The sequence below is a fragment of the Arvicanthis niloticus genome, chromosome 5 (assembly GCF_011762505.2).
Source record: "Arvicanthis niloticus isolate mArvNil1 chromosome 5, mArvNil1.pat.X, whole genome shotgun sequence".
NCBI lineage: Eukaryota > Metazoa > Chordata > Mammalia > Rodentia > Muridae > Arvicanthis > Arvicanthis niloticus.
In genome coordinates, this window is record NC_047662.1 from 63,286,978 (window position 1) to 63,344,022 (window position 57,045).

Genomic DNA, 57,045 nt, shown 5'->3' on the forward strand with positions numbered 1-57,045 from the left:
CTGCTAACTTACAGAGATCAAAGACAAGGTCTGGCCACCAGGCACAAGGCGGGCATTCCACTGTAGTGGACTAAGCCACATTTCCAGTGGCTGAGAGTATTTTTTTTTTTTTTTTGGTTTTTTCAAGACAGGGTTTCTCTGTATAGTCTTGGCTGTCCTGGAACTCACTCTGTAGACCAGGCTGGCCTCGAACTCAGAAATCTGCCTGCCTCTGCCTCCCAAGTGCTAGGATTAAAGGCGTGTGCCACCACCGCACCGCCCGGCAGCTGAGAGTACTTGTCAAGTCACTTTGGAGGGGTTGTTGGGGGGTTCTGAGGCTCAGTGCAGGAAGATACACCATAGCCATTTAATGGTTTCTTTGGCCTTGCAGAATGGCAGGTGATCTCGAGCTTGAGGGGTTGCTCATGTGTCTGGCTGCTATTTAGTTGGCATCAGGTGCAGGTGCTGGTTTTGTAGGAACCAAATGTGAGATATTCAGGTCGAGGTTTGAACTTAGAATTCACTGCCTGGGACACACTCCAGGAGGAGTACATTCCTTAGTCAGAGGACACTTGCTGGATTAACATTCAGAAGAGGAAGGGAGAGGCTGATTAACTTTCCTCAGACCACAGGGAAGGGAACCCACCTGCAGGTGGGGAAGGCCCAGAGCACGGAGACACATTCCAGGAGAGGGGCCCAGAATGGGAGGGGGTCAGGAAACTGAGCCCTTAGTGTAATAAACCTGGGCAAATGGAAGACACTCATTGTGATAAAAGTAACGTGTGAATCTGAGTCATCTATAGACCTGAAAAGGTCAGCCTTTGTGGTTGCCCTCGTGAGCTCTGTATAAAAGCTACCCCCAGCTTTGGCTCAGGGTTTCTCTTGTCTGTGTATAGGGGAACCCCAGTATACTGGCTAACATCTTATCATCAATAAACCTCATGCTATTGCAGTGAATGCCATCCTTGAGTTTTTTCTGGGGGAGTGTGTCCCCTGGTTTTGGATCTTAGAGTCCAACAGTTTGAGCTATATGAAGTCAGCAGTTTACTCCATCTACTTCAATGGAGGTCGGGATGGTCAACAGCACCAGGAATGGCCCTTTTCACTTTGCTTACTGTGGAACCTCTGGGGTACCTGCATTATACAGGGCACTAAGTGTAGGCCACAATACTTGGTGGCTGATCTGGAAATCTTACAATCGAGCCATAAGATCCTTATCAGCCTGAAAATCATTTCTGGGGGGTTAAGTCAAGAGCTGGGGTCAAGGGAGTGGGGGTTCCACACAGGAGGGTGCTCTGGTCTCAGAACAGGACCAGGATAAGAGACACCATCTAGCCAGCACCAGTTTCTGAAGGCAATTTTAGTTAAGGTCTTTTTGTTAAGGGAGATATTTAAAGTCAGTGGCATTCAATCAGGCTTTTCTTAATCAGCTGCCATGTTCCCGACTAGCCCGACTAGCCTAGGCCTGTGGCCAGGAGCGGTGGCATATCACCGATGCTCAGTTTATGCCGTTTGCTCAGGTGATCAGAGACACTGGCCCTGCCACCCACGAGACACAGCGTCAGAGATGGCTCTGCCAATCTTCCATGCTGTCTCCACAAAGCTGGGCTGTGCCCAGACCATCCCGCCATCCATGTGGGCCCAGTAGGAAAGGAGACTCTAAAGCTTAAATATTAATCAAAGGCTTTATATATTTGGTAATGCTCAATAACAATATGCCCACATAATTATAGATGTTTCCCAACTAGCCTAGATTAACTAGCCTAGATAAGTTGTTACCCAAGACTGCTCTCAGTACATGTGTGGTCATCCATGGTGCTACATCTCTCTCCCTCTCCTTTGCCTTGATCCTCCTCTTCCTTTTCCTCTTTCTCTCCTTACTCCTCCCACCTTAGTTCCTCCTACATCGTTTTAGGGTTTTGTTCATTCTCTCTACCTGCCCTGAGCTCTGGGGACAATAGGAACAATGGAGCTTCCAATTAAGTCTCCAATATCTCTGACAATCCCTGACTTACCTTAGAAACAAAAACAAGACTGTTATCTGATCCATTTACCTCATGAAGCCGCCCGTGGCCACAAGTCAACTGGGTTCACCTGAAAGGGGGGCTGGGAATGAAAGGGGCTGGAGGGTGAGAAGAGATGAACCAAGACAAAGTTCTCTGATCAAGGCCCCAAGCTTTAATGTTCAGCTCTCAATTTAAAGGGGAAGACCCAACCCACAACCCCTCCTGGTTCCAGATGGGTGGGATAGTCCATAGTCCATTCCAGGTCACAACCGGAGATGTCTCAAGGCAAGCCCAGGGGCAGTTCCGCTTCTGTGTTCCGGGCAGCCAAGGTGGGTAACTCCACCTAGATCCCGTCACTTGACCTTGTTGTGGTAACCAAGGTCTCTTCAGGCTTGCTCATGGTGGGGGGGAAGGTACAGTTTCCCCCGTTTTAGTTAACTTAAAAAGAAAAGAGAGAGGTGAAACAGGAATGGGGTCGTCGTCGTGATATCTGGCTACTTCCTGCTGACATTGGGGGCGACGTATCTCTAGGGGGAACCTAGAAGAATGAGTATGGGGGATGCAGGAGAGTCAGCTGTGTCCTGCTGTCCAGGGTTTATGGAGCCCATTTGAGGATAGGTCAGGAGGAACAGGTCCAGTAGAAGCAGCTGTGTGGGGTACACGATTTCGTCCCATCTGAGGTACCGAGTAGCTGGGCTTGTTGGGAGAGATCTTGTGTGAAGGCAACTTATCTGCTTGAGACACAAGGTTCAAATGTTAACAGCAATATGATTATCCAAGCCGAGTAGGAAATAAGGTTGAAAATGGAACTGTTTTAGTATCTAGTCCAACTGCTGGTTGACAGGGATCAGATACAAAGTCTATGACTACTCAGGCTGGTAGATATCAACAAAAGCTGTCTGTTTACAATAATTTATAGCCCTCTGTTTCAGTGTTTTTCCATGGAGACCTAAGACTCTGAGCAGGCAAATAAGCCAGGCCTATTGCTGAATTTTAGGCTTATAGCTGATTTTAGGCCTTCAGAGTTAAGCAGGGCTGTCCCTGAAGTCTCCTCTCTTTTCCAAGTATAGAAGGACCGTGGCAATTCTAATCTTACCAAGGCGGGGATAGAGGCCTGACCTCCAATAATTAAAGGGAACCTTGTAATGGCTCCAGTCCTCCTGTCGTTGTCCAGTAAGGCCTGAAGGGTCTCTTCAGGCTTGCTCATGGTGGGGGGGAAGGTACAACCTCAGGCACTGGAAACCTGAGGAAGATTTCTTCTAATATCGTCTTGGTTACCACAGTAGCTGTTTTTTGCTTGGTGGGGAAAGCCCCAACCCATCTAGAGATAGTATCTACACATATTAGAGGGTATACATATTTTCCCAACTTAACTTCTGCAAAATCAGCTTCCCAAAATACTCAAGGCTGTTCTTCCCTAGGTATTTTTCCCTGTTTACTCTTGGACACATAAGCATTTGCTTGCTGGCATACCTTACACTGTTCTATTATCTCTCTGGCCAAAAACCTGAGGTCCATTATACATCTTAGATCCCTTGACTGCTTGGATGCGCTTTTCTCTCAAGTGAGTCCATCTGTGCATTTGGCCTAGTAAGTCTTTTGCTTGCTTTCTGGGGAGTATAGTACTCCCTTCTTGTGTGCACCATTGCCCCTTTTTTTTCTCTAGGTAATAGTTGGTAGGGTGGCTAGCAATCTGGTTACCCTGGGATCTGGGAAGGGGTCCAAACCCCAAGGCCTGGGATTTCCTGTTCCCGCCGCCCTCCCCCCTCCCCCTCCCCCCCCCACCCCGTTCTGTTAAGGCACTCTGGGCTCAGGGGCTCCTATTTAATGATTGGTCTCTAGGGAATGAGGCGGCAAGGACCTCCTTTGTTTGTAGGTGACAAGGTTGGTCTGTCCTGCGGAATGTGTCCCCTGACCAGGAATGTTAATTAGCCTCTCCCATGGGGTTTGGGGGGGGGGGGAAGTGTTCCAAAGTTCCTCTTCAAAAGGAGTACATTGCTGCCTCCACCAGACAAGACCCTGTCTTATAACAAAGGAAAAGATGATTTATTCAGGACCATACACCTGCATTACTCACTATAAGGGGCTACAGTGTAGCTTTTATTGAACAGCGATCACATCCTGAGTAACAGAAACCTAAAACTCAAATTATCCGGAACCTAGGCCCGGAGGGCACCAGAAAACACCCGGTTAACGGACCTTGCGGAAGGTTACTGGTTACGCAATGCTTTGTGGGTCTTATAGTTTCTCTGAGGGACTTCACGTATCGGGAGACAGGTCCGCATTGCATGGTGGGAGATAGAGTCCACTTAGAATGACCAATCCCGGAAGTCCGGCGGCGTCAGCGTACTGGCGCCGGCGCAGTGTTCTTCCGCAAGCGCGGGAGTCTTGGTTTGTGTGTAGCGCTGCAGTCACTGGCTTGTTTTTCTGGGCGCGTTCGTCCTTTGTGCTGGGATGGCTTTCGGAGAGGAGGCAGCTGGCGGCTGCAGCAGAGGGGTTGCTGTCGCCCCGGGATGCTTGTAGGAGGGGTCTCAGGGTCCACACGGTTTCGGTGCCTTCGTTTTCTTCCGTCACAGTCGCTGGTGCCTTTGGAAAAACATGAGCTCGTCCCGGGACTCCGCTTTCGAGAAGCAGCATCTCTGGATGTACCTGCAGGCGCTGGGTTTGGATCGGAGTTCCAGCATCACGGTCGGCGGGAAGATGATGCCGCACGTGCACCTTGGAGAGTAAGGAGACCCGGGCGGTGGCGCGGTCCTCGGTGCTCAGTCGCCAGCAGCAAAACCCAGAAACAGGGCTGGAGACAGTTTATGTTCCTCACCAAGGACAAGAATAACCTGGGGAATACATCAGTCATCTGTTGCCCTCATCTATTTAATTGTTTTCTTTTTTTTTTTTTTTCAATTTTTGTTTTTTTCCAAGACAGGGTCTCACTATTTAGCTCTCCGGCTGTCCTGGAACTCACCATGGAGACCAGGCTGGCCTCAGATTCACAAGAGATCCATTTGCCCCTTGTTTCCTAGGTACTGGGACTAAAGGCATGAGACACTGCCTGCTCAGCTTCTTTTGTTTCTTGAGATAGTGTCTTACTCCACTCAACTGGCCTTGGCTTCCGGAGTTCTGGGCTTACTCCACCCAGCTGGCCTTGTGCTTGTGCTTATCCCCTTGCCTTGGCTTCCAGAGTGCTGGGATTGCAGGAGTGTGCCATTATGCCTGGCTGTTTTTTTGTCAATGTAATTTACAGTTCTAGTGACTGTGTTAATGCACTAGACATTCGTTTTCCCCTCCTTTCGTCCCTCCCACCCCCTTTTTTTTGAGAAAAGGTCTTAATATCTCAGGCTGGTCTCAAATGCCTATGCGGCCAGGGATGATCTTAAACTCCTAATCCTCCTGCCTCCACCTCCAAGTGTTAGGTATGTAGATGTACCACCACTCCCAGTTATTCATCTATTTCTTAGTTTTTGTTTCATTTATTGTCTGTGTGTTTCGCAAGTGCAAGCCACAGCAAGTGTGTGGAGGTCAAAGGGCAATGTTTAGTTAGATGATTTAACTGCGTTTTGGATAGAACTCAGATCTTCAGGCATGCATTTCTGGGAGGGAAGTTCTCATCTATTTCTTGATTTCTCAGAATATATTTGTGTGCAGTCAATTCTTCTCTGCTACCATGTGGGTATCCCAGGGATGGAACTCAGGAAGTAAGGCTTAGTGGCAAGCACCTTTACCTGCTGAGCCACCTAGAACAGACTTCTACACATATGATAATAGTAGTAACCACAAACCAGTTATCAAATCAAACTTAAGTATAACTTATCGTGTTTACTTAAAAACAACAAATTCTGTTCACTTCTGTGGCAAACTTTTTGTTTGTGATTCTATGAGTTTATAGTTTATATGGGCATTTGTTAACTTCTGTTCTTATAAATTGTTTCAGTCCATGGTGTTTGTCTCAAACACTGCATTTTGAAAGCCTTATCAGTTTTGTTAGGGAGTGGACTGGAAGAAAAGGAGACCTACATAGTTATCCATACCTATAAATTGGCAGTGAGAAGGAAAAGAGAGTTGGAGGTGGTATATGTGTTCATTAAACACTTGTTGAATGCACACCTGACTTGGGATATTTTGGGTAGGAGGCAATTTTTCTAGCTTCTAGAGTGAAGTTTATGTATATTAAAGACAATCAGATTATTAAAATACATCTTAAGAAAATAGTACAGCACTTAAAGAAGAATTTGGGATAAATTGCTATCTGTAAAAGGTCTAAAAGTTACCCAACAAATAATCAAGTTCTCAAAAAATTTTAGCTTTTGTTACTACGACTACTTAGTAATTCCCATCAGAGGGTGCATACTCTGCTAGTTAGGTTTTCGTCTCTTTCTGTTTAATGTTTATAGCAATAAAGCAAAGGCTAGTTTTTTATTTGGATCTCTGTTTTCACAATCAGAAAATAAAAGCTTGTTTGCTTGTCTTTTTTTCCTTCATTATTTACTCACCTTCCATCTCTGTTGCCGTACCCTCCCCCACTGACAAGTCCCTCCCCCTTGTATACTTTTTAGTTGCTCATAAAATGTACCTGAATGAGAAAAATTTGTCTTGACCTCTTGAGAATGAAAAATACCAATATGAGTGAATACGTACGCAGTTCTGATGCTGTAGAGCTTTAGTGCAATATCGAGACAGTTTTTGATGCTGAATAGCTTCATTAATCATTTATCTTTGCTTTTTCATTCTAAACCACTAGGAACATGTTTGACAAACTGAACCGTGATGCCTTTCGTATAGTTTCTTATTTTTTGTTTAAAACACTGGATAAGTCTCTTGCCAAAGAAGTTTTCAGGTAAGAAAAAATTATTTCATTTTCTTCTTTTAATCATTCTCAGATTTGAAATAGCCTCTTTTTTTGTTTGTATGTTTGTTTTTGTTTTTTTGTTTTTTGTTTTTCAAGACAGAGTTTCTCTGTGTAGCACTGGCTGGCTATCCTGGAACTCACTCTGTAGACTAGGCTGGCTTTGAACTCAGCGATCCACATGCCTCCGCCTGGAGTGCTGGGATCAAAGGTGCATACTACAACTGGCCTGCCATTAACTTGTTAGAGTAGATGTCCCCTTAAAAATTGGAGTGCTTAAGCTTTATATAGCTGGGTGTGGGTTTGGCTGTGAGTTTGTGTGCTTATTTTAAAAAATTGTATATTTCATAAATATTGTAGATTTTGTTCTTTAAAATTTGACCTGCTATTCTTTATGATCTTCTTCTGATCTGAGGATTGGGGCAGGGTCTTACTATGTCTGAGTAGCTCAGTATATGTAGACCAGGCTGGTCTCTAACATCTACCTCTGCCTGTAGTGCTGGGATTAAAGGTATGTGCCACCACATTAACTTCATGGTCTTAATTAGGTCTAAAAATTAATGTATTGATACATATTTATTTTTTCTCTATAAAGTTTTTATTTGGGGGGGGAAGGGCGCTAGAGGAATGGCTATGATTAAGATCACTGGCTGTTCTTCCAGAGGACGTGGGTTTGATTTTCTACACCAACATGTTGGTTTAAAACCACCTGTATGTAACTCTAGATCCAGGGAGTACAACACCCTTTTCTGCCTCTGCTTCCCTGGTGCTGGGATTAAAGACATGTAAAATACTTGGCTAAATCCTTCTAATCCTATCAAAAAGTTTCACTCCCTGTTGACTAAACATTCAAATATGGGCCTATGGGGACATTGTTATTCAAAACACCACAGGGGTTTCAGGTTTTTCTGGTCTTTTTTTCCTGATTAAAAACATCATGGCTCATTCTGTGTTTTAGATAATGTGAAGGCAGAAGCAAGCATCTTTCCTAAACCCACTAAGTGGAGAACATAACTGTTTATATTCTAGCCTTTAGTCCTGTTTTCTGTAAATGTATTTTTTTAGAACTTTTTAAAAGATTTATGTATGTATGTATGTATGTATGTATGATGTATGAGCACACAGTAGCTGTCTTTAGACACACCAGAAGAGGTCATGGGATCCCATTACAGATGGTTGTGAGCCACCATGTGGTTGCCGAGAACTGAACTCAGCATCTCTGGAAGAGCAGCCAGTGCTCTTAACCACTGAGCCGTCTCTTTAGCCCGTATTATTGTTTTTTTCCAACCATAGGGATTGAATTTACCCAATGTATTCTAACATACAGACAACATTTTTTTTTTTTTTTTTTTGAGTGATAGGTTCTCTCTATGTAGCCCTGGTTGGCCTGGAACTCCCAGAGATACTCCTGCCTCTAACTCCTTTCTTGAGGGATTAAAGGCATGCACTATCATATTGGGCTCAAAGCTTGATTCTTTAAGTGTACCTCAGTAAATAAGTGGATTAAAAAAATTACTGTGGGAGTAATAGGTAAATTGTAAAGTATCCCCCCCTCCTTTTTTCCCACGGTTATGGTCTTACTGGCTCTTGCTGGCCTGGTTCTCTATGTAGATTTTGAGCTCATAGAGTTTCACATGCCCTTAGCTCCCCCTCCCCCTGCTAGTGCTCAAGACTGCCTTATTTTTTTTGGCAAATTTCTATAATATATAATTATTTGTAATAAACTGAACTCCTGCTTACAAATGCTGACCTAAGAAAAAGAACTGTTTTCTCATAGGTTGAGGTCTTTAGCGGAGTCTGGGAATACTAGTTTAATTTGTTTTGCTTTAATGTTTCTACTGTGCAGAACAAATTTGATGTTTTTTAAATTTTGCTAAGTTTGTATTTTGGGAGGTGTGGTTTGAATAGGAATGCCCTTCATAGATTCATGTGTCAATGCTTGGCCATAGGGAGTGTCAATGTTAGGAGATATGGCCTTACTGGAGGAGGTGTGGCCTTGTTAGAGGAAGTGTGTCACTGGAGGGGGAGTTTGAGGTATTAGATGCTCAAGCTATAAGTGATGCCACAGGCACAGTCCTCTTCTGCCTGCAGATGAAGATGTAGAACTTTTGGATCCTCTAGACCCCATGTCTGCCTTCACGCTGCCATGCTTCCCCCATGATAATGGAATAAACCCTGAAACTGTAAGCCAGCACCAACTAAATGTATTCCTTTATATGAGTTGCCTTGGTCATGGTGTCTCTTTACAGCAATAAAATCCACACTAAGACTGAAGTGTTCATTAGTCTGCTGTTCTTATCTTTTCAAGAGATTGTTGGCCTCCATTTGACCAAAAACGTGACACAGAATTCCGGAAAATTTGCTGTGAATGGTTAAAAGAGATTTCTGTAAGTATTTCCTTTGTAAAATAGAAGATGCAGACTTGAAGAGACCCAAGCCTGCCTGTAATCCTAGGGCTTGAGAGGCAGAGAGAGGCAGGAGGATGTATTGAGATTTAAGGCTAACCTGGTCTTTGTAGTGAGTTCTAGGCCAGCCAGGGTGACAGTGAGATTGTCTTACAAAAATAAACACAACAACAAACAAAAATATCCCTTAAGGCTGAGGATGTATATAGTTCAGTGGTAGAATATTTGCCTAGAGTGTGTAAGCCTCGTGTTCCATCACCCTAGTAAAACCATCTAACCAAACCAAGAACAGCTAACTACTAAACTACATTAATCTGTAATTAATTAATGTGTCTAGGCCCATGGTTGATTTTGGATGTCTAACTTGATTTTACTTTTCTTTTTTTTAAATCTATTTATATGAATACACTATAGCTGTCTTCAGACACATCAGAAAAGGGCATCAGATCCCATGTTGTAAGTCAAGTGGTTGCTGGCAATTGAACTCAGGACCTCTGGAAGAGCAGTTAGTGCCATAAACCACTGAGCCATTTCTCTAGCCCTTCTTTTGGTTTTTTGAAACAGGATTTTTCTGTGTAGCCCTGGCTGTCCTACAGTAGGCTCTGGGACTCAAGATTTGTGTGCCATTGGCTCACAGATGCTTGGATTAAAGGTGTGGGCCACCATGCCTGTCCAAAGCTGGTTCTCTGTCTGAACCTAGAGCCTGCCTGTTACTGCCTGTCTAGCTAACCAGGTTGCCATCAGAAAACAATGTTTCTGTTTTCCATTGTGCTGGGTTTATAGGCAGATGCTATGCCCGTCCGACTTCTCTTTGGATTCTGGGAATTTTAACTCGTCCTCATGCTTATGTGATAAGTACTTCATCTACTGAGGTATCTCCCTAGCCTCCAAAGTGTAGCTCTAGCTGGCCTGGAGTTGATATGTAATCAGGCTGGTCTTGAGCTCCTACAGATCTTTCTACTGGTCTCTGCCTGAGTGCTCAGCTTAAAAGCCACCATTCACAGCCCTTAATGATTTTCTTTCTCTCCCTAGTGCTGGGATTATAACTCTTAACACTCTACCCAACTTTCTTAGGGAGGAGTGGGCTAGAGGTAGTAACTAGCTGAAACTTTGTTTTCTATCATTTTCCATTCCTCTATGGAAATCTGATTTTTCCAAGCCACTGCTATGAAGGGATGATGGTGTAGTGTCCTAGAGTGGGGAACTGACTTGTGGCTGGCAAGGTGGATGGCTTAGTGGTTTACAGTGGTTTACTCTTCCAGAGGACCCAGGCTTGATTCCCAGCACTCACATAACCATAGCAGCAGCTCACAAACTCCAGTTCCAGTAAACTTGAGTTCTTGGGGATCTGATGCCTTCTTCTGGCCATAGCTATGAGTGTGTGCATCTGTATACAGGCATACATACAAAACACCTGCACAAATAAATATTGAAATTAAAAATAAGTGATTAAAACTATGAAAGGTGCCGTGCGTGCGGTGGTGGCGCACACCTTTAATCCCAGCACTTGGGAGGCAGAGGCAGGCGGATTTCTGAGTTCGAGGCCAGCCTGGTCTACAGAGTGAGCTCCAGGACAGCCAGGGCTAAACAGAGAAACCCTGTCTCGAACCCCCCCACCCAAAAAACTGTGAAAGGTACTGTTGATTGACTCATCTCCTATCTTCTTTCCTAGGCTGAATGTGGGAGTAGTTTTCCTCAAGTTGTTGGCACATTGTTTATGTCTCCTGGTGGTCCTAAGATAATTCATCTGATGTATCATTTTGCAAGATATGTTGCAATCAAATATATTAAAACAAAGTCTACCGGTAAATTTACTTATACTTTGTTTTTATTCTTAAATTATATTGTTCATAATTTTAAAATCAAGATCAAAATGAGTTAAGCCATTCATTTGCCTGAAAAAGCATATGGTTAATATTGTACTCATCTGTGGCTGGAAACTTCACAATGAGTTTTTTAATATTTGTGTTACTTTATTATGTTCTGATGCAGAGTTTGGAGTACATTTTTCATAGGAAGGTCAAATGGGTATTTTAGGCTTTACTGCTTCCTTGTTTTATTTTTACACTTCAGAAATAGAGAAGGTTCAAGCATGGTGGCACCTGGAGGCTGAGGTGGGATGAATAGAAGTTTAAGCTAACCTGTGCTGTATAACAAGTTTCAGGCAAACCTTAGACTACCTAGTGGGAACATGCCTTAAAAAAATTGTAGAAACTTATTTTTACTTTGCTTGTTTAAAAACAGCCACAGAGACAAATTATACCTCTAATTCAACATGGTGAATATTGTTAGAAATTAGTTTGGTTACTGGTGCAGTGGTGGTTCTGATGCTAAGGTCCTGTTCCCCAATTGGTTCTTGATCTTTCAGTTAAGAGGCTATGGGCTAATTGCTTGGTGGAAGGAATAGGGACTTCCAGATCCCTACAAGAAAAAGAAGAGACAGGTGCAAGGAAGGGGGACAGAGCTTATCAGGCTTCTACTGGAGAAAAGTTGCCCAGCCATGTGAGCCACACAGGCTGATCCTACAGGCGGGTGTTCAGGGGAGTTAACAACTAAAGTTTAGGGCAGGTAGGTGGTATAGAGATATCTCCCCAGCCTCTGGTAGCTCTAGCTGGCCTGGAATTGATATGTAGATTCAGAAGTGGTTATACAGACCTATAATTTAAGCCCTAGAAGGCTGAGGCAGGCTGACCTCAAGTTGAGAGCCAACTTTGTTGCATAGTGAGTTTAGGCCCTTTTCATGGATCTCTTCATAGGAGATTATGTCTGGTGTTGTGATGTATACTTTAATTCTAACATTTGGGAGGCTGAGTCAGGAAGATTGCTAGTTTGAGGTCAGCCTGGGCTATATAGTGTAAATTTCGGGTTAGCTTGGACTCATAGTTAGACTGTCTCAAACACTACCCACACCAAACAAACAAAAAAAATGAACAAAACTCATAAATGAGATTATAGCCCTGGTTTTGGATCGTTGGGTATCAGCTCATAGAACTTTCATAGAACTGCTTTTTATTATACCCAACAGATACCCTAATTTATTTACCTAGCACAGAGCTGAGATTTCAGTGTTTAGGAGACTCGTGAATTCGGTGGATTTTCTTTAAGTAGTTAGACATTGTGGAGGTTTCTGTGCAGCATGCTGGGATGTGGATAAGTTGTTTTAAGTGTGGTGTGGGGACAGGCTGAGAGAATAGCCTATCCTTATTGTTGATGTGTGTTTACAATAAGATGTAGATAAAAACCTGACCTCAGATATGATTGTATGAATTCGTCATCATTGGTCATCACTAACAAAGTGAAGAGTTGCTTGAAAAAAAATGACATTTTATTTGGTTTTCATTTCTCCTGTCTGTCTTACTGGAAAGACAAGCTCATGGTGATGTTTTCTGTGGTCTTGCCTTTTGTATAGATTCTCTACATTTTGCAGAAACGTTTAATGCAAAGCCACAAGATATGCACAAGTGCCTTGCCAGATGCCATGTAGCACGTAACAGATTTTTACAGATTTTGCAAAGAGAACATTATGTTATCCAAAAATACCAGGAAAATGCACAGTAAGTAATATTTTAAAGTTAGAAAATTATTTCCTTTTTGAGTAAATATCACCAATATAAATATGTCCAGAAATAATCTATGTGTACTTCAAAATCTTGGCTATTAATACTGCATTTTAACTGTATAATTTTTCAGATTATTTTTATTTTATGTTTATGGATGCTTTGTTTGAACATAATGTCTGTATATCACATGTACCGGATGGCCACAGAGGCCAGAAGAGGGTGTTGATTCTCTTGGAAGTGGAGTTACAGACAGTTGTGAGCCACATGGGTGTTGGGAATTGAACCAGAGACCTTGAGGGGCAGCAAGTGCTCTTCAGTGTTTAGCCATCACTTTAGCCCTGGAGTTGTAGTTTTGGATTCTAATTGTCCTCATTCTATTTTGAAATCTTTTGGTCTGGATATTCATTTTGTAACTAATGTTTACTAATTTTGTATTTAATGTTTATTTCATATTTTTAGTAGATATTTTATACCTTCTAACAAGTATTCCATATTTTAAGTCATTTTATAGTAGACTACTGCATGTAGTAAGAATTCTGGAATTTTGGTTTCTTTAAAAATCAGAAATATTGTAAGAATTTGTTTTCATTTTAATCTCAGGTGTGAGAATATGGGGATACTTTGGACTGTCTGAAGTAGTTGACTATGATTTGCCTTGTGCCCTAGCAGAGGTGTGGTTCTGCCAGCTGCAGATAGTTTCTGCGGTTGTGTGATGTTTGGAATTATGGGTATATAGACAATAGGGCCCCTGAAATGGTGGAGTTGTTGATTGTTGGTCATTCTCTCCCTCTCTCTCCCTCTCCCTCTCCCTCTCCCTCTCCCTCTCCCTCTCCCTCTCCCTCTCCCTCTCCCTCTCCCTCTCCCTCTCCCTCTCCCTCTCCCTCTCCCTCTCCCTCTCCCTCCCCTACTTCCTCCCTCCCTCCCCTACTTCCTCCCTCCCTCCCCACTCTCTCATTCTTTATCTTCTCTCTAGTGATAGAGGATAAAACTGGAGGGATAAATGGTGGGAAAATGAGGAACCCACAAAGTAGCAAAGCCAGCTTCAACTGTGTGTGTGTGTGTACATATGTATCTATCTATGTATCTTATCTATGTATCTATCTATATTATTTATTTTTGGTTAATTGAGAGGGTCTCACTGTGAAGTCCTGGCTGACCTGGGCCTTGCCATGTACATTAGCTTTGAACATGTGTTCCTCTTGCTTCTACTTCTTAACTATTACAAGCATGTGGCACGATCCAGTTCATAGTATTTTATATGTCTGTTTACCTACTCAACATATCTTATGAATTTTTTTTCCCTGTGTGTACTGTTGTCACAACATGAAATGAGACAGGCAAGACTATCAAGAAATTGTTTGTGTTTTTACTTTTACGTGTAAAAATAGACAGGTATTGTATGTGTATGTTTCATATTGTGTCAGTGGAAGTCAGGACAACTTTTCAAAGTTTTTCATCTGTTGTACAGTCTGGGTATTGAACTCAGGTGGTCAGGCTTAGAGGCAAGTGCTTTACCTCTCTGAAGCATCTTGCTTCAAGTCCCTTGAATTTTTACTGTTAAAAGATAAAGATAAGATAAAGATAAGAAAAGAGAAGAAACAAGTGGGGCATACCAGCTAATTGTAATGGGAATGCTCTTTTCTGTTGTTTGTTACAGTCTGTCTGTTAAGCAAGTACGAAATGCAAGATCAGAATGCATGGCTCTACAGAACCAAATGAAAAGGCAAGTGACTTTCAGAGCTGGAGTGTACCTTACTTTAGTTTAGGTTCTGAGTTGTACAAGTGATGAGACTACTAAAGTGAAGTAGAATGATATGTCCTTACTAAGTGGATGCTAGGACTGGAACATTTTCTCCCTCACTTTTAATATAGTTCTAAAAATTATTGCGTTGTTTGAGTTCTTTGTTTTTGAAACAGATCTCACTATGTTTGTAGCCCTAGGTGGTTTGGCACTTTCCATAGCTGATGTTAACATTGACCTGATAAGCTCTGCCTGCCTCTGCCTACTGAGCACCCAGATTAAAGGCTTGTACTGTCACACTAGTTGACAGCTGAGCAATTACTATTTTTTAACTGAAATGTCTTTTTGTAGTTTGCAGACCAATTGGTTTCTTAGATGTAAAATTACCATGTGAAATTTTTATGAATAATTCAATCATTTAAATTTTTTTGATTAGAATGGAGCCCTATGATGACAAGAGTAATATACAAGAGAAGATTCAAAAGGTGAGGCACTTTTTTTTTCTTTTCATAGCAGGGGATCTGTTTCTTGTGAATGGCTCTGTAGGGTATCAATGTTATCATTTTTCTAGATCAGTATATTTCAGAATCCTGACAGTGTAATTCCAAGCGAGGCACAGCAGCAACGAACGGATGTAGTAATTTTAGTTTTGTTTAGAAATATGGATTATGTATATACATAGCCACACATGGGAGATGACAAAATGCTAACCATAGAGCATTGATGGAAAGGTTTGGTTGTCTGTGTTTTTCTAAGTTTTTCTCTGTAATGAATCTGTAGCATGAGGGCAAAATGTTATATAAAAAAATAGGAACGAGCAGGAGAGGTGGCTCAGTGGGTCAGACCATGGGCTGCTTTTCTGGAGGACCTAGGTTTGGTTCCTCATACCCACTTAGCTCCTCATAACCATGTGCAACTTCTGTCCCAGAGACCTGATGTCTTAGCTGGCAGTTGGCGAATCTGGTGTATAGGCATACACGAAGACAAAACATTCAAAACAGTAATAATAAAATGATTAAAAGAAATAAAATAGAAAAAATACTATTTTAAAAAACTACTCCATTGCTTTCAAGGGAAACTAAGTCCATAGTGTTTATGCTCACTTTACCTTTGTTTTGAAAAGGATGTGACTGTTTCTCACTTGCTCTTAGTTTTTTTTCTGACTGAATCTTGCTTGTTTATTTCATCTTGTTTTCTCCCCTCCCCCTCCCCTCCCCTCCCCTCCCCTCCCCTCCCCTCCCCTCCCCCTCTTCCCTCCCTCCTCCCTTTTCCTCTGGCATTTGTTTTCTTCATTTTTCCATAGGTAACACAATTTTTGGACAATAGTTTAAAGATTTCAAAGTTTGTTTGGAAATTATATAAGCTGCATTTTCCCTAAGAAATTCTTTAGCTAAGCTGTGATGACACAAGCCTTTAATCTTAGCACTCTTGAGAGGCAGAGGCAGGCTGATGTTAGGAGTTGGAGATTAGTGCTATGTAAGCCAGTTCTTTGCCAGCCAAGGTTACTTAGTGATGCAGTTACTTAATTTTCTCATCAGCTACATTTCATTCGTTATTAGGTGTGAAAAATATTTATGCCAAAATTTTCTTATTATAGACAAATGTTACATGTGGATTTTGTACTTTGTTTTCAAAGGTTCGGTCTTTGTGGACTTCAGTGAATGAGACACTCACGGTTTTGGAAAAGGAGAGAGAAGTTGTCAGTTCACTCTTTAGTTTTGCCGACCAGTATGCTTTGGATGGAGCTAGTGTTGCTGTTAATATTCCAAGGCTCTTACGTGACAGACTTGAGGAGCAGATATGTCAGGTAAGTTTTGCTGTAAAGGAAACATGTTAAAACAGTGTCACTGCTTTTTACATTGTCTGTCATCTTAGAGATTTCCCATTGCTTCAAGCATTTGTGTTCCTCATTAATCTATAGTGAAGTCTTCATAGAGGAACTGTCAGAGGTGTGTGTGTTTGTATCCATTTGTACTGTGTGATTCTTTACATTTTATTGGTGTGTGTACATGTGTTAGTATACTCATGCCATGGTGTGTATTTGAAGGTCAGAGGACAAATTATCGGAGTCTGTTCTCTTCTTCATGTGTGTCCTGGGGCAGAACTCAGTTTGCCAGGCTTGGTGACAATTGTGTTTATCCACTGAGCCATTTCAACTCTTTGTGTTAGTTGTTTATGAATTTCCCCCTGCCTCAGCTTCCTCAGTGCTGAGATTGTAGACTCCATCAAGTCTAGCTCTCATTGTGTGTCTTGTTTTTTTTTTTTTTTTTTTTCCTTATGACTAGATCAGCTGTGTAGCCTTGGCAGGTCTAGAACTGTATTTATAGACTAGGCCTGCGTCTGCCTTCTGAGTTTCGGGATAAAGGGATGTCCCACCACACTTGGCTTCTAGAGGGCCTTTTATAAAGCTTGTATGCTCTGGCTTTTCCTTCCTTACCTTTAAGCAGAATGTGACTGGGGCACTCTTCATTCACAGATCTTGCTGAGTTACTTTACAAGTCTTCGGAAGGTTTCTGCTCCTCAGTAGTTTACTTTGGAAAACAAGCCATGGGGGAGATTACTCTCAAATCGCTTCCCTCACCCTTTCTGTCTTTTCTTTCATCTGATACTCTTAAGCGTTCCTCGTGAGTGCTTTACCTCCTTTAGCTCTATGATGGCAGTACCTCAGTTTTCCTTGTGGGTTTGCACAGTGCTGGTCTTAAGGTTTTTCTTCTCATCCCTCTCTGCATCATCTAAATTCTTAGTGAGAGAGGAAGTTTTCCATGGTTTTGGTTTTTTTGTTGTTGTTGTTTTGAGACAGGGTCTGGTCTCTATGTAGCCCTGGCTGTGCTGGAACTTGGAACTGGCTTTGTAGACTAGGCTGGCTTCAAACTCACAGAGATCTGCTTGCCTTTGTTCCCCAAGTGCCATGGCTTTAACAGCTTCCTATCAATAATTTTATTTATTTTATTTTTCAAACAGAGTCTCATTGTATGTTTCTGACCAGCCTGGAACTACCATCATAGACCAGGTTGGTCTTTGAACTCAGAGATCCACCTGCCTCTGCCTCCTGAGTGCTAAGACTAAAGACATGCACCATAACATCTGATCCCTATACAGTGTTACTAAACTGTTCTTTCTAGCCTTTCTTTTTCAACCAAAGCACCATCTACCATACACATGTTTCTATCTTCATTTGGAACATTAAATTGTATGGCTTACTTGCTTTTTCCTTAGTATATACAGTTTATTTAGTACCTACCACATATCAGGTATTGACTGTAGTGTACAGAAGGTACATAGATAAAATATTTTGTGAAGAGATTTCACTTTAAGATACAATATATGTACATCAAATTCATAGTATATAGCAGTCAACATATGAATTCAGATTCCTATAGGGTATAGGCAGGTATCAGAAAAGATATTAATTATGTATGAGAATACAGATAAGGCAAGAAGTGATGATGTCTTTAGAGAAAATCACTATTAATATTTTTTGTTTTGTTTGAGATACCGTCTCCCTGTGTAGCTCTGTAGCTCTGACAGGCATAGAAGTCACTATGTAAACCAGGCTGGCCTTGAACTCACAGTGATGTGCCTGTCTGTTTTCTGAGTGCTGGGCTCAAAGGTGTGTTTTTTTGAGAGGGTCTCTCACTGAACCTGGGGCTTGCTAATTAGGGTAGGAAAAAAAAAATCTAAGAATCTTCCTGTGTCTGCTTTGCCAGTGCTATGATTACAAGTACTTGTCACCATACTCAGTTTTTCTGTAAGTAATGGGGCCTCATGCTTGGATGGCAAACACTTTGTAAGGATTGAGTACTCTAATCAGCCTCCTGGAGCTTTTTATTTATTTAGTTTGGTTTGTTTGCTTGTATTAGGATGGATGACATTTGCAACTTTTGTTAAAAAATAAATTTGTCACTTGGTAGAGACAGACAGATCTCTGTGAATGCAGAGCCAGCTTGATTGACATAGTGAGTTCTAGTTCAGCTGGGCTACATAGTAAGAACCTGTCTCAAAGAAAAAAGTTGATTGTTTTTCTTTATTTTCAAATCTGCTCTTTATATTTAGGCTATTAAGAAAAGATTGATTTACTTTTATATGAATGCTTGCCTGTGTGTGTGTGTGTGTGTGTGTGTGCGTGCGCGCGAGCAGCTGGTATTCGTAGATGCCAGCCAGAAGAGGGCTGTATCTGGTAGGAGACAGTTGTAAGATTTCGGAACTGAACACAAGTCCTGCAGAAGCACTAAGTGCTCTTAACTAACTGCCAAACATCTCTCCAGCCCCTCTTTATTTTTCATTCCATCTATTTGTATTTTCTTTTTTGCTAGATTTTTACCCTTATGCATGATATAAGAGTGATGTGGGAGTCTTTGACAGTTTTTTTATTTCATTTTTATTTATTTTTAAATTTGATGTGTGTAAATACACTGTTGCCCTCTTCAGTCACACCAGAAGAAGGCATCAGATCCCATTACAGATGGTTGTGAGCCACCATGTTTTTGCTGGGAATTGAACTCAGGACCTTTGGAAGAACAGTCAGTGCTCTTAATTGCTAAGCCATCTCTCCAGCTCTTCTTTGACAGTTTTTTATAGGATTGAAATTATTTATATAGTTTTATGTTTGGGTGATTATTGATCCTCCCCACTCTTTCTTAAGGTAATGTTATATAATAGTAAAAAACATCAATATGTAAGTTTTTACCATAGGAATATACCAATCTTTGCTTTTTTACCCCCCCCCCCCTTCTGAATCTTTAGTTGCAGATAAGAAATGTTTATGAGGCTGGAAAATTGAACCTCTTAACAGTTATTCAGTTGTTAAATGAAGTCTTGAAAGAAATGAAATATGAACATTGTAAAGCTGGCCAAGCAAAATTGACAGTAGACCTCCACTGCCTTGAAAAAGAAACCAGATTTCAGAGGGAAAGATTATCAGATATGAAGCATATGAGGTACATAGAACGCTCCTTTGTTATTTTACTATGGATGGGTAGGGTGGTTTTCTCAGCAGAAATTGTATATAATTCTTCAACTTTGGTGAGTAAGTTAAGACATACTGGTTTTTAAGTGTAGTAATAGATATATGATTGCTTTTCTTGTTTTAAGAGGAGAAAAGTATATTTTTTTAAGTTCTGAAGAGTCACTTGTTAAATTGTGTATAGTTTAATGGTTAATCTTTGTTTTATATCCTTCTCTGGCCTAGTACTATTGTCTTAAATTGTGCATTATTTTTATTTGTCCTTCAAATAAGTATTTCTTATTATATCATAGGCATAAAGTAAAAGAGCATATCACTTCAATAAGACAGTCTACTGTTGAAAAGGAAGAAAAATGGCATCTGAAGTGGAAAGGCTTTCTTGGTGTGTCTCCTTTCAGTCTAATTAAAAGTGGGCCTTCAGTAAGTAATATAGACTTGTGTTTTGGAGAAGAGTTTAATTTTCGGCAATTCTCATCTTTAAGTTTTAACAGTCTTTTAATTTATAATGCTACAGTAACTTAGAAATGTGTGTGTATATATGTGTGTGTATATATACATATGTGTGTGTATATACATATGTGTATATATATATAAATCATTGTATATAGTGTGTGTATATGTTGGGGCAGCATGCATGTATCATGATGCATGACATGCATGCATGTGTCATATGCATATGACATATGACAAGAGGGCACAGGATGATTTTTATGGAATCTATTCTTTCCATTCAATCAGTGTTCTTGGAGTTGAACTTAGGCCCTCAGGCTTGCCAGGCAAGTGTTCTTACTTGCTGAGCCAGCCCATTGCCCAAGTTTTGTTTTGAGACAGTTTCTTGTATCCAGATTGGTCTTAAACTTGGTATGTGTCCAATGATGGATATGAACTGCTAATTCTCCTGCATCTGCTCCCAAATGTTAGGATTGTAAACCTTTGCCACCATGCTTGGCCCAGTGGCTTTTTAGAGATAGGTACCTGTTGTGTAGATAGGTATGTATGCTAGGCTGATCTGGAATATCTGTAGCCGGAACACTAGGATTATAGATGGTGTGTGTTACTGTGCAGTTGAAATGTTTAAAAATACAATTTTTGTTTTTGTTTTTGTTTTTTGAGACAGGGTTTCTTTGTGTAGCCCTGGCTGTCCTGGAACTTACTCTGTAGACCAGGCTGGCCTCGAACTCAGAGATCCACCTGCCTCTGCCTCCCAAGTGCTGGGATTAAAGGCGTACACCACCACCGCCCGGCTAGAATAATTTCTTAATGGTTTTTCATCAAGCTGTTGTCATCTATAGTTCACTCATTTTAAATTCAGAGGCTAAAATGAATACTATTAAGTAAAATTTGAAATATACAAATATTGTATTCTTTTATTTAGAAAAATATTTGCAGGGTCTGAAGAGGTAGTTTATCAGGTAAGCCCATTGGCTGCTCTTTCAAGAAGACTGGGGTTTAATTCCTAGCCCACACTCAATCCTAGGGTATCTGATGCCATCTTCTGGCTTCTGTGGGCACCAGGCACACATATAGTGGGTGCACAGACACATATGCAGGCAAACATATGCATACGAACAGTCACAGGATAAGTGTTTGGTAATTTATTGTTAGGGAAACAATTCACATGTAGTTGAGCTTGGCTTCGTCATTGTGGTTGTGAATGTGTTTACTTAGTGTTGTGAATTCTGTGTTTTAAGGCTGTGGATCTTTTGCCTCCCATGTCTCCCCTTTCGTTTGATCCTGTGTCAGAGGAAGTATATGCAAAGAGTATACTTTTGAAGTATCCTGCTTCACTTCCAGGTTGGTAAGCTCTTCCCACTTCCTTTTAAAGACAGTGTCTCATTGTGAAGCATTGACTGAGCTAGAACTTACTATGTAGACCAGGCTGGCCTCCAAGCTGTTCTCCTGCCTCTGCCTCTTGAGTGCTGGGTGTGCAAGACCAGCACTACTGCCCATGGCTTATTTCTCATTGTTTATAAGTTATTTATAATTTTCAATTATCTTTTACATTTATGTGTATTTATGAATATGTGCATGTACACACCATCGTACATGTGTAGAGATCACAGAACAGACTGGTTCTTTCCTTTTATGAAGTGGTACCTTTTACCAAGTAGGGTACCTAGGATCCAACTCAGATAATTAGGCAAGGTGGCAAATGCCTTTACCTGATTTCCAGTTATTTTTATTGTGAAATATATAGCATAAAACTACTGTTTTAGTTGCAAAATGTTATGAAAAAAGGATAGAATCTATCACTTGCAAAAAATTAATGCTTCAGAATATCTGAGGGCTGGGAATAAAGCTGTAAGCCGCCCAGCCTGCCATTCACTTAGTATTGAGCAGTAGTCATCCTGGATTTAGACCCCGGGTTGACAGATCTTTAGGACTGTGAAGGTGAAGTCTGGGATCCAGTCTTCTGTTATCACAGACACATTAACCATATATCTCATTGTCATTCATTTGTACATAATTAGGTTATAATTTATGGTTGCTTATAAGATGTCTTTTTTATATTATGTTGGTTTATTGGGACACTCCTAAATGTAGATTTGTTTTTAACTATTTGGCTATGTATGTTTATTATTGTCAAAGTTCAAGAATTTGTTTTCCTGTGTCTCCTCTAATATTTATTGCCTGTCTTTAATTTTGAAAAAGATTTTATATGTACACACGCACACACCCATATGCATGAAGTTGTTCATGAGGATACCATGGAGTCTGTAGAGGTGTCAAATACCCCAGAGCTAGAGTTACATTTGTGAGCTGCCTTATATAGGTGCTGGGGACCAAACTCCTGTAAAAGCAGTACTTTTAACTACTGAGCTATCTCCAGTTTCATCTTTCATTTTAAAGTTCTTTGCTTCTGAATCTTCTACTAGGATTCTGTTTTGTTAGTTGTTACATATTTTGGTTTAGGTGTTTAGGTGTTCTAATTTGTACCCCAGGCCAGCCTCAAACTTGAGATTCTCTTGCCTTAGCCTCAGAAGTGCTGAGATTACAGTTGTAATTACAGTGCCACCATGAATGCCTGGAACTTCTAGTTCTGTCTTTCATCTCTGTTAAGTTCTCATTTGTATATACAGATTCTTATGTTCTTGGACTTGTTAATTGTAGTTGAACCAATTTAAATTTATCTCTGTCTAGCTTCAAATGAGTGATACTCAGACTATGGTTATATTATTTAGCTTTGACAGTTATGGGGGTTGATCCCTAATCTACTTTCTTAATTGCTGGACTGGCTACTGTACCAGCAGTGTACCCCCAAATATTTGCTGTTACTCCCCAGCCATGTGCTCATGGTCCATCTCCTCTCATGGTGGCTTCCTCTTCTCTTCTCTTCTCTTCTCTGCTCTGCTCTGCTCTGCTCTGCTCTGCTCTGCTCTGCTCTGCTCTGCTCTGCTCTTCCCTCTCCACCTGTGACCTCCAACTAGGTAACCAAAAACCTGCCCATCCCTAATCCCTCTAGTAGTTGGCTGTAGCCATTTTTATTTAACCAATAGTTTTACATTAAGGGACAGATTTGCACTTGGCATACAGAATTTAGCATTACAATACATAGCAACAGACCACACCTCAACATCAGATCTCTTTTATAGTTTATTACCTTAGTTAGTTTGCTGTCTTTTTAATCTATTCTAACTAACACTTAGTATTCATTATTGCTTACTTTGAGAAGCCTAATTTGTTGTCCTTTTCTTCCTTTCTTCTTCTTAGTTTTTGATTGACTTAGTGTGCATGTACACTCCAGTTCTTTCATGGAGGGAGGAGAGCTCACAGGAGTTGGTTCTGTCTTCTCTATCAGTCTGGTCTGGAGTTGGAGATGAACTTAGGTTGTTAATCAGCAAATAACATTTCCTGTTGAGCTGTCCTGTTAGCCTGGTCTTTCTAAACTGCCTGAGGTGACCTTGAACTTCTGATCTCCTGCTTCCATCTCTTAAGTGATTAGATTACAGGCATGGGTGTGTTGTGGGTAGTTACAATCGACTGAGTTATGGCCCCAAACTGAGAAGTCTTATTTACTTCTTTTTCAAAACTGTTTTTTTTTTTTATAGTTTAATTTTGTATTTTGGTTTCTTTCTTTTTGCTCATACCTTTTAATTATGTCTTTTTCATTTTCTTGTGTTTTATTTTTTGTATCTTAGGTATTTTTACTCCTATGTTCTTGCTGATTCCCATGGTGGTTTGCTTCTTAGTGAAATACGAGGTTGTAGTTTCACCTTTAGTGAGTCTCTCCACATGGAGGAGCCTATGCTGGCCTGGAACTCACTATGTGGCATAAGCTAATCTTGAACTCAGCTTTCTCCTTCTCCTTCTCCTTCTCCTTCTCCTCTTTCTCTTCCTCCTCCTCCTCCTCCTCCTCCTCCTCCTCCTTCTCTCCTCCTCCTCCTTCTCTTCCTCCTTTTTGATCTCCTCCTCCCCTTTCTCTTCTTCCTCCTCTTCCTCCTTCTCCTTTTCCCTTTCTTTTCCTTTTCCCTTCTCACCCTCCCTCCTTCCCTCTATCCTTCCTCCCTTTCTTTTTAAAAATTATTTTTGTTTTGTTTTTTGGAGATAAAGTTTCTCTGTGTAGTCCTGGTTGTCCTTGAACTCACAGAGATCTGCCTGCCTCTGCCTCCCAAGTGCTGGGATTAAATAAGTGATTTGTTTTTATTTTATGAGCATTGGTATTTATGCCTCTGTGAAAGTGTTAGATCCCCTGGAACCAAAGTTACAGTAATGAGCTGCCACGTGAGTATCGGGGAATCAAACTTCTCAAAGAACAGCCAGTGGTCTTAACCACTGAGCCATCTCTCTCTCTCTAGCCTCTGAACTTACCTTGTCTATTTGTGTTTGTTCTCACTTGGGGAACATAGTACAGAGGGCTTTGAAAAGGTTGAGTTGTAGTCAGGCAGTGGTTTCATGTGCCTTTAGTCACAGTATTCAGAAGGCAGAGGCAGGTGGATTCAAGGCCAGCCTGGTCTTCAAAGTAAGTTCCAGGACACTAGGGGCTACACAGAGAAACCCGGTCTCAAAAAACAAAACAAAAAAAAGCTTGAGTTGACATACTACTTAGACCACTATAACGGGTGAGTATCTTTTCATAGCATTTGGATTGCCGTAAGCATGACACCTTAGCTAAATGCTCAAGTATAGGAAGACTCTTGGGTATTAACATGTTGAAAAGGGGCACCTCATCTGTAATGTAGCCATGGCTTCATTTGCCAGTCTCCTTTCTTACGATGTCTTGGTGTTTATCTCCTACTCAGTACCATAAGCCATGGCCTCTATGCTGTGGCAAATGAAATCTGTACCTACCCTCTTGATACCTTTGTCTTTTCATTCTCTCACTGGGACTGGTGTTTATCTTCTGCCTCCTTACATACTTTTGGCATACTACTGTAGCAAAACAGAGCACTATTTTAGACTGACTGCTTGGTCTTTTATATCTTTGCTGTGTTAGTATGGTAGTAACATAGTTGTTGAAGGGTTGGTGTAAAAAATGTGCAAGCTGAGGGCTGACATAAATGTATTGAAGTATGCTAAGTGCCTTTTGCTTTTGCATGTTTATATTGTTGACATGGTTGATTTACTTAAAATGTAATGTGGCTATATAACACTGAATTTGGTGCCGATCATCAAACTCAGATCCATGTATATATCTTTGCCCCACCCCCGTTTTGTTTGTTTATTTTTTCGAGATAGGGTCTCTGTAGCCCAAGCTGGTCTCAAACTCTGAATAACAGAAGCTTGCCTTGAATTTCTGCCTTTACCTTCCAAGTGCTTGACTTGTCGAGATATAGTACCATTAATGGCTACATCAGTCTTTTGCTACCACATAATCTGTTTCTTCTTTATTTATCTTACCAATTTAGTGGTTATTTTTCCCCCAAATACTGTTTTATGTATGCATGCTCACTACAAAGTGCATGTGGGAGTTCGTGTTCTTCATGTGGGTTTAGGGAGCTAATTCAGGTTGTCAGGATTGATGGCATGCATCCTTACCTGCTGAGCCAGCTATCTCCTTGGCTCTAGCGTTTTAAAAAACAAAACAAAACAAAACAAAACCAAAAACCACCTTTTTCCTGTGTGAGTGTTCAGCAGGGTCTGTTCTGTTGCTTTTTTGTAAGTTTGCAGGGCCAGTTGACCTGCAGTTCTCCAGTTTGTCTGCCTCTGATTTCCTGTAGGGGTTTTGGGATTATGGGTGCGTGCACTACATCTTGGACTCAGGGAGTTGACCTCAAGCCATCAGATTTGTATGGCAAGTTGTTTTTATTCACTGAGCCATCCCCTTGGCTCCTTCTAGGGTTTATATTTGTCTGTTTTCTGTTCAGAAGCTATTGTAAACAATTGGGCATGAAGCTCAGTGGTACAGCACTTGTTTAACACTAGCAAAGGTTTAAGACCTTGGTTTCAGGAGGAAAAGATTAGGTCTTTTATCGTTTCTAGAGGTCCTTGAATATTAGAATATACAAACCTACTTAAAGGAATAATTTTTGTACTTCCTTAGATTCACATAAAGAACCTAAACAAGAAAATGGTAGCAGAAGAGAGGTGGATATCCCGGGAAATGTGTGTCACAGAGCTAACAGGTAAAGCATCTGACCTTGACGCCAACTCTTGATTCTAGTCTCACTTTGAGCCAGTTTAGAACTTTGTGTACAGTGAAATCGTGCCTAATGTCTTCCTCTCAACCAGATAGTGTTTTCCTACTGCATACCCACATTTGCAGAAGATGTTCAATATTTACTATGCCTGGGTGTTTTCCTTCTATTTATCTGAATATTGGGTTTTATGGGAATTATCTGAGTTTTGAAGAAAGTACAGGTTTGGAAATTGCATAAGGTAAGTTTGGGAGTTTTTGCCCTTTTCTATGCATGTGAACTATTTAAAAATCACTCTTAACTATTGAGTGAGTAAAATTTGGGGCATTTTGTGGTCATATGGTTTGTTGGGGACCTTTCAGACTAATGCTTTCTATTGCTATGGCTGAGTTTAGTTTAGCTTTCAGTTGGTGAACATCTTTCCTGCTTTAGCCTGCACAGCTTGCTGTTTGCATCTATATTACAGATTTTAAAAAAAAAAAAGTTTGTTCATTTTATATGTATGAGCACTTTACTTGCATGTATGTAAGTGTAACGTCTGATGCCTTTGAAGGCCAGATGAGGTTGCTAGATCCTCTGGAGTTAGAGTTACAGTTGCAAGTTCCATTGTAGGTGCTAGTAACTAAACCTGATATTCTGCAAGAACAGAAAGTGCTCTTCGTGGGTGAGTCAGTCTTTTCTCCCTCTGGCCCATATATGGACGGTTGTTATTACTGATGATGATGCTATATTATATTATATTATACCCTATTATATTATATTTTTTTTGAGGCAGGGTCTCATTGCATAGCTCTGGCTGGCCTTGAACTCAGAGATCTGCTTGCCTCTGTGTTCTGAGTGCTGAGATTCGAGGTCTGCACCACAATTCTCAGTTTATAATGAAGTTTTTAATATTTATAAAGAGTTATGTTCTTTATAAAAATACTAGAAGATATTTGATTTACTCTAATGCCAAATTTAACATGAAAAACTTCAACCTATTTTGTTATTTCTTTCAGGAATTCTGTTTTCTCTATTGCCTGTTTTCTAGTATCCTGTTTTAGCTTTATGATCAATGCCTGATAGAAAGTAAAAACGAGGCCCAGTGAGGTAGCTTAGTGGGTAAGGTGTTTACTCTCAAGCCTGAGGACCTAAGTTCTGATCCTTCAGACCCACATAGTGGGAAGAGAACTTCCTCCCTATGTGTCCCCTGACCTCCATATATGTGCTGTGCCTCCTCCCACCAATAAATAAAAGAGTCACAAACTCTGAAGTAAATGTGTTGTGGAGTACACATATGTTTTCAAAACAGGTATACCTAACAGATAATTGGACTCATGTATACATGTGTGGCGTATGCTTGTGTATGCGTCTATGTGCTGTGTATGTGTCAGCTCTTCCAGCTTAAGCTCGTGCAGGAAGCACATTACTTACTCACTGAGCCGTCTTCCCTGCCCTTATGTTGTTTTTTATATCTTTTTAAAATTCCTCTGTTGATGTATGAGTGCATGTGTGTGGGGTCAGAGTGACAACCTGTGTGAGTTGGTTCATTACTTCCTTCTACAGTGTGGGTTCCAGGACTGAAACTCAGGTTGTCAGGCTTGGCTAAGATTTGTTTTTAGTACCTTTAATTATGTGTATATGGGTGTGGGTATGTGCCTGTGAGTGCTGGTGTCTGAGGAGTTCAGAAGAGGTTGTCAGAACTTCTGGAGTTTGAGGTTCAGGTGTTTGGGAGCTGCACAGTGTATGCTAGGATCTGAGCTTGGGTCCCCTATAAGAATAGTACCTGCTCTTAAGCTTGGGACTGTTGCTCTAATGATACCATGTATTATTATTTGATTGATGTTTGGCTTTTGTAGGTTTCATGTAGTACAACTTTGCCGAGAAGAAGAGGGACAGATATGAAAATAGATCACCTATGAAAATTGTGAAGGAAAGATTACTTGGGAGAATTCAATGGCTTGAATATAATACTTAAAAACCATGGGAAGAGTACAGTTTTAAGCTGGGTAGTGGTGGTACATGCCTTTAACCCCAGCACTCAGGAGTCAGAGGCAAAGGTAGAGGCAAATAGAACTTTGAGTTGGAGGCTAGTCTGGTGTACAGAGTGAGTTCTGGGATGGCCAGGGCTTCACAGAGAATCCCTGACTAGGGGAAAGAAAGTACAGTTTGCTCTTTCACACGCAGTTGTCATCACAGGTAATCGGAGCACTCGAAGTTTTATTGCTGTATCAATTAGAGTAAGCTGATGGAGATAGCATTGTACTTGAAGCCAATATTCAGTAGTAGTAGCTCATTCCTGATTTTTTGTGAACACTCTCTTTATAGCAGGTTTTGCACAGTTTCCCAATGTATAGTAGTGATGCTGTTTGCTTAGTTGATCTATTTACTTTTTGAATTGCTGGCCTACAATTCACTGTGTAGAACAAGTTGACCTTGGACTCACAGAGCTCCACAGCTGCTTTCTGTGCTGGGATAAAAGGCACGTGCTGCCACATCCAACGCTTCTCAGCTCTATCTCTGTTTTCCTGTTTACTTAGTTTTACATTCTTCCTAAACTTATGTAGAAAACAAAATTCCAATCTGGAATTTTTTTAAAGATTTATTTATTTTATTTATATGAGTACATTGTAGCTGTCTTCAGATGCACCAGAAGAGGGCATCAGATCCCATTACAGTTGGTTGTGAGCCACCATGTGGTTGCTGGGAATTGAACTCAGGACCTCTGGAAGAACAGTCAGTGCTATTAACTGCTGAGCCACCTCTCCAGCCCTGGAATATTTTCAATTAGAATTCTCTCTCTCTCTCTCTCTCTCTCTCTCTCTCTCTCTCTCCCTCCCTCCCTCCCTCCCTCCCTCCCTCCCTCCCTCCCTCTCTCCCTCTCTCCCCCCCCATGTAATGGCTCATTATCTATTCATACATCTGTAAAAATATTTTTTTAATTTGAGAATTTAATACAGTGTGTTTTGACTTTACTCTTTCTCCAAGTCTTTTCAGATCTACCTTTACCTTTTTACCCACCCAGCTTCAAGGCTTCCCCTTCCTAATTGCTAGTCATGTTGCAGCTTTTACTAAATAATTTGTTTTAAATTTCATTGTGTGTGTGTGTATGAGAGAGAGAGAGAGAGAGAGAGAGAGAGAGAGAGAGAGAGAGAGAGAGAGATTGATTTAGGGGTGTTGTGTACATGTGAAGGTCAGAGAACTTTTTAAAAAAAAGACTTATTTATTTAATGTATATAAGCATCCTGTCACTGAGCACACACCAGAAGAGGGCATTGGATCCAATTACAGATGGTTGTGAGCCCCCATGTAGTTGCTCAGAATTGAACTCATGACCTCTGGAAGAGCAGGCAGTGCTCTTAACCAATGGGCTATCTCTCCAGCCCCAGGTCAGAATTTTTAGGAATGTTTTTTTCTCTTCCAGTGAAGATTCTGGGAATTGCACTCAGGCCTCCAGTCTTTTACCTACTGAGCCATAATCTCCCACCTGCTTAAAGATTTATTTGATTTTTCATTTATGTTAGATGCACATGCACCCTGGAGCCCATGGAACTCAGGAGATATACTCTGAGCTATAGCGACAGGTGGTTGTGGGCTGCTTTTATGTACATGATGGAACTGAACTTATCCTCTAGAAGAGTAACAAGTGCTCATAACCACTGTGCTATCTCCAAAAAACCAAACAAAAAAACCTAATCTTACATAACTCTGATTGGCCTAGAACTCAGTTATAGCCTCTCAAGGACGAAAACCCACCAGGTTAATTAGCACAGCTGTTCACTTTGTATTCTGGATCTGAAAAGTAAGTAAAGTGCTCTTGGCAAAGGTCTCTGGTTTTGTCTCTTAAGGTCTCTTAATTTTGAAATTAAGTTGAGAGTTACTTTTTTTTGTTTTGTTTTCTACAGGGTCTCATGTAAGCCAGGCTGGATGATCAGGCTTTCCTTGAACTACTCTTTCTGTTTGTTTTTTAAAAGAAAATTTATTTACTATTTATTTATTTGTGTACAGTGTGTGTGTGTGTGTGTGCGCGCGCGCGCGCGCGCTCTCGCGCTCTCTGTTTGCTCCATTGTGTGTGTGGACATTGCATTTGCATTGTATATACATGGGCCATGGCACACATGTGAAAGTCAACCACAGTTGTTTGGCTAGTTCTCTCCTACCTTTATTTGGGTTCTAGGGGTCAAACTCAGGTTTCAAGCTTATAGGATTTAGAACAGAACAATTCTATTATATATGTAACATAGTTACTACAGAGCAAGATTTTACAGGAGAAACTGAGTTTGGAGATGCAATACTAAGTCTTTTCGCTAAAAAGAATTTGATCTACAAAAAAAAAGTTTTTATGATAATAAAAAAGAGTGAGAAATACAAGAAGCCCTTTGTGCATCTAAATCTGAAGTAGGTTTAAATTTTATAAATTACTACTTTTATTATTAAAACAAAACAAGATATTACATAATAACTTGCACTTGTACGAACATATATATTTTCATTACTATAGTGTGTGCTTTTCATGGCCTGGAAAGGGAGCAATATAAAAAGTGCTTAATGCAGCCATGCTAGCATTGGAGCTTAAGGGGATCTTCTACCCCGCTTGCCCCTCCCCCCCAGATTAATCTTCCAAAAAAAATTATTATGTGTGTGGAAGGGCACAAGATTGTCTATGTGTGTGTAAAAGTCAGAGGACAATTGAGAGTTGATTGTCTATTTGGAATCTGGAAATCTAGCTCAGGTTCTTAGGTTTACATGGTGGCTATTTGCCAAGTTGCCTCCACAGCCCTGGTTCTTGTTTTGAGACAGTCTCGCTTTGTAGCCCAGTCTGGTTTGGAACTTGATCTTCTTGCCTCAGCTTCTGAAATGCTGAATTTACAGGTGTGTGTTACTTACTATGCCTGGCTGAAAGGATATTAAAGTCTCTGCTACTGGGAAATTAATGTATTATTAGCATTTGAGGACATTGTAATAATGCAATTCTAGTTAGTTGAATTAACTCAAGTTTATACAGATTGTTGTATGTCAAACCGTTTACCCTTATAAAAATTTTATAGGCATAAAAATATATAGTAAGAATGTTGGAGTTAGTCGGGAGAGTGATACACAAGTTGGGCAGAAGTGCTGCTCCAGTTGTCACTGCCCTCCCCAGAGTAAACTGCCTTTCGATGACCAGGGCGAACTGAGTGAAATCGTCATGGACAGATACGGGGCAGACAGTTTCTTCCTCAGATGCATTAAGTTAGTGAGTGCCTCCCTCCACATAACCTAGATTTGCTGTCTTTTTTCTTTCAGCCCTGTGCCTTTTCCCTTACAGTGTGCTTCATCCTCAGATACAAACAGTTTCACACTAGAGAAGGTATGGTCTAAAGCAATTTTCATTATTGTGAGACATGGCCTTGCTAATTGACCAGACTAGTCTTGAACTCGCTGTATAGCCCAGGCCAATGTTGAACTCATGGCAATTCTCTTCCCTCAGCCTCCCAAGTACTGGGATTATACAGGCACATAGCTTGCCTTTAAAAACAGCTTCAGCTAATTGTGACAGTATTGATTTATAAATAAAGTGTTTTTGGTGACTTAATTATAGTTAGGTTTTTTCCCTCCCATTCTTGTGCCATTTCTATTCCCTTGCTTAATGAGAATGTGGAATTATTTAGACCTGCCATTTAAAGAGCTTCAATACTAGCCAGCCATGATCATTACGTTATAATGTATGTCTATTTTCAGGATCCAAATATGAGGACTCCTAAAGAGAAAACCATGATTTACAAGAAAATAGCAGACTCTGAAGTGGAAGACTCTTCTTTATCAGATATTGCAAAAAATGCCCAGAATAGTGCATTCAGAGAGTCTCTGCCAGTGAAAAAGAGTGATCCATTCCAGAAAGAGCAAGATCGTCTGGTAGATGAGGTTAGAAAACATTATCAATAAACATGCTTATGTAGCTGTGATTTATTTTTCCTAAGTGGTGTTAGGATCAAAAATGGAGTAGAGTTAATTGTTGAGAAATTTGAAGTAAAGGAGTCACAGATAATAAAAATGAAGGCTGGGGGCTGGAGAGAGTGTTCAGTGGTTAAGAAAGAACATGCACTGCTCTGCAGAGGACCTGGCCTGCCTGCAGCATGCCAGGGAACGTCTGCAGCCGTCTGCCAGTGCTGCACTGCTGACTGCTGTGCTCGTGCTTCCTTCTGTACTCTGTCATGGTTCTGTCTGGCCGTGGTCATTTTTCTTTTGTTCTTTCCTCTTGTAGGTTGCCAGAGTAGTTCTGTCTGATTCACCACAGCTCTCTGAAGGAAAAGAAGTCGAACTGGAGGAGCTAATTGACACTTTAATTTCTAATCCCTTCTTAGCAAGGAAACAAATTCCGCGGACTCCAGATAACTTGAGTAAGTTAGTGCTCTCTGTTCCATTTCCCTTTCTAAGACATTTCCCACCATTAGACTCATGATCGGACTGACAGTTCTTTGGAAACAATTTAAAACTGTACATCTTGTTTACTGTCAGTGGCTCTTTATTCTGATATAATGGAATTTTGTTGAAGTATTCAACATGATCCCTCACATTTTACAACCATCTTTCATCAGCATCTTTTGTGACTTCTGAGTACTTCCACAGAAATATAATCAGTCCTGATATTATAATCTTGTTTTACTTGGCTATTTTTCTGCAAAGTGTTTTATTTAGTTACTTAAAAAATATTCTGGGGCCAGTTGAGCCATGTTCCACATGGGAGAGAATGGACTCCTAGAAGCTGTCCTCTGTATAGGCACGCACTAAGTAAATAAAGGGATAAATTCAGTAAATGTACTAAGAAAAATTCTCACTTTCAGGTCAGACATCCTTGTTTAGGGAGTGTGGTGATTTTGCTTTCCAGTCAGCAGTCATAAGTAGCCACCACTGCATGCATAGATCTTTATGTACCCCAGGGCAAAAATAATGAGAGCATCAAGTGCTTCCCTCCAGAACCTGCATTGGTATGAGCAAACCTGATACTTCCTTAGTTAACCAGTGCAGATCATTGAATCATTGAATACAATTTCTTTTTTGCTGCTGACTTAATTCATTGAGCTGAGACAGCATAGGTTGCTGTTCTTCAAGTGACAAAGTGAATTAAATAGGGTCCTGCTGCAGTGTGATTTTCTTTTCTTTTCTTTTCTTTTTTTTTTTTTTTTTTGTTTTTTTTTCGAGACAGGGTTTCTCTGTATAGCGCTGGCTGTCCTGGAACTGACTCTGTAGACCAGGCTGGCCTCGAACTCAGAAATCCACCTGCCTCTGCCTCCCAAGTGCTGGGATTAAAGGCGTGCGCCACCACCGCCTGGCTGTGATTTTCTTTTTAAGAAATTATATTTAACACAACCTTGCTCATTTTTTGACACGTTGCTTATAGCCATTTCCATGCTGCAATGGCAGATTTGAGGAGTTGGGGCCGATCAAATGGCCAACAGCCTAATACCAGTATCTACCAGTATCTAATCTTTTTTTTTTTAATCTTATTTATATAACATATATGAGTACACTGTATCTGTCTTCAGACACACAGAAGAGGGCATTAATTGGTTGTGAGCCACCATGTGGTTGCTGGGAATTGAACTCAGGACTTCTTGAAGAACAGTCAGTACTCTTAACCACTGACCTATTTTTCCAGCCCTAGTCAACAAATGAGCAAGGTTGTGTTAAATATAATTTCTTAAAAAGAAAATCACACTGCAGGACCCTATTTAATTCACTTTGTCACTTGAAGAACAATAACCTATGCTGTCTCAGCTCAATGAATTAAATGAGCAGCAAAGAAGAATTTGTATTCAATGATTCAACCCAAATGATCTGCACTGGTTAACTAAGGAAGGAAGTATCAGGTTTGCTCACACCAATGCAGGTTCTAATCTTTTAACAACAACAACGGCAAAAATTCTGCCCATTTCTGGTATGTAATCAAATACATTATAAGTTTATGTGTATTTCAGGAACAGCTGTTGCTATGTGTACTGACTTGAGTTTGGTCATTTGGAGATGAAGTTTTCTTATGCTTTGGTTTGTCATCCTGTCGGCATATGTATGGGACTTGGACTGAGGCACTAGCTTTATTTTCAGTACTAGAATAAAGTATATTAATTGCATGTTTGTGTTTGGGTATATATAACTGATAAAATATGTGTTTTCTCCCCCACATTAATTAGTAACTGATATTAGGACCTCATGGAGAAAAGCTGTCGAAGCTGAAGATAAAAGAAGTTCAGATGGGATTCTAGTGGATGCCAATTCTGGACAAATGTCGTCATCAGAGTCTTCATCTATACTGCAGAATCAGAGGGAATTTAGCATGGCTCTTTTTTCCCCAGATTTTGATCGGTCTTATTTGCCTGAAGAGAAAGATGTTCCATATCAGCTTAAAGGTGTACCTCAGAGACATTTGGTAACAAGTCAGATTAGTGAACCCCCAACAGAAGATGAGTCAGACTTGATAAATAAGAAAATGATTTGTAAGCAAGATTCAGAAACTAGACAAGTGGAGGCATTCTCCCCTGGTGTGGCCAGTGGAGTAGATGTGATGAGTAGAAGTAAAGAGGACTGTGTTCGAGTACTGGACCACTCACAAGCTTCTTGCAGTGAATCTTCCACACATAAAACTCTGTTATGGGATTCTTTTCAGAGGTTGAGTGGCATTGGCATATTACATGAAACTCTTCCAGAAGAAGTTGGTCGCCTAAGTCTTAATAGTTCTACTAGTTCAGAGACCACTTTTAAACTGGAACCAAAGAGTTATGTGCACAGTGATGCTTTCCCAGACGATGTGGAAAAAAACCAAGCTATTCCAGAATTACATTCCAATTTACAGGCTCTTCTCACTAGATATGAGATTCTGAAGAAATCTCTTAACAAAATCAGGAAAGAATCTCACCTGTCTAATCCCGAGACACTTGAACAACACAAAGTAGAATTGAGTCCTCTAGCCAAAGATGTGCAAGCGGATGATACACACACTGTTTTGGACACTCGGGATTTGTTTATTGACTGCACAAAGCCATCTTCCCACATGTCCCTTGATGAAAGAACACAGAGTGCATCACCTCTAACTAAAGCTTTTGGGGAATTTCTGCCTAATTTAGAAGGTAAGAGTTAACCAAACCTTTGTATGCACCCTTGGTGATCCAGTCTCTTAACTGCCCCCCCCCCCCCAAGATAGAGTAACATTGTGGTACCTATCCCTGGCTAGCCACAAACTATATAGTTTGGGTTGGCTTCAAATTTACCATATAGCCCAGGCTATTTTTAATTTTCTGTTCACTTAACTTTTTATAAATATAGTACAAAGTGAGGTTGTGTGATCATGGTGGGTAATGTGACAAATATAATCCTTACACCTTCATCAAGGGTGAGAGGAGTAAACCCTTACTTTATGGGTACTTTCAGAGTCCTTAAGATTTTACACACACACACACACACACACACACACACACACACACACACAGAGAGAGAGAGAGAGAGAGAGAGAGAGAGAGAGAGAGAGAGAGAGAGAGAGAGACTGAGACTAGTTTTCCAAACATAGTCACATTTTGAGATACTGGTGTTAGAATTCCAACAGTGTGTTGGTGGGCAGTTCAATCTATAACAGTATAAGTTATTGAAGCAAAGCATTCAACACTTTTTTTTTTTTTTTTTTTTTTTTTTTGAGACAGGTTTCTCTGTGTAGCCCTGGCTGTCCTGGAACTCACTCTGTAGACTCAGAAATCCGCCTGCCTCTGCCTCCCAAGTGCTGGGATTAAAGGCGTGAGCCACCACTGCCCGGGACAACACATTTTATTAATCATAATTCTCTCTCTCTCTTTTTTTTTTGTTTTTGTTTTTGTTTTGTTTTGTTTTGATTTTTTGAGACAGGGTTTCTCTGTATAGTTCTGGCTGTCCTAGAACTCACTCTAGACCAGGCTGGCCTTGAACTCAGAAATCCGCCTGCCTCTGCTTCCCAAGTAATCATAATTCTCTTATTTTTATGTTTAAAAATTGTATAGTAAAGAATTAAAATTATTCTTAGTTATTTAGGACTGATTCAGGTCTTATAGATTTCTTATATATCACTTTAGTTTTTTCATGATTATTAAACACTTTTCTGAAAAGTATTCTAGAAGTACATTGAATTTTATTTATTTTTTTTAGAAAAGGTATTTGAGTAGAAATGGTAATTTTATTCATAGTGAGTCTTGGACTAAATCAAGAACTTGCTACTTTGTGGCATTGTTCCTACTTTCTTTGTAATACTTATTTTCCTCTTTTAAATATCAATTTTTCAGAAGAAGAAACTCAAGTAAGAGCCTTGAAGCAAGAGACTTTCTGATTTGACAAGATGAAGCATTTTCTAGTTGTTTTTAGCTGTGATGCACTTACCCTGAAGCCTTGTCACTTAACTGCAGCTGATGCACATTGGAAGTGAATTGTCTTTCTTGCATCAAAGGAGTTTTGAATGTACTTTGGCCTCTTATAATGTGTTTAGGTGTGTAGGTCTTTTTTTTTTTTTTTGGTAAATATTATAAGTTTGAAATATAAAGTATTTAAGAGCAGCAAATGTCTTTGTTTTTGTTTTTCTTTTTTGTTTTGTTTTCTTGAGACAGAGTTTCTCTGTATAGCCTTGGCTGTCCTGGAACTCACTCTGTAGACCAGGCTGGCCTCGAACTCAGAAATCCGCCTGCCTCTGCCTCCCAAGTGCTGGAATTAAAGATGTGTGCCACCACTGCCCGGCAAAAACAGCAAATGTCACAACTACTAGGCAAGAATTGCCTCTTTCCATCTACAGACAAATTACTGTCCAGAAAAAAACATACTTGTGGAATAGTCGACTGATTGTATTATTTACTTTGAGAGAAAAGATTTGAGAGGATGGTTTTCAGCTGACATTCATTCTAAAGCCAAGAGAAAAAGCCAGGTTCAGAACTAAGTCTTTTATTTAGGAGAGATGACAGAGGTTCTGTTTAGTCAACAAAATGATGGACTGGGTATTAGGTCTACCTTGCACCTTACTGACACAAGTTGGTATAGTTATGTTCTAATTGTATTTTGAAAGAAAAGTTTTATTTTAACAGGAAGGGTGATATGTAGGAGGAGCTAAGGTGGGAGGAGTAAGGAGAGGAAGAGGAGGAGTAAGGAGAGGAGGAGGAGCTAGGTGATGAGAGAGAGAGAGAGAGAGAGAGAGAGAGAGAGAGAGAGAAGGGAACCAGACATGGAGGCAGATGTTCACATGTGTCTGCCAGTCAAAGGTAGTTGATATATCTAGGTTGGGTATTGGGTTACACTTCTGATTGATATTGAGCATTACCAAACTTATAAAGCCTTTGGTTAACATAAAAAATTTTTTATAAAGGCAAAAAGAAGGGAGCATGGGATGGGGGTTTTCTAGGGAGGGGAAATGGGGAAGGGGGATGGCATCTGAAATGTAAATAAAATATCCAATAAAAATAAATAAAAAAAAAACCAAGTGTCAAATTTTAGAAAACAATTTTGATTCCTAGAATAATCTTATAAGTAAATGACAAATATGTCAAAATATCAGTCATTAACATAAGTGTGAGTGCGTAACCTAATAGCCGCTGAAGATCCACATCTTTTAGAGAAATAAATCATTTGTTTGGGTCTTGATGGAATATACTAGTACTAACACAAAATGAACACAGTGCAGTACGTTTGGATGTATAGTCAGCGGCACACCTTAGCGTTTGCGCCACTGTAAACAGGCTTAATGAATTCTAAGTATATTGGTCCTGCAGAGTGATGTTGATGGGATAAAATGCATGTGATTGGTGAAGATGAGGTGGAGTGAATTGAGGAAAATGGGGAAAACGCTTCAAGGCTCTTAACTTGAGATGGCCACATGTATTCTATTTATATTTAACAAGAATATAAATAAAAAATTTACAAATTTGTTTTACAATGTGGTCTGTGGGCAGTATGGTGGGTGGGGAAAGCAACAAGGTTTTTGTTACTGATGGAAAACATTAAAGTTCCCTGGTGCCTACAGAATATCCCAAAATAATTTGAGAAAATTGAACATGGATTTAAGTAACTAGTAACATTTATATATTTTGCCTTATTGTCAGAGGTCTTGTTTGAATCATCCAAGAAATAAATACATGTGCCTGAGTAAGCTTGACTAGAAGAGGCACTAAAAGGTTGATTTATCTTCTGTGTAGAGCCTCAGTTTGTAACTATCAAAATCCTATCCCCACGTCTTAAGAAAATTTGAGAAGAGAAAGGTGGATGGGCTGAGTGTCAGAAGACTGTGTAAAAGCTGCTTGACGGAAGGAAAGAGGACCGGTTCCCGGGGTTCTGGGTTCCTTCCTGAGTGCAGCAGAGCATGCATTGTTCAGGTGTATTGGGACATCATTTGTTGTTTACTTCACAGGCAGCGTAGTATCTAAACTCTAAGGAGCATGTTAGGGAAGAGGAAGGACTATCAAAGGAGCCTCTGTCCTGCCAGAGCCAATGCTAAGTGTTTAATATGCATGATTGCATTTAACCTTTGTAATTGAGCTAGGAGTCATGCCTAGCCTGCGGATACTGAAGCCAGAGAGATTATATGGCCGGAGCAGGATGCAGGGATCAACTGTGTTAGGATCATTTGAGGTGCCTGTTTAAAAATGCTAATTTAGAGAGGGTCTAGAAATCTCATCTCACATGTGCTTCCATGGCAACTCACAAGTTGAGCAGTTTGCTGCTAGGAGGTTGGGATTCATATTTAGTCCTTAGGTACCTTTAAAAAGGGCACACTATTGTATGTACATTGCTCTAGGAGCCCCTCATTATGAGAGTCGAAAGATAAAATACCTGGTTTTGGTTTATAAGTCACTAAAATTTACCTATGGTTGGCTGAGCATTCCTGAAATGATTATTTCCTGTTTCAGCACCATGAACAAATCTCAAATCTGTCTCCAAAACCGATTATAACGCGTGCCTTCTGTACAGCATCTCCTGCAGTTCGCTTTGACGTTTAGGAAATACTTTGATCATGTCAGGTCCTTGCTTAAAAGCCCATTGATGGTTCGTTGTAATTCTAGAACAGGGTTTTGGTTTAAAGACAGCTCCCCTACTTAGACTCCTTTCCCCCTCCTGCTGGAATCTTTTACAGTGTTTCCTTCTAGCCCACCTCAGTTCTTTGATTAGTTTGACTTGAAGACTCTAATAACCTTTAATTATACCAGTTAAAATTTTTTTAAAAAATTATTTTCATGTGTAGGATTTTAATTTTTTTTTCAATTTATTTTTATAAATATATTTGTGGATGTTTGCCAACATGTTTTTGTACCTCTTTGGTGCCTGGTGCTCCCCGAGGAGGGAGTCGGATCCTCTGGGACTGGAGTTACAGACTGGTGTTAGCTTCTGCATAGGTGCTTGGATTTGATCCTGAGTCACAGGATGAGCAGCCACTGAGGCATCTCTCCAGCCAGTTCCTTTAAAATTTAGAACAGCACTTTAATCCTTTAATTAAACACCTTTGATCTCAGCACTTGGGGAGGCAGGTCTATGGATCTCCGTCAGTTCCAGGACAGCCAGGGCTACATAATGAGACCCTGTCTATGAAAAAAAACCTGAAGGCTCAGAGAAATCACATTTACCTTGATGTCTTAATTTGCCCTCCCTAGATCATGGTCTTACATCTTTTCTGAAGTATATAGTATAACTGTTTAGTGTCTCTGTGTGTGTGTATGTATGGGGGGGGGCTGCGGAGGCGGGGATCTTAACTATTTTCAGGTTAGCTTCAGCTCATCACAGCAGTCTTCTGCCTCAGTCTCCCAAGTACTAGAACAACAAATGTTTACCTAGCTTTTACTTAATGTCATTATTAGGCACCTTCCCACTATTGTGTGTGATTTCTGACCACAGCTGTATACATACCTTCTTACCTGTGTAGCTGTGTAGTCTGTAGGATATGCATGTTGCTGAGCATGAAAAATGTTACCAAGTAAGATAAAGAATAGTTGAAGTTAAAGAACATTTGGAGGGGGCAGGGATTGAGCTTAACAAAATACTAGACAGACATTTTGAAACCTTTACAATTTTCTTAGTTATGAGGTATGATACCAATTTTAGTATCTAAAGTATAAACAGGAATTCTTGAGACCTGCATAAAAGCAAACTTTTTTTTCCCCTAGTGTACTAAAAGAAAATGTGTCTCAAAACATTTCATTTAATGTGTGAAGGCAGTATAAAGATCAGATGCCTGGTTGCTCTAAAGAGCACTCACCTTTTCATGCACTGAGAGCTGTTAAGTGGAAAATATCTGTGTTCTAAGGACTGTTTATACACATGTTCTACATACTGCTGTCTAGAATATTCAGTGTTTCACCACTTGTCTGGAATTCCCTGTATTTCAAAAATTATACTTCAAACACACCATTGAATTACCACATACAAAAGTACAACTTGGTAAAATAATTTAAAAGGCTCAGTGATACAGGTAAGTGTTATGTTACTGGTATTAGAATCTAGATTTACTACAACAGCTTTTATTTTTATGTTTGAGGCAGGGTCTTGCTATGTAGCCCTGACTGGCCTCAGTGATTGGTCTTTGTGCCTCTGTAAAATGAATGGCTCCTAGTTGGAGAAGTCTCTGATAGGACAACTTAACACTAGAACTGGAATGGAGCAGTTTATATCTGCCCAATAACTAGGAACCTCTGAATCTTTCCCCACAAAATAATAAACAAATTTGGGAGCATGAGATTTCCAGATAAATACAAATCGCAAAACACCAATTTTGTGGTCTTTGTTTCTAAAGTTTGTAAATTTGGAATTACATGTAGGAATAATCTATACTTAAAATGAATTTTTTTTTTTAAAGCAAGACCTTAGTATAGCCTAGGTTCTTAAATTTATGGTAATCATCTTACGTAGCCATCTGACTACTGGGATTACAGGGAATGAGCAGCTGCCTAGCAAAAGCTAGGCTTTTATCTTTTGTTCTTTAAGTTTTCTGTCAGTGGAGGTAGAGGGGTGTGATGGTTAGGAGGCACAAAGGGTCTGGTCAGAATGCCCTAAAGTGTCTCACCTTAAGAAAATCATGCCAGTTTTCTCATGTATTAATGATAGAAGTCACCATCCATCAGGTTGAGGATAAATTAAAATATAAAATACATGCATGCCAAGTACTTAATTCCTGGCATTTAACAGGCTCAAACTTTGCCAGCTGTCACATGCAGTATTTAGAGGAATGGCATCATCGGGATGCTGCCTGTGTTGACCATTGGCAATCTTCCATTCCGTAGTGCTGGCCTTACTGTATCCACAAACAGGAGAGCAGGCATAGGAAAATTACGTCCTCCCCAACTTCAAAGTAAAAGGTTAGAACTGGGATTTCATCCTAGGAAGTTCTAGGTAAGCATTCTACCACTGAGCTATGTCTCTAGCATTAAGAACTTGGGACTGGGGTCTCATGTATCTCTGGCTAGTCTTAAACATCCCACCGATCTTAATACACCCAATACTCCTGCCTTCACCTGGGATTACAGGCATGTACTGTCACCCTGAGGTTTTTATGTCCCTCTGGTATTGGGTCCTAGTACTCCTGCCTTCACCTGGGATTACAGGCATGTACCATCACCCCAAGGTTTTTATGTCCCTCTGGTGTTGGGTCCTAGGATCTTGTGCACTGATACCAGTTGAGCTACTTATCCAGTCCTTGAATTCGTTTTAAACTTTTTAAATGTGTATGGGTGTTCTGCTTCCACCAGCTGAGTGCCTGTTGTTTGTAGAAAGAGGGTTGTTGTATTTCCTAGGATTGGAGTTACAGATGGTTGCTAACTGTCATGTAGATGCTGGAAATTGAACCCAGGTATTCTGGAAAAGCAGACAGTGCTCTTAACCAGAGTCACTGTTCCAGCCCCTTGAGTCTTTACCACTGTTACAGCTGCTACCAAGCGCTGCCAGTTTGTGAGCTAAACGACACTTGAAGATAATCAGAATCTACTATTAAGTACCTTCAAATTATTTCAAACAACATTTTAAATTGCTAATAAATGTTTATTCATGATTGAAACCAAGGAGGATTTAGAAATACACTTTAATATCTTGCTGATAAAATAGTAACATTCCACTTTTGTGATCTGATAATACAGAAGGTAACTGCTTTAATACTCTATTTTAACCAGGTAACCAGAACACACCCACACACACCCACACCGCCTACTTGAGTGTTAACACCACACTAACTTTTCATAAAGGCTGTCTTAAAGATCTCTACTGGAGAGCTGAGTAAATAGCGTCCAATACTAAGACTAGGGAAGAGATGGGATAGTAAGCACACGTCTCAAAGCTCACTTTTAAGCACATGACATTATGAATATTAAAAACAAATGATGCAAGAAAAAAGAAACCACCGTAATTCAGCATTTTACTAAAGAGCATTTGGCATTATTTCAACGCATGAGGAGGCTGTGCTTGGGGCCATCTACCCTCTCTAGCTTCTCAAAGTGTTTCCTGGCATTACGAATGTTGATCAGAGTAGCTGCAGAAGGGATGGATGGGTCTGACATGACCACCATCACATACGTGTTTGATGTAAAGATGTCGATGAAGGCAGCGAAGTTAGAATTCCTCACTTCCATGCTCTGGAAAGAAGCGGCCAATTTACTGCAGCTTAGCTTAAACTGCTTGATGATGTTGCTGATCTTCTCAAAGCGGTGCACATCTCGCTGCTCTTTGCACTGGTAGTGGGAAATCACCAAGAACGTAGCTCTCTCGAACAGCAGAACTTCATCAGCCTCGATAATCTGGGCAAAATTCCTTAGGTTCATCTCCAGCTGCTGAACGTTGGGGATCAGCTGATAGACGATGCTGGACCAGGCTTTGTAGAGCGTCTCATCCCAGATGGACGTTCGAAAACAAGCGCACTCCAGCGGGCGAGACAAACGCCTCAGGTCTTCCTCTCGCTCTTTAAAAATCAGGTCACGTTGATCTTCCTGAACCAGATCCATTTTGTGCACCAGGCAGAAGATTTTGGCATCAGGTGAATTCTGGAGGATGGCTTCCAGACACGACTGGTAATAATGCATATCTTTTTCCAGTTCGCGGCTCTCTACGTCAAACACGTATATCAGAACCTCCACATTACGGAAGATGTTGTCCCGCTGGCTGGTGAAGTAATTTTCCATAAAGGTGTCCTGGCCGCCACAGTCCCACAGGTTCAGCACCAGGTTCCCCAAGAATCGGACGTGGGAGTGCTCCACGTCGATGGTGGCACCCAGGCGCCTGGTGTCGCGCGCAATATAATTTGCAAAGATGATCGACCTCATGCTGGTCTTCCCCGACCCGCTCTTTCCCATCAACAGCACCTTTTTCTTCATGGCTGTATTTGGCATCACCTGCCGGCGTCGCCACGGATTGGGCCTGAGGCACGGCCTAACGGCGGACCGACCGAGGATGGGGACGGCAGGACACCAGGCACCGTCCGGCAGCCGGAGGCTAAGCACGCGAGCTCGGGCCAGGAAAGACCGCGGCGAGGCGAGGCGAGGCCTCAGAGAACAGCGCCGGAGGCAATGGCCACAGCAGCTCGGAGCTAGGGAGAGCAGACAAGTGATGCGCTCAGCTCCAGCCCGGCCGCCACCCACTTCCCGCCGGTATCTCGCGAGAACTGCGAGGTCCTGCTACCACCCACTTCCGGTGGTGACATCGCGAGAACGTCGGTCGCTCCTTTACGACTCGTGGAATTCTGAGAAACTGCTTCTTAAATTGCAACTTAGTATTCTTGCACAGCGAGTTAAAACGAAAGGGGAAGCTTTCGGTGTTTGTTCTGTTTGGGTTGCATTGGGGGGGTTGCAGAAGGGCTCGAGTGAGCCAGGGAGGGAGAATGCTGCCCTCGCGTGGCCAAAAGTCCCCACACGCCCACTGCCGTTGTCACCTCAGAGGGATGTGCTGTGGTCTTGAAAATCAGGCAGGTAGAGAGGCCAGGCCTTATTTGTCAGCCCACATGGGGATGACAAATGAAAACCAGCATAAAGAGATTTTGAGAAGCTAATTGCTCAGGGCTAGGCAGTACCTTACCAGGAGACATCCTGATTCCGGGTTCTTTTTCTATTTCCAGACAAGTTCCCTTTTCATAGCCTCTTTCCCCATAACCTCAACTTGAGAATTTGTAATTAGAATCCAAAACTCGAGGAGAGGGTAATATGGAACACCATGTATTAGCTTCGTCCCCACAGGAACCGTACGAATAACTATTTTCAAACTTTAGGAGGTTAAAAGAGTCTGAATGACTTTAGAAGGTTTGCTCACCAGCCAGAGGTCACATTGCCTCAAGTACAGGGCCCTGAAGGAGAGATAATCAGTGCCATTCAGTACATCAGGATGAATCAGTAGACTTGTCAAGACACTTCAGATTCCTAAATTAGAACACTACATCCTTATTGTAAAGTCTTTTCCAGGCTGTATACTACACTGTACCAATGAAGACATTTCCTCACTCACTGAAAAATTGAATGTTGGGGCAAGAGACATGTCTTATCATTTATGTGTACTCGATGCTTTGGTAGAGGACCGGGGGTCAGGTCTGATACCCCCTTTTGGCCTCTATGGTCTCCCGCACAGATATGTTGCACATAAAACACACACACACACACACACACACACACACACACACACACACACACACACACACTGTTTTTCCAGAGAAGCTGGATTTGATTCCCAGCACCACCCTGGCTCCTTGAAACTGTAACTCCAGTCCCAGGGGATTATGCCCTCTTTAACCTCTGTGGGCACTGCATTTGAGTGATGCACAGACATACAGGCAACATATGCATTTAAATAAATAATATTTAAAATATGCAAGAAATTCAAAAGTAACCATTGTTGCAGGATATTGATCACTGTGAACCCTGGGATTGCATTGTTTACCAAAAAAGAAACTATTTTCTAGTTGTGATGTGGCTCAGTCTTACCACACACTGTTAATTCCTTTGGCCAGAATACAGACATGCCCTTAGAATACACTTTTAATCCCAAACAATGAACATAAAGTTAGTTTGTAGAAGAAAGCACCATGTTTGAAAGTGAGGTCTAATTGAGTGGCAGACAAAGCAACGAATCAGAGAAAGATTTGACAGAATAGAATATGCCCAGCTCTCAGGAGGAGAGGGGAAAGAGGCTACGTAACTGAGAGCAGCAAAGAGAGAGTAGGAGGCAGTACTTACCAGGACAGTTATAGAGAGACAAGGTTGAAGAGAGAGCAAGGTAGACACAGAGGAAGGCAGAATGGGCCAGAAAATAAGAAGGAACCAAAAGAAGAAGTTAGTATGAGGTCAAGCAGAGCAATTCAGGAAAGGGAGAGAGAGAGAGAGAGAGAGAGAGAGAGGGAGAGAGAGAGAGAGAGAGAGAGGGAGAGAGAGAGAGAGGAAAGAGAGAGGAGAAAGAGAGAGAGAGAGACACAGAGAGAGACATGAAGAGAGAGACAGAGAGAGGAGAAAGAGAAAGACAGAGATAGAGAGAGACAGAGACAGAGAGCAGATTGAATCAGTCAGCTTGGAGAGGAGTTTGAGCCAGAACAGCTGAGTTGACCAGCCAGCCAGAGATCAGAACAGGAAAGGGTGAGCTTATTTTGAGACATAAGTCTCAGAGGCTGAAAACATTCTAGGCCTAGATTAGATTATATGGAGGCTAAAAGCTCCCAGAACCTGATTTAGGTTATCAGACAGGGACAATAAGCCCTGGGGATGACAAGAGGAGTATAAAAGCTATATTTACAAACCACTGCCCCCTTTATGCATTATTTAGTTATTTAGTGTGTGTGTGTTTGCATGTGTGCACACACTTGTACATTGAAATAGATGTCTTATTTAGGGCTGGCCATGCAGTTGTCACTCTCAGTTTGTTGACCATTTATGAGTCTCTGCATTAATTGCTGCCCACTACAGAGAATTTTCTCTGGTTGAGGCTGAGGACAACACTAATCTATGTGTATAAACATGAATATTTAGACGGGAGTTTGACATGTCCATTTAGCAAGGTAATTAATATGTTCCTCAAGTTTACAGTACCAGACATGAAGCCTTTGCAACAGGCTTCAAATCCAATCTGAAAGCAGTTGGTTACCTCATAACCTTTGTGTTGTTCTTGCACCAATGGGCATGTCAGGTTGGTATTGTAGCATTCAGGGTTCACCACGATGACTTTCCCAGAAGCCTGCTTAGTACCCTCTGGCACATGCAAACTAGCCAGCAGGGAGGAAGATGTTAGGTCTGTTCCAGCTCGATGTCTTCCCCTGCCCTTAGTTTGATGTCTTTATGTTCTGCAACCAAAATATATTCTGTCTTAAGCAATAGTGTCTTACTATCTAGTTACAGTCCATAACCAAGAGTGATAGAAATCACTGGGGTTGTTTTGGGAGCTTCTGGGGCCTTTCTGGCCCTGATCCCATGTCTGGAACTGAGTTTTTGTTTAATAACACACATCTTCTGGGGGAAGTATTGTCCACTCATGCTGGGTACCTGTGTTTAAAGTTACAGACTCATTTAAATTAGCTTACACATAGTGGGTTTTCATAAATGTCTTTCTTATATCCTTAGTTTTGGTTAACAAACTCCCCACCCCTTCCTCACACTGTACCCAATCACTGCTTAAACTTTAACCTCCAGTATTCCTGCCTCTCTATTTTCCTATTGCATGTATTCTACTATACCCTCTCCCATTAAGAACCTCACCTTGACATGGGCCCTTTTTAGCTTCCCGAGTTTGACAGGTACCCCCAAGTAAGCACACAAGTCTAAAAGCTCAATAGACTTTGTTCTGCATATTTAGTGTTTTAACTTTGTCAGATTTATTTTTATTTTTTTATTTTTGTGTGTGTGTGCCTGTGCATCTGTGTGCGTATACACCACTTGTGCATCAGAGAAGGCGTCGGATTCTGAACCAAGGTTACAGGCAGTGGAGAGTCATCTTAGCTAGGTGCTGGAAACCAAACTTGACTCCTCTAGAGGAATGAAGAATATTGATTGCAGTGAGGATTTTTGTTTTCTAGTTGAGGGGTTGGAAGGGATTGGGGTGAAGAAGGGTGGTAAGAAAAAGATCCCAATAACATAGCTAGAAGCCCAGCTACAACTAATAACTCCTGAACTATATCCCCAGTCCCAAGTAGTTTAGTTGTCAGATGGTGAGAGGAGTCTGTTCTGACCTGTCTGAGTGGTGTTGTAAATGCCTTGTATGTCTGGACTGCCATCTCCTCTCCTAAATCTGGGATTTTTTTTTCGGTTTGATTCCTTTCAAAACACTTTTCATGTCTTTAGAATGAGATTCTTCTCTTTCTTTGATGCTGATAATCTAACAAAGTTGGCCTTTTCCGAATATCATATGTCTCTTGGAATTCCCACTGGAGTCTTAGTTTTTTCTTTGTCCTTGTTGGATTGTTTCACTTTCTCCATCTGTTCTTCAAGATATTCCGTTTGCTCCTCCTGTCCATTCTTGCGGATGCTTTCCACAGAGTTTATTGGATCTATTGTGTTTTTGTACTTCCAGATTTGAGATCAGCTTTTCTTCAACCTTTCTCCCTCTGATGAATTCCTTTCATCCCACCCATTATCTTTCTTATTTCACCCAGCTGTTTGTGTCTTCGAACATGCTTACAATCACTATTTTGAGTACTGTCTTTTGGGGTATCTCTGTAACCACCATGCCAGCAAAGTAATAACTTGTGGGGTGCAAGAGGTAGTTTCCTTCAACATTGCTAAGTCTCTGGTGTTGGTTCAGACTTTGGGAGTCTGACCCCGAGTAGCTTATTGTAGGCATGTTGAAAGCACTGCACAATTTGGTGAAAACTTCTGGTGACAACCTAATCCTGTGTGAACAATAAAGTATTCAACATGACGACACTGGAACTCTTTGTAAACTACATGTGACATCTTCAATAAAGATGGGTTCTACAGATTGACTCTAAGTGACACTTTCCATAAAGAGGTTGTATAGATTGACACGATCCTGATAAGTTCCAGGAGGGGAATCTGCTGTGGCCTTGACTGCAAGTCGAGCCCAAAGGTCACCTGGCTGTTAACCACATCTGCTCCTGGCCTTCTGGGCTGATAACAGGTTTTTACATCCCTCCCTTCAAATGAACAACCCTGTGTGTTTAACATTCTTGGGTCCCCTATTGTTAATCTGTGAGCACAATAACCTCCATGCCTCCCATATACCAGTCCCCTTTATTTATTTATTTTTTTTTAAAAAGTGGCTGTAATAAAGGTCAAGGCTGAATGTATTGCTGCATGACTAATCTAACTAATACAGACTAACATAACAGAATTGTAAGACTAGCTAGCTGAGGACTAAGGAAAGGGCAAAGCCATCTTAAACATGGTAACCATTCAAAGTCACTTAAAGAGATTTTATCTTCTTATGAAGATCATTAATTTGATCATCCATAGTATGAGAGTAATCTGATGCATTTAAGCAGCACACACAGGAAACAGCTAACAACTAAGATTGTGCTTGAGCAACAGTGTCTTAGTTAGGGTTTTACTGCTGTGAACAGACACCATGACCAAGGCGAGTCTTATAAAGGACAACATTTAATTGGGGCTGGCTTACAGGTTCAGAGGCTCAGTCTATTATCACCAAGGTGGGAGCATGGCAGCATCTAGGCAGGCATGGTGCAGGCAGGGCTGAGAGTTCTACATGTTCATCTAAAGGCTGCTAGTGGAAGACTGGCTTCCAGGCAGCTAGGATGAGGGTCTTAAAGCCCACACCCACAGTGACACACCTATTCCAACAGGGCCACACCTTCTAATAGTGCTGTCAGGCCGTGGAAGGGTATCCTGGTTCTTGGGTTGTGGGTTTGGCCACACCCCAGAACCCAGGCTCTTGACTCAAGGTTTAATCTCCATTCAACCTGCACCCTTCAGTAGGACACAGGTGGAGGGCAGGATAAACAGGCCTCAGGCCCTAGAGAGATTTACATACTAATGAGGTATCTGAAGGCTAGAGGGTGGAGTCAATTAAACATTCCTCCCCAACCCCTCCCCCCTCTTTCCCTCCCTATTTAACTCAGGACTGCCCTGGGTTCCCTGGGTTTGGGGGGGGGGCATGCATCCAGAACCATCCACCATTCGTCAGTCATGTCAATAAACCTATTTTGGAAACCCAAGGACTTTCTCAGGTGTTGGGCCTGCGCTGTGAGGAACTGTGGAGTCACAGCAGCCGGAACCCAGAGTGTTCCCAGCCAACTAACTTCCAACATGGAGAAACTCTCTGCGTTTCCCAGCCATATTGCCCACATAGTGCCACTCCTTGGGCTGAGCATATACAAACCATAACAACCAGTTTAATGTGGCTCTAATTTGTGAAACTTTGGTTTTCAATTCACCCATCCCTTGATTAACTTCTGCTCATATTTTTGCTGCCATAGTAATAGTTTTACTAATCATACAGGGCATCTTTGAGACCTGTGTTCCAGTAACCATTCCTGGGACTGTCCATAAAAAAGCCTAAAAATGCCGGGCGGTGGTGGCGGTGGTGGTGCATGCCTTTAATCCCAGCACTTGGGAGGCAGAGGCAGGCGGATTTCTGAGTTTGAGGCCAGCCTGGTCTACAGAGTGAATTCCAGGACAGCCAGGGCTATACAGAGAAACCCTGTCTTGAAAAACAAAACAAAACAAAACAGCCTAAAAACAATCCTTAGCATGGCAAAGCATCATACCATTTCCTATTACAGGCATGCCTTTTATCCACTCCCCTCACCTCGACAAAACATTTAGATTCTGCACCGACAAGCTGAGAATGAGGGTACTATAGTCAGCATCACTTTTGGGTCAGTAGTATAGTGTTCTCGTTGTCTTGCCAAGGTCTCAGCTTGATGAGTTTGTCTTAATGTCTCCCCAAGTCATCAGCTTCCTCTTCCTCGTAGGGCTTCTCTTCTTGATTTGTTGTCTACCTTCAGATGCTTCATTTGTCCTGTGGTCTCTGGGATGCTGTCCACGTCAAATGCATCAAAGCAGGAATCACTGGAACTTCACTCATTTTCTGGAAATATAACCTCACCCTGATGTTAGAAGAACATCAGATCTTTCCATCGATTAGTTTCTAGATCTTCCTGCTTAACATACACTTTTGGCTGTGTCTCCCTTAGGGAAAATTGGTTTGGGGTAGCAGCAGAACTCTTATGCTTTAAAGTGAAAAAGCTTAAAGTCAGCACAGCTAAATGTGGCACAGCATGTGGGGACTTGGGTGGGTGTATGTGCCTTCTTCCTATTTTTAAGATTTGCCATTTAAGTGCCTGGTGGTGTCATTTTACAATAACCTGACCCTGTGGATTGTAAGGGATTTCAGTAATGTGATTAATATTACATAATTTGCCAAATTCCTGAAATCATTTGCTAATATAAGCAGGACCATCAGTTTTTACTTGTAATGGGAGTTCTAGAAAGGAAATGCACACAGAGCTACTTGGCAACACAATGGTATTTTCCTGGAGCCCCATCTGGGGCTGTGCTCTGCAGTGGAGGCGTGGAAGTCCCTCTGTGCTCTCTCACTCTGAGATTTCATCCAACTCACTCTCACTAGATGTCACTGCTGCAGAGTCAATGAATTTTGAGAAAATTATGTTGTCTTGATTTTACATATTTTTAGTGCTGCTGCCTTAGATATAGTCATCTTATGTTTATTTTTCCAAGATCTTGTTTTTAAGTGTGTGTGTGTGCACACAGACATAAAGTGTGCATGTGAGTGTAGGTGCCTGTGGAGGACAGAGACAACAAATACTCCTGGGGACTGGAGTTACAGGCCTTGCTATCCTTCTGACAGATATTATTGGGAACCTAATTTGAGTCCCCTTTAAGAGTAGTATGTACTCTGCTCTACTGAGCCATCTTTCTAGTCCCTTGTTTTATTATTTGTTGGGAGCCGACTCCTAGCAGAAAATGGCTATCATTTTTGCAGCCATCTTGAGCCATATACCCCGACAAGAGACTTGTTTTCAACAGCCTACAACAGCCGAGCACACTCTGATAAACATCTTGTTTATCTCACATATCTTGTCTTGTTGTTTAGTGTCCCCAGCTGCAAGGCGCATGTGGTAAAGAGTCTTCAGCTGTGTTCCCCTGCTTGTGCTTATAAATACCCAGGATTTCCTTGCAAGAGACGAGACAATAAACGAGAAACAGGACTTGGTCACACACTCTGGTTTGTCTCCATTCTTTGCATCTCTTCCCCTTCCCTCACTCTCTCTCTTGCTAGACCCTGACCCACGGACCGGAGCAGCAGCTCAGGTAGGACACAGTGGCCCCAAACATGGGGCAGAGTGGTCCAGGACAATTATTATTTTCTTTATCAGCTACATCCTTTCCGTCAAAGTATTTGCTATGTGGAACCTGGATGTGGTAGGGTTGACTGTGTGCTTCAGAACATAATTCCTCAGAAGAGGAGCTCTGGGTACCTGGAGCACATTCTATATTGCTTCCAGAACTGGGCCTTCACTGGGAGAGCAACCACTGCTGTTTGAGATTACTCTTGTGCAAACGTATTAGCTAATTACTAACAGTGAGTGCTCTGACCCCAGTAACTGTTGCAGGACAAACAACCAAGAAGAGTGTGATGTAAGCTTGGATTTTAGTTAATAATATTAGGAGTGGAAGGCAAGGAAGGTAAGTAAAATTGAATATTAAATATCAGATTTACTTTGAAAAAAAAAAAAAAACAGGTTGTGTGAGGATAAGGGTTAATTATTAGATCAACCTCAGAAAGAGAAATGTCCAAGTGGGTAAAGTAACTAGGAGGAAGAGTTGTGATACAGTTCATAGATTTTAGAGATTGACAAGGCCATGGAAGGTTATAATTAGGAAGTAAGAAGAGAGAGAGAGAGACGAGAAGTCGTAGAATTAACGGTGGATGTGTATGAAGCGTGTCTAAAGGATATAATGAAGAAGAAGAAGGCATGCCTTCCAGTAAACTGGGTGGGAACGTGATCTAAGTGAGCACCGTACAGGCACAGGTGAAAATATCATGAGACACACGTGCTAGAATAGAAATTAATACTAGAAAAATGAGAGCGAGAGTGTGAGAGAGAGGGAGAGAGAGGACATTCAAGGAGTGGCTTGCTCACACATGGCACAGCTGTGTGTAGGCAGTAATTCAGGGGTGATAGCCTTATTTGTTCTCATTCTATCTCCCAAATAATTGACACAAAGGCCTGTTAAGTTTATTAACAAGTTTAAGCATCATGACTGGCAGAAACTCGTTTATTCTCGCCGTCTATGCCATCTTAGCTACGTCTCACCATATGGTCTGTGTTACTTACCGTCTCAGTCTCACCTTGGCTTGCTATGCTCCATGTGTGTCCTCATGACAAATCCCTTGGCAACATGCCCTTCACGACTCCTCCTGGACCCTCGGCCCCATGGCCATCTCATTTCCTCTCCTGGGGACCCCCTAACTAGGATTGGAAGTGCTGCCCTACTCTCTTTGATCGACCCTTTACTAACTAATCAGAGATGATGGAAAACAATTTTACATAACATTAAGACTGGAGATGCTTGACCACGTCATTATTCAGACTGTAACTAGATGCCTGGGCATAGAAATCAGCACACACACACACACACACACACACACACACAAAAACCATCCCTCAACAGCTGGGCCGAGTTGAAAGCTGACGTTCTCAGATCTCTTGTGCTCTAGTAGGTTCCACGTGGTGCAGAAGGGGAGTGTGGGAAGCTTTGGCCTCTGCAGCTTCAGTGTTCTTGGAGTTCTGATGTGTGGGGGAGAAGAGACTGTAAGTCCTTTCCTAATAAGACCCTACAGATTCCTGTTCATTGCTGGGGCTTTTCTTTGTCCTGGATGAAGGGTGGTTTTACTACAGTCAAGCTGTTTGTATTTACTTATTTTATTTAAAATATTTTATTACATTTTTAAATTAAATGTGTCTGGGCATATGTATATCCTGGTATATTGATGAGGGTCAGAGAATAACTTTTGGGAGTTGGTTTTTTCCTATCAGTATGTGCTGGGGCGTATAAACTCAAATCATCTGTCTTGGGAGTAAGCACTTATACCTGCTGAGTTATCTTGCTATGGTTTCTTTTTAACAGAATCATTTTCTTGTACTGAATGTCTTCTTTTATCTTTCTAAGGATAGTTATAATATTAATTTTTAAAAAACGATTTTTATTTCTGGGGACTGTACCCAGGGACTCCTGCATACTGTTGAGTGTTGGGGTCCAGGAGTCGCCTCGAAAAACACATGAACATTGATCTCAGTCAGACAGGAATAGTTTTTTGAACATATGCCCCCAGGACTGTTCGGTCAGGGCCACAGGACAGACTTAGGAGCTGAATGATGAGACTTAGTTAAAATCCTACAGGACTTTTAAGCCTAAAATCCATAAACATCTGTGCCAAGTTATTCCACCAATCAGGATTTAGGGATAGGGAATTTCCTTAGGAAGATGTCTTTTTTGTACACTTATTCTGCTCCCAAAGCTTGTGGTACTTAACTGTGTCAGGGGACTTGCCTTATCTAACATTCAAGTCTAAACTTGCCAACCAGGATGGGACTTGTCTTGTTAAACACTCATGTCTTAACTTGCCGACCAGGATATCAATTACCCATAGGTCTCTTTCTGCCAAGTAGGGTATGAGTTCTCAGGGAGGTCTTGAGAACTTAAACTCTATTTGGCCCCTACTCAGAATGGAAGTCTTATTCCAAATAGTTTCTTATATTGGTGCAGGTGTCTCTCTTATATTGGGGTCCATCCCAGAGGCAGCTTATAAAAGCAAATACCATGAAAGCTTATATACAGGTGAAGAAAGTACTGCTGGGTGGTTGATTTGGGTCCAAGCTTATTGTGTCTAACTATACAAAGCAGTTCTAACTGACTTCTGTTGTGATTGGTTTCCAAGAGAGTACAGAATATAACAGAATATGATGCAACCAACTTGGGCATGAAGAGTTTCTTAGTAACAGCAGTAACAACATCCGAGAAAGTTTCCTTATAATATTAGCAACAGCATAACGGCAGGCCTTAACGTTTTACCTAGTCCTTAACATTGAGTGCATCTTTAGACTTGGGTGGTCAAATTCTCCCAAGAGTTTTCTTAAGAATAAGTCTGATATATAGTTTATTATATATATTTTTTCTTTTTTTTGGTGGGGGGAGAGGTGTGTTTTGAGACAGGATTTCTCTGTGTAACAACCCTGGTTGTCCTGGAACTCACTCTATAGACTAGGTTGGCCTTGAATTTGAAGATCTACCTGCCTCTGCCTCAAGTGCTGGGATTAAAGGCATATGACACCACACCCAGCTGGATTTTATTGATATAAAGAAATAGTCAGGCTGTGGTTGCCCACGCCTTTAATCCCAGCACTTGGGAGGGAGAGGCAAGTGGATTTCTTTTGAGTTGGGGGCCAGCCTGGTCTACAGAGTGAGTTTCAGGACAGCTAGGGCCACCCAGAGAAATTCTTTGTCTTGAAAAAGCCAAAAAGAAAAAAACCGGGAGGTTGGGTTTAGTATAATCATAGCACTGAGGAAGGGAAGGCATCGGGGAGGATCAAGAGTTGCAGGCCAGTCTAAACAAAACAAAACAAAACAAAACAAAACAAAACAAAACAAAACAAAGCACAGAAGGAAACAACAAAGACCCAAGAGGCAGTCTGAGGTCTGGATCCAGGTACCTGGTGGTAGGCAGTTGTAACAAACTATTCACTCTAGGCAAATGGTAACACCTGAGTCTCAGGATATTTATTCAGAATCACATAAGAGTGCATCTTGCTAGTGTAAGGCCCCCACGAAGTGAGGACCTCACCCAAGCCTCAGGAATTCGAGGCCACCCAGTAACTCACAAGACATCAAACTTGATGCAATCAGCAAGAGGTATATTTCGATCGGTAAACTGAGGTCAAGACCCATGACCCACGCAGGGGCAGTGGGGTCTGACCCCGGGGCTTTGGAGACAGAATTTAAAGCGGAAAAACCAGAACTCGGGGGGGAAATCACAACCCAGGGGGGAGTAAAGGAGGATTATTGGAAAGTCCCAGCCCACTATTTGGTTTGTGACAGGGTCCAAGGAACAGTCTTGGGGAACATTTTGTATAGGCTATTCTCACAGAGCCTATTTGTAATCAACCATCTATCTTGTGGTCAGCCAAGTTCCTGAAACACAGAGCTCATGACCAAGCTGACCTGCACTCTTGGTTCTGTTCAGCCTGTTAGGAGTTTTTGAAAAATTTTAACCTTTTCACTAGAACTGGGTATGTTTCTCCTGGTTCCCCAGATAGCCAATAGCTGCCATCTTAAGTAAGTCATACTGGTTGCTCACATCTGCACCCTGTTGCGTAAATTGATGCCAGGCCCTTATGATCTTTATTCTCTCACCAGGATTTATGAAGAAAAGGTGGTGTTGTGCCAGGGAAATGTTAGTGATCCCCCAAAACATCACAGGAGTCAATCTGATGCAACTCACAGCAGGGTCTTTATTCTATTCAAGCTAGCTCGCTCCCCTTCCCCCCCCCCACCCCCCAGCAACACACCACTGTCACATAGGGAGCCCCGAATGTCTATAAGGGCAAGGCTTTATAATAAGCATCAAGCAGGGAGTATGTGTGCAAGCATCTAATTGGAAAGCTCCTGTGTCCTTTAATATAATTGGCTGGGGCTGCCAGTCATATCATAAACTTAATTTCTGCTCCCCTCTGCATTGGTGGTGGTTAGGCAAGGGGTGGGTTTGTAACCTGGGGTGCAGGTTTGTTGGGGGAATAACCTGGAGACACTGGTCTTGTTGAGGGTGTAACCTGGAAATGCTGGTCTTGTTGGGGATTAATTAGCCTAGAGACTGGAACTAGGCTCGGTTTTGTTGAGGGGCAACTTGGAAACTAATGCTAGGTACCAGCCTGTTAGTTTACCTGAGTTCAAACTTAGGTCAGGTTCCATAAAATGGAGTCCAAACTTACAAGCTTTGTAAGCTTGTTTATTTAGCTTATAGTTTTGGAGACTTAAGGTCCAAATGGCCTATAGAGGGCTTGATGAAAGTTACCCCTTGACAACATCAGCTCTTGATGCGTGAAAATAGCAATTGTGAAAATCTGTGTGGGGAGTGAAGAAGTCATTTTAAATCAGGGGCAGAGTGTTGGTAAGGACAAATCAGCTTCTAAAACATCCTTTCAAAAGAACTACCTAAGAGGCCCCTGAGAGCTGCTTTCTGAAGGTAGGCTTTACTCCTCAAGATTCTACTGTAAGACCCCCACAAAAGGAGGACCTCACCCAAGTCTCAGGAATTCATGGCCACCCAATAACTCACAAGACACTGATCTCGATGCAATCAGCAAGAGGTATATTTTGAACAGCATGCTGAGGTCAAGACCTGTAACCCATGCAGGGGCAGTGGGGTCCGACCCCCCTAGCTTTGAAGGTGGAGGGAATTTAAAGGCAAAAAACACAAGGAAAAAAAAACCACAGCCCAGGGGGGAAACCACAACCCAGGAGGAGTGAAGGGGAGGGGGTTATTGGAGAGTACCTGTGGAAAGTCCCAGCCCACTATTTGGTTTGTGACAGGGTCCAAGGAACAGTCTTGGGGAACATTTTGTATAGGCTATTCTCACAGAGCCTATTTGTAATCAACCATCTATCTTGTGGTCAGCCAAGTTCCTGAAACACAGAGCTCATGACCAAGCTGACCTGCACTCTTGGTTCTGTTCAGCCTGTTAGGAGTTTTTGAAAAATTTTAACCCTTTCACTACCATACCTGAGGAATTACCACACCCCAGGAATGTGGTACCCTGTGGGTCAAGTCTTCATTCACAGTGGATACTTTGGGGACACTTCAAGAACAATCAGGTTATGGAATAGAAAAAAGTTAGACTCCCACTATGGAATATTCTACATATCTCTTCTCAGAATTTACCCTCTCATCACACAACTCTCATTTTAGTGGAATTTAGGAAAAAAATAATTACATATGTGAATAGTCCCACTTTAGTTGGACAAGAGAGAACTCTTGAGCCCAAATACTCAAAACAACAGTTTTCTTTTGTGTTTGACTTTCTTTTGTG

At 41.3% G+C, this 57,045-nt stretch overlaps 2 protein-coding genes and 1 non-coding gene across 4 annotated transcripts; 2 read left to right on the forward strand and 1 right to left on the reverse strand.

The window, feature by feature from the left end:
- The first annotated feature begins 4,319 nt into the window (after nt 1-4,319).
- Haus6 (HAUS augmin like complex subunit 6) lies at nt 4,320-37,477 on the forward strand. 2 transcript variants are annotated; one of them, XM_034503059.2, is made up of 17 exons: nt 4,320-4,711; nt 6,721-6,816; nt 9,134-9,212; nt 10,903-11,035; nt 12,640-12,784; nt 14,448-14,513; nt 14,968-15,016; nt 16,168-16,338; nt 19,275-19,468; nt 19,788-19,914; nt 21,186-21,288; nt 25,976-26,057; nt 31,335-31,398; nt 31,770-31,952; nt 32,293-32,428; nt 34,220-35,152; nt 36,329-37,477. In XM_034503059.2, the coding sequence occupies exons 1-17, from the start codon at nt 4,584-4,586 to the stop codon at nt 36,370-36,372; spliced, it is 2,733 nt and encodes a 910-aa protein (XP_034358950.1). In that variant the 5' UTR covers nt 4,320-4,583; the 3' UTR covers nt 36,373-37,477. The 2 variants fall into 2 exon arrangements, with proteins under 2 accessions (XP_034358950.1, XP_076790810.1); XM_076934695.1 differs by lacking the exon at nt 4,320-4,711 and adding an exon at nt 5,260-5,395 and having other exon boundaries at nt 36,329-36,523.
- LOC117709685 (small Cajal body-specific RNA 8) lies at nt 31,132-31,261 on the forward strand. Its single transcript, XR_004606930.1, has one exon.
- A 4,546-nt stretch (nt 37,478-42,023) lies between the features above and the next one.
- Nucleotides 42,024-43,652, reverse strand: Rraga (Ras related GTP binding A). The gene has a single exon (XM_034503973.2). It carries the CDS (start codon nt 43,379-43,381, stop codon nt 42,440-42,442), a length of 942 nt encoding a protein of 313 aa, XP_034359864.1. The 5' UTR covers nt 43,382-43,652; the 3' UTR covers nt 42,024-42,439.
- Nucleotides 43,653-57,045: the final 13,393 nt, after the last annotated feature.

Coding starts and splice junctions, on each gene's coding strand:
- Rraga (XM_034503973.2), bottom strand. CDS start 43,381: ATGCCAAATACAGCCATGAAGAAAAAGGTGCTGTTGATGGGAAAGAGC.
- Haus6 (XM_034503059.2), top strand. CDS start 4,584: ATGAGCTCGTCCCGGGACTCCGCTTTCGAGAAGCAGCATCTCTGGATG. Junction 12,785..14,447: donor AAATACCAGGAAAATGCACA/GTAAGTAATATT, acceptor TGTTTGTTACAG/TCTGTCTGTTAAGCAAGTAC. Junction 15,017..16,167: donor TACAAGAGAAGATTCAAAAG/GTGAGGCACTTT, acceptor TTGTTTTCAAAG/GTTCGGTCTTTGTGGACTTC.